The 72,089-nt window shown below is 39.8% G+C and overlaps 1 protein-coding gene across 5 annotated transcripts; it reads left to right on the top strand.

Annotated features, from left to right (window-relative positions):
- The first annotated feature begins 20,372 nt into the window (after positions 1–20,372).
- On the top strand, positions 20,373–48,802 carry CDC7 (cell division cycle 7). Of its 5 annotated transcripts, XM_027838218.1 has the most exons (13): positions 20,710–20,908; positions 21,223–21,298; positions 21,387–21,569; positions 28,803–28,886; positions 30,048–30,183; positions 33,732–33,825; positions 33,915–34,057; positions 35,003–35,249; positions 35,905–36,000; positions 36,806–36,984; positions 42,609–42,691; positions 45,241–45,390; positions 46,930–48,802. In XM_027838218.1, exons 3-13 carry the CDS (start codon positions 21,455–21,457, stop codon positions 47,298–47,300), a joined length of 1,698 nt encoding a protein of 565 aa, XP_027694019.1. In that variant the 5' UTR covers positions 20,710–20,908; positions 21,223–21,298; positions 21,387–21,454; the 3' UTR covers positions 47,301–48,802. The 5 variants fall into 5 exon arrangements, with proteins under 5 accessions (XP_027694021.1, XP_027694017.1, XP_027694020.1 ...); XM_027838220.1 differs by lacking the exons at positions 20,710–20,908; positions 21,223–21,298 and adding an exon at positions 20,373–20,454 and having other exon boundaries at positions 35,003–35,090; XM_027838216.1 differs by lacking the exons at positions 20,710–20,908; positions 21,223–21,298 and adding an exon at positions 20,373–20,454.
- Positions 48,803–72,089: the final 23,287 nt, after the last annotated feature.

Here is a 72,089-nt window from a genome sequence, read left to right as displayed (position 1 = left end):
TACTACTACTACTACTACTACTACTACTACTACTACTACTATTATTAAGGTCTGAAAAGTGCTTTGCAGATATATTATCTCATTTTATCATCATAACAACCTTGGGAGGGGTAGATATTAGTATTCCCATTCTACAGATGAGGAAACTGAGGCAAACAGAGGTTAAGAGCTATGTGATCAAGGTTATAAAACTAGTAAGTATTGGAAGCTGGATTTGAACCTAAGTCTTCCTAACTTCTGTTGCAATGCTCTTTTCACTGAGCCACCTAACTGCCTCTATTTCTACCTAATTGATTCTCTATCCATTCTCCACAATGTCTGTTTTAAACCTTCTTTTTTCTCTTCAAGCATTCCATACCACCTTCCCTCCTCCATCTTTTCAGCTGAAGATCTAGCCTCATACTTCATTGAGAAAGGTGAGATCATTCACCATGAGCTACTTTGACTCCCCTCTCCACAACTCAAAATTCTTTAACACTGTAACTACTTTTTCCTCCCTTAATCTCAGAAAAAGACATGACCTTTCTCTGCTGCAAGGTCAATCCCTCTACATGTACCCATCTTCTAACTTTTCTAAAATATTCCCCCTACTAGTATCCCCTGCCTCTCTAGTCTTCAGTCATTCCCTAGCTATCAGTTCCTTCCTTGCTGTCTACAAAAGGATGCACAACTCCTCCATCCTGAAAAAAACCTCAGGTATTATTCTACTTATTTTTCTCCTCCTTTTTTCAACCATCTTCTTGAAAAATACTTTTCTACTTGGTATCTCCCATTCCTCTCTGTTTGCTCTTTTCTAAACCCTCTATAGTCTGGCTTCAGGTCTCATCACTCAACTGAAACTGTTCTCTCCAAAGTTACCAGTGATCTCTCAAATTGCCAAGACTATGGTCACTGTTTAGCTCTCAATCTTTTCAACCTTTCTGCAGCCCATGACACTGTGGATCACTCTCTTTTGGTTTTTGTGCCACTGCTTGCTCTTGGTTTTCCTCTTTCCTTCTCAGTCTTCTCCTCACTCCTTCTCAGTCCCCTTTGTGTCTCATCATTCATATCATTTCCACTAACTGCATGAGATTTTCCTGATCTCTCCCTCCCCAACTTGTCAGCACTATCTCCCTCTTAAAATTATGTTTAATACTTTGTACATACTTTGTATTACTTATCATAGCTGTATACAAAGTGTGTTTCCCAGCAAACTGTGAGATCCTTGAGGTAAGGGACTTTTTCATTTTTATTTTTGTATATGCAGTACCTGATACACAGTAGGGGCTTAATAAGTGTTCCTTATATAACAGGAAATACTAAAAATTCTACCAATTCTTTTCCTGATACTGGGCCACATTCATAATATTTTCATTTTTCTGTGTCTTTCTTAGTTATTATCTTCACCTGCAGTCTCCTTTGAGCCTTAAAATACCCCTGCAAAGTTGTGCAATTCTGAACATTTTCTTTTAAAAGAAAAATTGATTTCTATTTTCTTCTGTGTTCTGCATTCATTATATTTGTGCCTCCTATGATGGTTTTTTTTTTCTGAAACCAAACCTTTCAAAATGTCTGACTAAAGTAATCATCTCCTCCTATCCTTTTATCTAATATCAAAGTTCTTTTAGCTTTTCTAACTTTTAGCTTTACCATCACATCATTTTCCATCTGAACTTGTTTACCCTTTAACTTCTCCATTCATTCTAATTCATTTTCTCTCCTTTGTCCTACTCTTTGGTGATACTTCTTGACTCCTTTGACAGAAACCTCTTCTGACTTTTCAAGATCACCTCAAAATGTAAACAATCATGCCTTTTCAGAGCTTCCCTGATCTCATTTTAGGAAACACTGATCCATACATTTTTCCAAATTGTTAGCTTGGAGAAAAATTTCCGTTCTGGCTCTAAACAATGTGAACATTGCCTACTTCTTGTCATTTTTAAGGTTGATGAGATCCAGTTTGTCCATAAGTATGGTCAAACTGGCACAGATGTTGAGGATAACGTAAGAACCAGATGGCTCCACATCGATGAAAAAAGCATTCTGGAAAAAAAAAATCTCTGACTTTAATTTCACCTTTCCGCATCCATCCCACAACTATCATCTAGAAGTGTTTGTGTACCCTAATTCTAATAGTGTAAACAATCATTTAATGGCTGAATGATAACAGTTAGGACTTGATATGGAGGGAAAATACCCATTAATCATAGCCCTACTCTGTAGACTCCAGTCACACATTCATTCTCACTGCCTATCTACCACCTTGGGCTTTTGTGGAAAGGAATAAAGGCTTTTCTGGGGAGGTATAGTCCAGAGGATCTATGATCTCATTGGTGCAGGTATTGACTGGTGATGCAGGATACAACCTGTCTGTACGAGTCCATCCTCTGTGATGGTCATTCATGTCCTCCCATAAATTCCCCATGGTCCATCTGTTCTGGGGACCTTCCTTAGTTCTCTTGATGCTATGTTCAGATACTAATGAAGCATGTAAGGTCTCAATCTTGTCCTGCTTTTTTCATCCATTCCTCCTCCTTTTCCTTCTTTTTTCTCCTTTTCTTTTCCTTTTTGCTTCATGGGCCAAAGAAAGTCAAGAAAAAAAAAAGATGAAAGGAGAGAAAAAGGGGGAAAAAATGGAAGAGAAATCAAGAAAGGCTCAAAAATAGCTTATACCAGTTCAGAAATGGGAGCCTAGATTTAATAATGCCATGAAAAATGATTCAAAATTCTATCTTGTTGGCTTTTCCCAAAAGTGAAAGTCTATTCTTAATGGCTATAAAATAGAAAGACAACAAATATATTAAGCAAAATCTGGAGGATCAGAAACACAGCCAGGAGAGCAATTAAGCATGGTCAACCTGGGCCTGTCCCCAAAAAGTGGGTAGAGCCCTTCTTATTTCATCATAGAAAATGTAGACATCTAAAGGCAGGTCCCAGAACGAAGTCAGAAAATACAGTGCTTCCCTATTCTACCTCCACAAATTAGTGCAGGAAGGAAGTAGCCATAGGGGAAAGAGGGAATCTTCCAGTATAAAGCCACAGAAAGGTTCCTTCTACATATTTGCAAGAGCTACCTGGTATCCTATGAGTTGAAGAATCAGATTCCAATTTTCTGTCACAAAAATAACAATTTAAGGAATGATCTAGAATGCTAAGAGTAGATTGAAACAACTCATTGATTTCATATAACCTTTTCTACCCTGGTAGCAGGGGTGATCAAGAGAACCCCTGATTTGATAGACCCAGGCACCTTTCACGTAACTGAATATGTGCTCTCACCCTTTGCTGAGGGACGTGAGTTTCGCTGAGATGACCCAGGGAGCTGCTTATTGGTTTCCAGGGACGAGGACTTTGGGGAAGATGGTTGACAACTGAACGTCAGGAGGATAGACTTGTGCCAGAATATAAGAGAAAATCAGGAGTTTTCCTGATCATCCCTATTATACTCTTATTTTAAATACAGTCACTATAGTTCATCTTTAAGGCAGGTAGACTGCGCCATATCTTTCCTTGAAGCATTTGAAGTCATAATTTTTGCATGTGCATGCACACACACACACACACACACACACACACACACACACAGAGCCCACACATAAATAGGCAATGGAAATCATTGTCATCTAAAAATATTTGTAGGATGTTTTATAGATTTTCACCTAAAATGCATTACAACATTACATTATAATTTGATTATTTTTTAACATTTCTAGGTAATACATTTACCTCTGCTCTAAATGTTGGAGGTTTTTTTCCCCCCGGGAAAAAAAGATAGATTCCAAAAATATACTATACCTGACCTTTGCCAACCATAAAACCGGATGTCAGAAGTTTGGATTAATGGAACTAACAGAGTATTTTGTCCCAAAGGACAAACACTGCATATTTAAGTCAAGAGTAACCCAAGGACATAACAAACAGAAACAAAATACTATAGTTTCAAATGTTTTCTAGAACAGTTGCAACAAACATTAGAATTATATATACAGCTTTTTCAAGAAAATGTAGAAATAATATTTTTAATTTGATTAAGTCTTAGCAGAATGTGGTGCTGATCTCAACATGAGCTAAAGTTTAAACTTTGGCATGAAAACATGCCGATCATTGGATCATAGATCAGGAAGGGACCATCCGCCTCTTTGATTTTACAGATGAGAAAATAAAAACCAAGAGAGGTTCAGTAACCTGAGGTCATATAAACAGCAAGCTTCAGAGGAAGGATTTGGACCAGCGTCCTCTTTTCTCCAGATCGCTGTAGTGTTCTCTTCACTGACTCTTCTTTTTCCTATTCTTAGTGCAATCACCCTAGGATAGGCCCCCATCATGGATTTGAGGGTGGGAGAGGAGGGCAAGGCAGTAAAGTGTTTCCTAATCCATTGCCACTTTATAATTTTACTCTTTGTTTAGCTCTAGGTTAATCTCATATTACATACTCTATAGGTAATACTTTACATCTCTATGCTCTATGTTCAAGACAAATTGAATCACTCTTTGTCCCTCAAACATTCCTTAGTAATTTCCCACCCCCACACTTCTGCCTATCCTTGTGCTTAGGTGTCCTGCTTCCCGTTCCTGAATTTCTATCCATCCTTTACAATTTTCTTCCTTTTTATGAAGCCTTCCTTGATCTCCACCAGTAATGACATTTCCCTTTGAACCTTGTATAGCACTTCATTGTATGATTCTCCAAAGCACTTATCATGTAAGAGTTCATATTAGAGTATTTGTCTCTTATCCTCAAGGCCCCTCACTGCATCCTGGGCCATCTCCAGTTGTTTTGATTTTTATCTGACCACTGGACCCAGATGGCTCTGGAGGAGAAAGTGAGGCTGGTAACTTTGCACAGCCCTCCCTCACTTAAATCCAATTCATTTGCATGTCATGGCATCACCTCCCTGATGTCACGGTCCTCTTGGACAACAAAGGACAAATAACAATAACAATAACAGGAGGGCGGGGGGTGGGGGGGACTATATATCTCTCTAACTTTCTAACTCCTCCAGTGCCTAGCAGAATGCTCTGCACATACATGAGTCTGATACATATTTGTTGGCTAAATGAATAAATTTACCTTGGAATTCACAGGGTGAAGAAATTAGAACTACTGTTTCCTTCATCACTTACAACATATTCTGTAATTTATACAAGTATGCTCTAGAAAGTTTCTCTCTGGAAGGAATAAGTTCATTCTATTCAGTATGAATTGTAAGAAAGTCATTCTTTCATTTGAATTTAATTGTTTGGCCCCTAAGGGCTGTCATTTCTCCAACTATATGGTAGTCATAATATGTACTTCCCCAACATGTTAATGTTAGAAGCTCTTTCGGTAAAAGAGGTTATATAAATGTAAATTTTGTTGTTGTTGTAATTAAGGTAGTGTGGTATATCTTTGGTATACCACAACGTAGTTATTTTTAAAATGATTTCCTTTAAATTACAGTAATTCATTTCAAATTACCTAGGTCCAAGTACAGCACTTCTTTTCCTAGAAAAATCTTATTTTACACGAGCTCAAATAATTATAACCAAATCTAAAATTTACGGTTATTTTACAAAGTGAGGTTCACAAACTCAGTGCTCAAGGGGATGTTTATTTCCTCTTAAGTACTTTGCGTGTGATTAGTGTGCGCTGCCACCATGCGAGCAGGGCTGTCTTGGCTAGCGCCTCATGATTCAAACAGCAAGGCTTCCCATAAGCATGGCCAGTTGAGAATGTGATGAACATGCTTTCCATTTAATTATTTTTTTAATTTAAAAAAAAAACCTCACCCTCATTTTTTTTTAACTTAAACTAAAAATTTCCTGTGCACAACTCCTACGGGTCATAGTCGGTGTAATCTTTTCAATGTGACTGGAGGAAGTCATGAAATTGTCTGCAGTGGGTACATTATAAATTCGTATTATCCAGCTTCAACTGGGCCTTTACTGTGACCACTAATTTATTCCCTCTCATATTCCCTAGAGAAGCTATTTGAAATTTCTTCTCTTCTCAATGTTCCCACACCTCCACCTCCAAATCTCTCACTATTAAAGACCTTGCTTTTTTTACTGAATAGAGACCATTTGACATGAGCTCCTACTTCTTTCCTCTTCATCTCAACACCTTTTGACATCACCCTTGACTCACTCTTCTTTGATCCAGTCTCTGAGAATTAGCTGACCTTTCTTCCTGCCAAAGCCAACCCCTTTTAATGTGTTTTTTATTCCATCTCTTCCCTTCTCCTACAGATTGCCTTCTCAGTCGTCCCTCCCCTACAATGGTGCCTTCTTATCTGCTAGCTCCTTCCTTACTGCCTTCAAACATATTTGAGTCTCCCCCATCCTTAAAAAAATAAAAAACCGAGGAGGTGGATAGAGGGCCGGCTGTAGAGTCAGGAGGACCTGAGTTCAAATCCAGTCTCAGAACAGACACTTGACACTTACTACCTGTGCGTGACCCTGGGCAAGTCACTTAACCCCATTGCCTAGTGCAAACAAACAAACAAAAAAAGACTTACAATATATATATATATATATATATATATATATATATATATATATATATAAAACCAAAAACCCTTCGCTTCATCTCTCCTGGTTGTATTCCTCACTTTTCAGACTTTTTTCCTACCATGCCACAGAAAATCCATCACCATGGAAGTTCTCTCCACAACTCTGGACTCCTCATACTCGAAGTACCTTCTGCCCCTATGGCCCCTTCCTTTGATTGGCTGGTTCCTCCCAGATCCTTCAGGCTAGCCATGCCTTTATTTCCCTTTGGGCTTATCTCTCCACTCTCTGGACTTTCTCTACCAAGCCCTCACACACATTTATTCCCTATCCTCACTCCCCAGATTTTTAGTTGCCTTTCAAGTGTTGTTATTGAAAATGTAAGCTCCCTGATGACAGGAGCTGTTTTTTCTTGCTTTGTTTGGTTTATTTTCCTGCCTGTATTTGTATTGTGCCTGGAGAGAAGTAAGTGCTTGTTAACTTGACTTTAGAATCTCCTCTCCTCAAGTTATCATCCTCTATCTCTCCTCCATTTCTCAGTCAAACTCCTAGAAAAAGCTGCCTATACTCACTGTTGTCACTTATCTCATTTACCCCTCAATCCTTTGCTCCCTCCAAAGTTAATCATTGATGCCTTAATGGCCAAATCTGCTGCATTTGATACTATTGACCCCTTGTTCCTTCTAAATTCACTCCACTCTCCAGGTTTTCATGGCACTCCTTTCTCCTGGTCCTCTTCATCCTCTCTAACCACTCCTCAGTCTCCTTTCTCTTTTGTTAACTAATCATTGGTATCACATCCCTGAACTCTGGTCATTTCCCAATACTCTGACCTAGGCTTTCCTTTCTTTCTTTTTTTTCCCCTACACTCCTCTTGCTCTTACTGACTTCATCAGTTCCCATGGGTTTATTATCATTTCCATACGGATGACTCACAGGTAAGTTTCAAGAGCCCCGGGAATAGCAATGCCCCCCAGACCATCACGGTATACACTGCCCAGAGATTAAATTTAATCTCTGTTATTAATATTTCCCCCATCACTTTCTTAAGTCTAGACAATCAACAAAACAATGGATCAAGCCCTGTTTTGTAGCATTTGTGGATTTCTGATGTAAATGCTCACACTGAAAATTTAACAATCCGCTCTCAGCAGCTGGTATGAGCTGACTCCTGCACATTCTGTGGTGGAGACTGAACCTGGAAACTGCTGTGGTCATGGCTCCAGCCCTTTGGCAGTCACAGATACCAAAGACCAGGACAAGACAGTCCTCCCCAACAAAGTCCTCAGCCCTGTCCAATAATTCACCATCAAAACACCAATACGGTTTTATTCCTAGAATGACTCTGAAGAAGATGTATTTGTCTCCCTCATTAGTATGTAAGTGCCTTACAAATAGGCTTTGTTTCTTTATTTGTATTCCCAGTGCCTAGCACATAGTAGTCAATTAATAAATGACCATTAATCAATTGATTGTAGTCAAGTACCTCATGACCCACTTACAAAGAGCTAGCATCAAATTTTCTTTCCCAGACCCTCCTTTCTCCCTATCTTTGGTAGAAACTTCAATACATAAGAATCTTTTTTCTTTTTCTTTTTATTTTTTCTTTTTGGCTGGGCCAATACTCTTTATTGCTTCCCTCCCATCTATTATTTCCTGGTAAGTATGCTCCACCCAACTACAAGCAGTTACCCAGAACTTCAAGCTCTAAATTTATGCAAAAGAATTTCAATCGGGAAGATTACCTCCAGATTGCTCTCTTTGGCTTACTTACTTACCCTACCCAGAGTTTTTTTCTGGGAACCTCAAAATATAGATCATGTCTAGATCTTCACAGACATGGGTAAAAGGGCCCCAGCTCCCAAGCAAGTACTCTAGACAACAATGCATATTTAATAGGGATCGGTCTTTATTGCATTCCATTAAAATTAAAAAAAAAAAACATGGGACTCAGCAGAGCCTATAACAACTCTCTCTGGTGAGTCTTGCTTTTTAATCCTAGGACACACCTCCAGTTCCTTAAGGTTTGGAATCCCTCCTAAGATAGTACCAGCTTATGAGTTTGGCTTCCCTATGGAATGAAAACAAGCTGACCTTGCTTAAAGGGCAACCTCTCATAGTTAGATGAGTTCCACTTTCCATCTCAGGGACATATAGAGGCTTTTAGTCTTATAGTATTACCTGAAAGGTTTGGACTCCTCTCAGAAGAGAAACAAATTTGGGATTGTAAGATTAACAATCCCTTTTCATTGGACCTATGATGCCTAAATAGCATGTTGGAGTATAAGAGGGCAAAGTGCAAATCTTCCATTTAAAATGCTCCATGATGATACAGGAGAATTTAACATTTAAATATATATATATATATATATGTATACACACATATATATATATACACACACACACACACACATATACACACATATATATATACACTATATATATACACGTATATATATATATATACACACATACACAACAAAGTAAAGTTCTTCAATGACTTTATTATACCTTTTATTTTTAAATCTTCTCATTTTACATGCTAGACCACATTTCTTCATGAATAAAATGGAAGATAAGATGACGTAGGTGGGAACAAAATACCTCTTCTCCCAACCTGGACTAAAGCCCAAGATCACATATTTTCTATTTTTTCTAGTTTGGTTTCAATAAACTACTTATTGACCCTTGGGCCTAGTCATAGGGGAAAAAATAGCATGTGTGAATGACAATAAGTATATGTAATTAGTGCTAGAGAAGAGGCAGGTATCACTTCTAAAGCTTATCATAGCACAGGGTAGCAAATAAAGTCGTGCGAATTTATGAAAGAGTGAAGCAAGGCACAATGCGAAAAATGTCTCATTAAGAAAAGGTAACAAGCGTCAGTCAGCTACTAAAAACTAAACCTGGTAATACTATTTTATATATCTTGGCTTTTTGTAATTGTTATTATTTTTCCATAAGTTGACATTCTGAATCTTAGGAAGGTATATTACTGATGTGCCCAATTCAGATTGAGTTCTACCACGTTCCTATTCCTTGTCAGGTTCATTAAGTATATCATTCAGCAAAATCTTCCAATCTCTTCCTGTAGGTCCTAAGACGTCTGATACAGACATGCCTGAGAGACGAGGAAAGGGCTCAAAAAATGTCACCAGATTCGTAGCGATGACTGTGAGCCAGTCTTTCGGTGTTCTCTGTGTTCTAAACCTTAGATGGCAGCATAGTCAGATGCACAGGGTTTCCCCAGGGACGCAACACACAGAAAGATGCAGAAAGGCATAGGAAGTCCTATAGGAATACCAGATTCCCAGAACCACCCTGCTCCTCAGTATAGAAGAGACCTTGCCAGCTCCCTCATTCCTTCTTTCCAACTCACAGTTCTGCAAATATAACAGCCCCAGCCTTGCCACAAAACTATAACAGCAGCCTAAAGAACAGTCTAGACTTGTTCCTGCTCACTTGTATGTGCTGCCTTCGGGCAACTTCCTTGGGGCTCTGCTATCTCCCTGCCCCGCAAATCAGTTAGCTTGGCTCTCTGCTTGCAGTAATACTGTCATTCTTTACCTTTTACTTAAAATTGAAAAGGGAATAATTGTAAAATCACGCTCACAGAATAACATGGAAGTGCAGCACACAGAATGACAGCCCTAGATACAGGGCGACTAGGTGGCGCCATAGTGCACAGGGCACCAGGCCTGGAATCAGGAAGACTCATCTTCCTGAGTTCAAATCTGGCCTCAGGCACTTACTAGCCTTGTGACCCTAGACAAGTCACTTCACTCTGTTTGCCTCAGCTCCTCATCTGTAAAATGAGCTGGAGAAGGAAATGGCAAACCACTCCAGTATATTTGCCAAGAAAACTCCAAAATGCTGCCATAAAGAGTTAGACATAACTGAAAAACAACAAAATTTTCTTCTTAGAGTTCCCAACTTAGGTTTTCCACTTTAAAAAAGAAAAGTTATTGTTCTGATTGTTAGACTGTTTTTTTTTTAACGTACACACCTTGTGCTCTCTAAATGAGAGTTTAAGGCAGCTTATGCTCAGCTTTGAATAGTCATGATTTTCCAACGTATTTTAATTGCAAGAGAAAGCTTGCATTTGACCAGAGGTCTTGTTATAAGGAATTACCTTGTAAAGTTAACCTGGTTTGACAAGTTCCAGATGTGTTTCTTCTGTCCAACATAAGATCATGGAAATAGGATTTCAACTGCTACTGCTGGAAAGTTTTTTTTAAGAGTCCATTTGTTTGTCATTAGGAAACAACATGATTTCATAAATTCCATATATTTATGGAATCACCAAAATAAAGAAGTTAATATTGTCTCCAAAAGATGCCTCCCATGAATATGTCAAATCATACAGGATTCCTTGAATAGAAAACATCAGGCTAACTCGGCTTAACAACTCTCTGATTGTAATCTATAGAAGGGGAGAGGTGTATGTTCACCAAAGGAGTTGGACAGTGTCATGGAGGATATCCAGTGTTTTTATTGTTTAGTCATTTTTCAGTCATATCTGACTCCCCCTTTTAGGGTTTTCTTGGCAAAGATACTGGAGTGGTCCACCATTTCCTTATTCAATGAATTAAAGCAGACCTAGATTAAGTGACTTACCAGGGATCACACGGCTAGTGAGTGTCTGAGACCAGATTTGAACTCAGGTCTTCCTGACTCCAGTCCCAGGGCTCTATCCAGAGCCATCTAGCTGCCTCCTGGCCTAGAATACGCTGCCTCAATTTCTTAGAATACTTCAGTTCCATCAAGGCTCAGCTCAAATGCTCCTTCTACATGAGGCCTCTCCTGATCTCTCCCCAGCTGCTGGTGCCTTCCTCCCCATCCCCTGCGCCAACCACCTTATGTCTGCTTCGTATAGACAGCCTTAAAGTCTTACCACAGATGTAAGCTTAAAAGTGCACTAGGACTTTAGGGACATTCTGTATTATATCTATACCTATAGGTGTACATGTCACCCCCAGCAAGACCGTAAGCTCCTTGAGGATAAGGACTGTTTTTACATTTGTCTTTTTAACCCCAATTCCTTGTATAGTGCCTGACATGTGAGGTACTTAACAGCCAATATTTATATACTGCTTTCCTATGTGCCAGGCAGTGCGCTAAGCACTTCACAAATATTAACTCATTTAATCCTCACAACAATCCAAGGAGGTAAGTGCTATTATTGTTCTCATTTTACAGATGAGGAAACTGAAGCAAACAAAGGTGAAGTGACTTGCCCAAGGTCTCGCATCTGAGGCTGGATTTGAACTCAGGTCTTTCTGCCACCTTTATTGATTGATTGATTTGTGTTGTCTTACATATGTATATTTTATTTCCTTCAACACAATGTGAGCTCTCTCAGGACAGAGACTATTAGATTTTGTCTTTGTAGCTCCTTGGTATTTAGTACAGAACTGGGTGCACAGCAGGTGCTTAATAAATATTTATGCTATTGGCCAATAACACAATTTATGTAGTGCTTTATATATACATATATATATACATATATTTATCAAGCATTTTTTCTATCTGTTATGATATATGCATATTACTTATACTGATGGACTGGCTAGTAAACAAAGCCCATGACTGAGTTAAACACCACTTCATCTCTCCAGCTCTCTGCTCCCGGATTTTTTGGGATGGAAACCACTAGGTCTGGTCTTCTTTTTCCCTTAGGTGACTTTCAAAAAATTTCCCTGAAGGCGAGGAAGGGTCACAGATAGTTTCTCCCCAAGTAAGTGCTTTGAAAGAGGGAGAGAGCCAGTCTCTCGGGGAAGGGACTTCAGGCAAGACTGACTGTAATAGGAAAAAATGTCTAACAGTCACATCTGTCCCAAGTGGAATGGGCTGCTTGGAAGGCTGAAGCTTCCCCCGCACCGAGAGTGTTCTCACAGAAGCTGGATGGTCAGTTTGTCAGAGGGGTTGAGGGCATTCCTTTTCAGTTTACAGGTTTACTAGATTACTTCTGGTAATCTAAACTAGATTACTAGATTCCTTCTGTCTTTGAAACCCTATGATATTGTGAATCTGTTGTGAGACCAAGTGAAGTAGCATGTGGAAAGTGCTTAGGAAACCTTAAAGGGCTATATAAATGCTGTTATTATTATTATTATTATTTTACCCGAGCTTCCCTCCAAACATTTTAACCAATAGAGCAACTTATCCATCAGTTATTTGATATCCTATATGTGTATATATAACATATATTATGTATATGATATAGATATGCAAACTAAATTAGGGATAATCTCAGAGGAAAGGCGCTAGAATTAAGAGAGATAAGAAAAGCCTTCCTATAGAAGGTGGAATTTTAGCTGAGACTTGAGGGAAGGAAGCCAGGAAAGCTGAGAAGTGGAGATGAGGAAGTAGAGAGTTCCAGGCATAGGGGACAGCCAGAGAAAATGCCCAGAGCTGAGAGATGGAGTATCTTGCTTAAGAAACAGCAAAGAGACCAGTGTCACTGAGTGGAAGGGTACTTGGTGGGGAATAAGATATAAGGAGACTGGAAAACTAGGAGGGAGTAAGTTAGGAAGGGCTTTGAATGCTAAACAGTGGATTTTATAGTTGATTCTGGAGGAAAAAGGGAACCACGGAAGTTTATTGAATAGGGGGTTGACATGGTTGGGCCAGTGCTGTAGGAAAATCACTTTGGTGACTGAGTAGAGGATGGACTGGAGTAGGGAGAAACTTGAGGCAGACAGACCCACCAGCAACTCCTGCAATAATCTAGGTGTGAGGTGATGGGGGCCTGCACCAGAATGGTGGCAGTGTCAGGGGAGAGAATGGGGTATATTTGAGAGATGATACAAAGGTAAAATTGACAGACATTAGTAACAGATTGGATATGAGTCAGTGAGACTGAGGTGTCAAGGGTGACACCTGGGTCCTCAGATGGTAGACTGGGAGGATGGTGTTGCCCTCTACAGTAAGAGACAAGGTAGGAGGAAGAGTGGGTTTAGAAGAAAACATAATGAGTTCAGTTTTAGACATATTGAGTTTAAGATGTCTATTGGACATCGAGGTCAAGATGTCTGAAAGGCAGCTGGAGATACAAGATTAGAGTTCAGTAGAAAGATTGGAGAAGGAAAAGTAGATTTGAGAATCAACAGAATAGAAGTGGTAATTAAATCCACTGGAGTTGATATGGCCAATAAGTGAACTGAAGCATAGAGGGAGAATTGTATGGAGGGACAGAACCCTACAGAACATCTGTAATTAGAGTGCATAATCAGAGGAATTTCAGAATTCTTCAATATGGAGGTGGTGCATTTGTGGGCTATGGGAAGATCATGGGTATGACCATCTTTGTGTGTGACTGAGGTGTGGTGGAGGTCATGAGAAATGAGTAGGTTGAGTGACTGGGAGGTTAGGATGCTTGAGGTGCATCATTATGTATGTTGAATTCCTTTAGTATGAGGGCAGGAATTGAAAAGGAAGGAAAATTGTGATCCAGGTATTGAACTCATTGAGGAAGAAAGGGGAATGATCTAGAGGTCTGTAGACTACCAATATTTTGATTAGACTGTTTGATCGATGTGGATTGTTTGGACCTCAAAGGAGGAGAGGTTGCTGAGTGATGGTGGTGGTAGAGGGAGAATCTGGAAGTGGCAATGAAAAGAAAGAAGTGTTCCAATTCCTCCACATTGACCAGTGAGTTTAAAAGAATGAGTGAATACAGTGAGTGCTGAAAAGGGAGGTAATGAGACCCAGAAAAGAGCTGGGTCTCAGTGGTAGCCAAAAGATGAAAAGAATCAGAAAAAAAAAGATTTTAGACAACAGCAAGTTTGTTACCTATGGAGCACGCATTCCAGAGGGTACACTGAAGGGATAGCTAGTACTTGGTTGATACTTTGGGGTAAGTGGGTTGAAGGATATGGGAATAAGGAATAGGGTAGTGGAAAATCAGGAATAGGGTTTTGATGATAACCTACAAGAGTTTGGAAATACTGGTAAGTGGAGGATATAATAAAGTGGGAGTTTGTTAATCATTAAATGAAAATTTTATAGAGATTTTTAAAGTTAATAGTATTATATTGGAGGATGGAAAGCAGTTTTAGAAAACGGCACAGTGAGAAATCAATTACATGGGCCTGAGAAGTAAATGGGTGTTAAGGAAATGGAAGCAGCAAGTTTAGACAACTTCTCACCAAGTGCCAGGCCACTCTAGCCAAAAATTATGCCCTGGAGGATTTAGCTCTTTCATTCCTGGAACTCCCACATGGGGCCCCAATGAATGATTGGGATTGATAGGTACCTCAGTTACCCAACGCACCTAGGTCAGGTCCAGCTATGCTTTGAGTCCCTATGCCATGCTCTTATATTTATCCCTTGTTACTTAATTTTTCATCCATTTTCTTTCTCTCTCCCTTGATCTTCACCCAAATGCTTTACACTTTCTACCCCCCAAGATCTCCTTTTCTGGATTTTCTGATATGAGTATACCTTTGTTTAAATTATTTTTCCGATTATATGTAAAAACAATTTTCAACATCCATTTTTTAAAATTTTATGTTTCTAAGTCTCTCCCTCCTTCCCTGAACCCTTGCTTAAGAAGGCAAGGAATTTGATATAGCATATCATAGCATATTTCCATATCAGCCATGTTGCAAAACAAACAAACAAACAAACAAACAAACAAAAAACTCAAAAAGAACAAACCTCCAGAAAATAAAGTAAAAAGAAGCATGCTTTGATCTGCATTCAGACTGCATCAGTTCTTTCTCTGGATGTAGTTAGCATTTTCCATCATGAGTCCTTTGGAATTGTCCTGGATCATTGTATCACTGAGAATAGCTAAATCATTCACAGTTGATCATTGTACAATATTGCAGTTACTGTGTACAATGTTCTCCTGGTTCTGCTCACTTCACTTTGCATCGGTTCATATGCATCTTTCCATGTTTTTCTGACCTCTACCTGCTCATCATTTCTTTTTTTTTTTTTTCAATGTCCTGCTCTGATTTTTTTTTTCAAAATAAAGTGATCCTTCCCCAAGGTATGCATAGTATATTTTATTTTCTCAATTTTAGTAATAGTTCTCCTAGAAGAAAAAAAAAATACACTTCCCTCCATTATTTACAGAGGTCTCAGGGGATTACAGTTATGGAAAATTGAGAATGTACTCAGAGTTGATTGATGTGTTAGTTAGTTTTTCTGAACTACTTTTTAAAAAATTTTTTGTTAATTTATTTTTAGTTTTCAACATTCACTTCCATAAGCTTTTGAGTTTTTAATTTTCTCCTCCTCACTACCCTCCTTCCTCCCAAAGAAGGCATGCAATCTCATATAAGCTCTACATATACATTCCTATTAAACATATTTTCACATTAGTCATCTTGTAAAGAAGAATTAGAACCAATGGGAGGAACCATGAGAAAGAAGAAATAAAACAAAGCAGAAGAAAAAAAAGAGCAAATAGTATGCCTCAATGTGCACTCAAACTCCATAGTTCTTTCTCTGGATATGGATAGCATTTTCCATCGTGTTGCTCATCATTTCTTATAGCACAATAGTATTCCATCATAATCATATACCATAGCTTGATGGGCATCCCCTCCATTTCCCATTCTTTGCTACCTCAAAAAGACCTGCTGTAGATATTTTTTGTACATATAGGTCCTTTTTCTTTTTAAAAAAATTTCTTTGAGATACAGCCCTAGAAGTGGTATTTCTGGGTCAAAGGGTATGCATAGTTTTATTGTCCTTTGAGCATAGTTCCAAATTGTTCTCCAGAGTGGTTGGATCAGTTCACAACTGCACCAACAGTGCATTAGTGTCTCAATTTTTCCACATCCCTTCCAACATTTGTTATTTTCCTGTTTTGTCAAGTTAGCCAGTCTGATAGGTGTAAGATGGTACCTCAGAGTTGTTTTAATTTATAATCAATAATGATTTAGAGCATTTTTTCATATGACTATAGATAGCTTTGATTTCTTCTTCTGAAAACTGCCTGTTTCTATCTTTTGACCATGTATCAAATTGGGGAATGACTCTTATTCTTATAGATTTGACTCAGTTCTTTATATGTTTTTGAGAAATGAGGCCTTTATCAGATAAACTTGATGTAAAATTTTTTCCCCAAGTTTTCTATTTTCCTTCTTATCTAATAAAAAATCAAGTCAAATCAAATCTAACAAAAAATCTAACCTAATCAAAACCAGCAATGGTTTTATTTGTACAAAACCTTAATTTAATGTAATCAAAATTATCTATTTTACATCATGTAATATTCTCTATTTCTTGTTCTATCACAAATTTTTCACTTATTCATATTTTCACTATTCATATGTTTGACATATATTAACATTCCATGCTCCCTTATTTTGCTTATGATATCACCCTTATGTCTAAATTATGTACCCATTTTGACCTTATCTTGATATATGATGTGAGGTGTTGATCTACACCTAGCTTCTGCCAAACTGCTTTCCAGTTTTCCTAGCAATTTTTGTCAAATAGTGAGTTCCTGTCCCAGAAGCTTGGATCTTTGGGTTTGTCAAACACTAGGTTAGATGTTTATCAAACAGTAGATTACTATGGTCATATACTACTGTATATTACATACCTAATCTATTCCACTAATCCAGTACTCTATTTCTTAGACAGGATCAGATTATTTTGATGATTACTGCTTAGTAATACAGTTTGAGATCTGGTGCTGCTAGGACACCTTCTTTCACATATTTTTATTCATTGATTCCCTTGATATTCTTGACCTTTTATTCTTCCAGATAAATTTTGTTTTTTCTAACTCTATAAAATAATTTTTTGGTAGTTTGATTGATATGACTGAATAAGTAAACTGATTTAACTAGAATAGTCATTTTTATTATATTGGCTTGGCCTACCCATGAGCAATTAGTATTTCTTCAATTTTTAGATCTGACTTTTGGGAAAATTATTTTGTAATTTTGTTCCTATAATTCTTGGATCCATGTTGGCAGATTCCCAAACTAGATTCCCAAGTATTTTATACTTTCTATAGTTATTTTAAATGGAATTTCTCTTTTTATCTTGCTTTGCTGGACTTTGTTGGTATACATAGAAATGCTGATGATTTATGTGGGTTTATTTTGTATCCTGCAACTTTGCTAAAATTGTTAACAATTTCAAGTAGTTTTTTGGTTGATTCTCTAGGATTTTCTAAGTATAACATTATATCATCTGCAAAGAGTGATAGTTTTGTTTCTTCTTTGCCTATTCTAATTCCTTTAATTTCTCTTTCTTCTCTTATTGCTATAGCTAACATTTCTAATACAATATTAAATAATAGTCGTGATAATGGGCATCTTTGCTTCACCCCTGGTTGTATTGGGAAGGCTTCTCTTTCCTCAGTTTATTTTCCAGGTCAGTTGCTTTTCCAATGAGATATTTCACATTTTCTTCTATTTCTTCATTCTTTTGACTTTGCTGTGTTGCTTCTTGATGTCTCATGGAGTCCTTAGCTTCTACTTGCCCAATTCTAATTTTGAAGGAATTATTTTGTACCTTTTTTACCATTTGGCCAATTCTATTGTTAAGGTGTTATTTTCTTCAGGTTTTTTTTTTTAAATGCCTTCTTTACCAAGCTGTTGATTCTCTTTTCATAATTTTCTTGCATCACCGTCCCTCCTCTCCAACCACCTCTTTCAAAACCTTTTCACCAACTACCTCACCAGGATCCATCTGCCCTTTCTGAGGAAACCCCTTCCAAGGGATTAATCCTTCCATTTACCAGGAACCAAGATTAAATCATTTATGCCATTGATCCTGGAGTCTGCCAGATAACCACTTTCTTTAAGGTCTTTTCTTTTCTTTTTTTTAGTTAGGCAGTGGGGTTAAGTGACTTGCCCAGGGTCACACAGCCAGGGTCACACAGCTAGTAAGTGTCAAGTGTCTGAGCCAGAATTTAAACTCAGGTCCTCCTGATTCCAGGGCTGGTGCTCTATCCACTATTCTACCTAGCTGCCCCACCACTTTCTTTTCTGTATTGTTTCCCTCTTTAGAGTGTCAACTCTTTGGAACAGGGGTGGTCTTTGCTTTTACATCGCCACCCCCAACACTCAACATATTCTCTCCTTTCTCACCAAAGGAAAGACACATAGAAATAGCATACTTTGGCACATAGTAAATGTCTAATAAAATAAATGCTTTTCCTCTACAATAGACAGTAGGCTCAGCAAAAGGGAAAAAAAAGAAAATTAGGAGGGAGTAGAGGACTGATATTGAGGAATACTGGTAATGTAAATAGGGACCACATTGTGAAAGATCTTCAACCCCAGTAAAAGGAGTTTGGACTTTGTTCTATTTGAAATGGAATGAAGTGGGGGTAGATTATAAAGGACCTTAAATGCTAAATGGGGACTTGATCATTAATGGGGAGTCACTGTGGGGTTTTGAGTAAAGAAATGACATGAAGTAAATAGTATTTGGAGAAGATAAATCTGGCAGTAATTTATACAGTGGATTTAAGGGAAGGGACTAGAGGCAGGAAGCCTAAATAAGACGTATTTGCTTAATTCAGGAGTAGATAACTATTCACATCTTTTATTTTTGAAAGCCTTGAATTAAAACCTGGTTTCTGAACATAGGCACGGTGAACTTAAAACACACACACACACACACACACCACACACTGATAAATGTTATTTCAATAAAATTGGTTTCCTTTGTAATCCTATGCATCATATTTTCTGCATTGGAAAACCATTATCCTGAGAAGGGTTCCATGGACTTTGTCAGACTGCCAAAAAGGTCCAGGACACAGAAAAAGTTTTTTGTTGTTGTTCAGTTGCGTCCGACTCTTCGTGACCCCATCTAGGGTTTTCTTGGCAGAGATACTGGGGTGGTTTGCCATTTCCTTCTCCAGCTCATTTGACAGCTGAGGAAACTGAAGCAAACAGGGTTAAAGTGACTTGCCCAAGGTCACACAGTTAAGAAAAGTCTGAGTCTGCATTTGAACTCAGGTCTTCCTGACTCCAGGCCTGGCCCTCTATCCAGTGCATCTCCTGGCTGCCCTCAGAAAAGGCTAAGTGCTGCATTAAATCCTCCAAGTTTGAGAAAGATTTCTCCTTTTTCACCAGGGGAAACACAAGGAAATAGGCAACTAATAGAAAGCCTAGTGTGGAACTATTTATTTTCCTCTAGGCCTGTGATTTTTAATGGTGTAGGGAAATTGAGTACGGAAACTGCATCCATAAATGTACACAAACAAATCCTCAATAACTTCTGGTTTTAGATAGTTGACTGGGACTTTGAGGATTCTGACTTGCCCCAGTCGGAGGGGGGGCTTGAACCCAGGTATTCCAGGGCCTGACATATTGGAATAGAGATAGGGAGAGAGCCTGGTCCTGGGATTTTACTAATATTTGTCCAGAAGAGGAACCCTCCTCAATCAACCTGCTCCCCAGTTTATAGTCTCAGAGGGATGCCCAGAGTGCTGAGAAGTCAATGGCTCCTAACTCTAATTGGTGATTAATAATAATAATAGTAGCTAGAAGTTATGTGCCATTCAAGGTTTGGAAAGCGCTCACGACATCCCTGAGAGACAGGTGCCATTATCATCCCCATTTTATGGATGAAGAAACTGAAGTTTAACTGAGGTTAAGTGACTTGCCCAGAGTCACCCAGCTAGATAAACTTCTTGTAGCCCTTCCAAATTGCCTGATAATGACCATTACTTTGTCTGATCATCCATTTATGAAAAAGGGATGAATCCTTTGCTAACACGAGTTCTTCTGTTCCAAGCTCCTGCTACTCTTTACCTTCATCCCTCCAGGGCTCCCTAGTACTTCTCAGCTATCAGGGAGAGGCCTTTCCCTAACCTCCCAATAGGGAGCGCTGAAGCGGGCCAATGCGCACGCGCGGCTGGAATCCGGTAGGGCCAGCGGCGAGGCGGGAAGGGGCCGCGCAGGCGCGCTTCGCCCCCCGGCTTGCTGAGGACAGTTTGGAATCGGTCGGTCGGGAATCCCGGACCCGGTGGGGGAAGTTGCACGGCCTCCGATCGTGAGTTTAGGGGGAGGCGGGAAGTGGCCCGTGGCTGGAGGCGCGGAGGGACCCCGGAGAGGGGAGGAATTAAGTCGGGGGCGCGCCGCGGAGTGTGGTCGCCTCCCCGCCCACCCCCTTTCCCTTCTGTCTGTCCGCCATCCTCGGTCCTCGGGCGGGAAAGCGACGCGCCTGCGTACTGGAGGGCGGCCCTCCCGGCGGCGGGCGGCGTGGGTGTATGCGCATGCGCGAGCGCGTGCGCGCTGGGGAGCCTGCACCGGCGGCTCATTCATTCCCATTGCCCTTCCTGTTCCTCTCGGACCCCACCCCGCGGGAGTGGAGCCGGACCGTAGACCCATGACCCCCGGGGCCTTCAGAAGTCGTAGAATTCAGGACCCTGCCACTTAGTACCCGTGTGACCTTGGGCAAGACGCGTCCTCACTTCAGGCCTCAGTTTCCTCATCTGTAAATTGAGGTAGGGGCCAGATGACCCCTGAGGCCCCTTCCAGTCCCTCTAGAGGAACGAGCCCCGCTTTTCTCCCGACCTGTCCCAACCGGGAGGATTGAAACCCCCCGTGTGACCTAGGGACAGTCTCTTCCTTTCTCCTGCCTCAGTTTCCTCATCTGTAAAATTGAGGGGCCCCAGATCCTGATCCAGTGACAGCTGACCCTCCTTTCCTGTGCACACTCGGGCACCAGTAGCCGCCGACAGCTGTTTTCACACACACACACACACACACTCTCTCTCTCTCTCTCTCTCTCTCTCTCTCTCTCACTCTTCGGACTTAGCCCCCTCCAGCTCCGATGCTGTCATTCTGTGAAAGCTAACCTTGGAAAGGACTCTTCCTTAATGGGACACCCGTTGGTAAGCCTCACACGCCTTCCCACGTCGGAGCTGGCTTGTTCCCGGAGTAGTCCAGAGAAGGATTTTAACTTCCTTTTGTCTCCTCCAGGTCACACCTGCCTGAAAGGCCTCTGTGGACATGGCCCTCTAGCTGGCCTTCGGATCCTGTCTGTTGTTATGGAGGCGTCTTTGGGAATTCAGCTGGATGAGCAACAGCCTCTGTCCCCGCTGCATGACCAGTTACAGACCGATGGCTCTTTTAAAAAATATGAGCAGAACTGCAGACTTACAGGTAAGCAGTTTCATGCCTCTGACTTGATGTTTAGTTTTCTCTTTAAGTTTGGAGTGGTGTGTTTATACAGTTGCATTAAAAAAATATGAGGAAAACTCTGTGGAGGCAGAATAACTCTTTGAGTTAGAAGAGACCAGAGAGGTTTTCTGTCCCAAACCTCTTGTTTTACATATGGAGAAGATAAGATCCTGGGAATTTAAGTAACCTGGTCCAGATCACAGGATCCTGGAACGGAGACTTGTTTACTACTTAGCAAAGTTCTAGAGTAGGGATTGGCAATCTACGGCCTGTGGGCCAAATCCAGCCCACTGATAATTTTTATGTGACCTAGAAGCTGAGAATGGAAAGCTCTCAGGCCATCTTAAAATAGGTGGGACTGAATTTGGCCCTCAGGCCATAGTTTGCTGACCAGTATCCTAGAACAGACTGTTTGGGTGCCTTAGAGTTTAGGCTTCCTGCTATACGGCTGCATTCTTTCTATCGTATTATGTACTGCTACATAAAATTCAGATTTATAAATGAAATGTAAGTAGGGCATCTTTATTTGCATAATAATTTGATTCTGATTTTAACAAAGATACCAAGATGTCTGTTAGCACTATTAAAAACCCTGTCTCATAATTTACATTATTAACTATTTCCTGTTGACAGTTAAATATAGAAGCTAGTCATATACTTCCCTCCATAACTATTATCTAGTTAACAAGTTATGTCATTTCTTTTATGTTGTTTCTTAGTAATGTTGTTTTTTATCATTTATGTTCGCAAACCTAGTTCTTGCGCTTGGATTTATCGCAATGACTTTTTGACAAGTCTAATTGCCTGTATCCCTCTGGCACACAGCAGCCAATTTAATGTTCCTAAAATACCACTTTCAGGTTAACTCTCCCCATTCAAAGATGGTTATCCCTTATTCTTACCTAGAAAACCCTCTAGTCTACTCACAGTTTATTGTGATCTAATATGTCCATCAAAGCTGAGTTTAAGACTATGAATCTTGCCTAATCATTGTAGCCCAGTGATCTTATCCTTCTTTTAATTTTTTTTATTAGGAACTTATTAAATACCCTAAAAAGCATTTTTATATGAATAGCAGAACACAGAAAGAATATATTTTCCCTTTACAGCTCTTTTTAAAATATATATATATATATATATAATTATAATAATTCTACACATTACTTTCAAAACTATCTGCTTGTCTACTTCTTTCTGAACTTCCTTGTGTTAGGTGGTAAAATGGATTGAGTGCTTGGCCTGGAGTCAGGAAGACCTGAGTTCAAATCCAGCCTCAGATACTACTAGTTGGGCAACCCAGACAAATCACTTAACCTTTATCTGCCTGTTTCTTCATCTGTAAAATGGGGATAATAATAGCACCTACCCTCCCATGGTTGTTGTGAGGATCAAATGAGATGATAATTATAAAGCATTTAACACAGTGTCTGATACATAAGAAGCACTATGTAAATGTTAGCTACTGTTATTGTTATTAATATTACGGAATATTAATCTCTCCACCAGGCCTTTCACGATCCTGACTGTAGTTTCTTAGTACTTCAATTGCTTCTTTCCAGATGTGTACAGTAATTTTTTCTTTGACATGGGAACTTTGGATTTTGATGTGAAACTCTGTGACATTCCTGGGGCTTTTCCTTTTGGTGTTCCTTTCAGGAGGTCATTGGTTCATTCTACTTTCACTTTGCCCTCTGGTTCTGATAGTTCTGAGCAGTTTTCAGATGATGTCTTGCGATATAGTGTCTAGGCTTTTTTTTTTTTTTTTAGTCATATTTTCGTTGATTCTTAAATTATCTTTCCTTGACCTGTTTTCCAGGTCAGTTGTTTTTGATATTAGATATCTGACATTTTCTTCTATTTTTGTGTTTGTTTTAATATTTTGTTTTATTTTGTTCTGTCTCCTGGAGTCAGTGATTTGTGTTTGGACTGTTCTAGTTAGTAGGAAATCTGTTACTTGGATAAGGTTTACCATTTTCTCTTCTAAGTATTTATTCTGTTTCAATATCTTTCCTCCAACACATAGTTCATTTTTAAAATCCCTTGCTTTGTTTCTTTTTTCTTTTTTTTTATTAATTTATTTTGATTTATCAACAACCACATCCGTAAGCTTTAGAGTTTTTAATTTTTCTCACCCTCCCTCCCCCCCTCCCCAAGACAGCTCACAATCTGATATAGGCTATACATATACATTCCTATTAAACATATTTTCACATTAGTGATGTTGTAAGGAAGAATTAGAACCAATAGGAGGAACCATCAGAAAGAGGAAACAAAACAAAAGAGAAGGAAAAAAAATACCAAATAGTATGCTTCGATCTGCATTCAAACTCCATAGTTCTTTCTTCTTTGTGGATAGCATTTTCCATCCTGAGACCTTTGGAGATGTCTTAGATCCTTGCATTGCTGAGAAGGGCTAGGTCTATCAACGTTAGTCATTGCACAATGTGGCTGTTACTGTGTGCAGTGTTCTCCTGGTTCTGCTCACTTCACTCAGCATCAATCCATACAAGTCTTTCCAGGTTTTTCTGAAGTCTGCCTGCTCATCATTTCTTATACCTTGCTTTATTTCTTCTAGTTGTTCTTGTAATCATAGTGGAAAATCTCTTTTTTCCTTTGAGTCACTGCTTGTAGTTGTTAGTGAAGTTATTTATTCATTCTTTTTGGAGATCTCTAGATTTATAACAATTACTTTTTTTGGTTGGTGTTTTCTTTGATTTCCCCACCTCTCCAGCTTGGCCAAGCTCTAGCCCCTGCTGAGCTTTTGGGTGGTATGGTTGGCCCTGCTTGGTCTCACCCTAGGCCCCTGCACTGATCTCCACTTCCTGGAATTCTGTCCCCCTGGATCATTGAGGTTTCTTTGGTTCTTTCTGGCCCTTTAAGGTATCTCAGACCACCTTAGAATACTGGGGACCTGGAGCTGCCCTCTAGAGTGACCTCTGGTCACTGCTGTTCCTCTAGCTTTCAAAGTCTCCACCCTAGGGGTTTCGTATCTCTTTGGGACTTCCTTGGAGTGCTCTTCTTTTCTTGCCCCCAGATACAGAGACGTTGTGTGTCTGGCCACACAACAGAATGCCCCAGCTCTCCAGGAGCTAACAGTCTAATGAAATCTGGGAGCAATCATGAGACTCTTTACTGGCCTGGTCACCCTCCTCTGGACTGTCCAAAATGTGGTAGTCAGCACTGAGCCCCGTCTTCTAGGTGAGCCTGTCCAGGGCCCAATGCAGCTATCTGGGATACCATGAAGCTTTTCTGCCATTAGATTTTTGCCTGCTGGATCCCCCCGGTGGTACTGGGAGCTTGTCACGTCCTTCTCAGACTAAGGGCTCCCACCTAGTATTAGCCAGTCAGTCATTAAGGATTGATCAGTGCTTGCTGAGTGCCATCTTTGTGCTAAGTGCTAGGAGTACAAGGAAAGGTAAACAAACCCAGCCCCTTCTCTCAAGTAGCTTATAATCTAATATGAAATTGATTTTTGGAGTCCAGTTGTAATGCTTGGTACTTTGCCCTAGAGTAGTTGTTAAAGTCAACTCCTACTTCTGACCCCTCCTGACAGTGTGACCTTGGGCAGGGGGCTTCAACTGTCAGTGCCCCCAGCCACTCTCGAAGACTCAGAGTTGCTGATTAGGTGCTGATCGGCAGTGGTAGAAGGGATTTCTTCATCAGCAAGTCCCTATGCCCAGGAAATTACAGGTCTTTGATCCAGTGACACTGGCCTCCTAGCTGTTCCTCAAGTGAGACTGTCCCTCATGGGTGGAGCAATGTTTCCTTCAAGTCCTACTTAAAATCCCATCTTCTATGGGAAGCATTGCCAACCCCTATTTATTCTAGTGTCTTCCCTCTTTTAATTATTTCCTACTTTTCCTGTATGGTTAGCTTGTTTATGAATATGTGTTTGCTTGTTGGCTCTCCCATTTGATTGGAAGCTCCTTGAGGGGAGAGGTTGTCTTTTGCCTCTGTATCCCTAGTGCTTAGCCCAGTACTTGGTACATAGCTGTTGCTTAAACAAATGTTTATTGATTGACTCACTGACATCTGCCAATTTTTTTAGTGCCCTTGAAGTAGTTTATCTGGGCCCTGTGATTTAAACTCAAGGACAGCTAGTGCTCTCAACTCCTCTTACTCATATTTATTCTGTCCTTTGGGGTCTCGAGATTGTTCTTCACAGAGAAAACAAGCAAAAAAAAAAAAAAAGAGTTGAGCAGTTATACCTTCTATATCTCAGCTTTTAACTTCAGTCCATGCCACATAGCAGCTTTACCCATTATTCTAGCGTCTTCTAATCCCTAACATAGCTTTAAAAAACAAACGAATACCTTTGTTCACCTTAGCATTCTTTGCTAAACTCAACTCTTTCTGTGCTTTAAGTACTATTGACAACATTGATAGGATGTTTCTAGGCTTTTATGTTCATCCTCTGTTATCTTGCTGCTGTCTTTGTTTTGTATCTTTTAAAAATTGAAGTTGGGGGGCAGTTAGGTGATGCAGTGAATACAGCACTGGCCCTGAAGTCAGGAGAACCTGAGTTCAAATCTGGCCTCAGACCAAACACTTGACACTTACTAGCTGTGTGACCCTGGGCAAGTCACTTAACTACAATTGCAAGGGGCCCCCCCATTTAAATTGGTCAGTGAAGTTTCCCATCCATATATACATATATACATATATATACATACATATACATATATGTGTGTGTGTGTATATATATATATTGGGGGGGGGGGACTAGGCAATGCGGTTAAGTGACTTGCCCAGGGTCACACAGCTAGTAAATGTTATGTGTCTGAGGCCGCATTTGAACTCAGGTCCTTCAGAATCCAGGGCCAGTGCTCTATCCACTGCACCACCTAGCTTCCCCCCAATCCATCTATATTGATATTTTTAGATGAATATACCTTTTCCCCAACATTGTCTTCAGAATTGCATTTCCAATCCCTTTCTGTCCCTCCTAGGCTGGCTTCCCCTGTGGAATTTTGGGCCTTGGCATCCTAATTATCCTTTCTCTGAACTCTTTGAAAACTGCTTTCCCAAAATCTAGAGTGCATGCCAGACTCTTCCTAGCTTTCCTCTCACCAATTCTAAGGTAAGCAAGGGCCTTGGTTTCCAGGGTTTCCATTATTTTTACTTTAGCCTGAAGTTCTTCCTTATTGGTCAGAATCAAATCTAGAACCAATCTGCTTTGTGGTTTCTCCACCTTTTGAAAGATGAAATAATCATTCAGGCAGGCCCAGAAAATACAGGCTTCTCTGTTTTTGACACAGTCAATCAGCTGGTCTTTATTACATACCTATTATGTGCTAGGCACTGTGTTAAGCACTGGAGAAAAATTAGCTAACATATAGGCTTTAACATGCTTTTGGCAAAGTACAGATATTATTTCATTTGGTCCTCGCAGCAATCCTGGGAGATAAGGTGCTATTATTTTCCCCATTTTACAGACTAAGGCTAAGTGTCTGAGGCAGGATTTCACCCCAGGTTTTCCTGACTCCAGGTGCATCACTTTATGCTGCCTAGACAAAGTTCCAGCAAATGTCTAGGTGATTGAAGTACATGCAGGTGTTGTCCTGGCTTTGTGCCAACCTTAGGGCATTTCTTAAACTTCCTTTCTGTTTATTCTCTCAGGCCAGGTGGTCTGGAGTAATTATTCAATGATAAGATCATATCCATTTCTGCTTCCATTTAATTTCTTTCCACTATGCCTTCCCCTTGGATTCCTAGGTTTTCTCCCATGAATATATCTTTTTAATGTACAACAGTACATGATTCCCCACCTTCTCACTGTCCTCTTCTTTTTGAATAAAAAAGGTAGCCTTACAGAATGATATAATCCATCAGGACTTAGGGATACTTCTATGGTGAATTTTCTGCCTTGCATTAGGAGCTCTAGTAACTTTGCCTGCTAAAAGGGTATTTTACTAGGGTGCTTTGTCTGAATCTCTCCTTCACCCATATCCCATTCTACCTTGTGTTCTCGTTATTTATTTAACCATCGTATTTTCCCTGTCAGATTAAAAGAGTTCCTCTGGTCCAAGAACTGTATTTTTTCCTTCTTCTGGGCACGGTGCCTTGAACATAATAAGTACTTGATATATTTTGTTGGATTGAATTCCTACGAGTTGTAATGCCGGCATGTCAGTGCTTGTGGAAGATTTTTTCCTTCAGTTATTTCCTATTTAGGACCCAAGTTTATTGTTTCTAGAACCACATAAAATGCTGCAGTACGCTTTTCAGTTCCCAATCTGAATGTTAGTAACACAGGGAATGCTCATATATTAGAGGTTGGCACATAGATCCCTTTGGCTTTGTGATCTGTAAAAGCCATGGTTTGTTTGTTAATATTACCTGCACTTCTGCTCCATTCTTCATGCTGAATCCTCTTGTCCCTGCATTCACCTTTGGCTACTCTACCAGCATATTAGGATTCTCTAAAATTGCGACCGGAGAATGGTTAGAGTGTTTCAAATGAGTGATACGTATCCTTGCTACTACCATTCTTTTGAACTCCAGAACCGCCATGACAACTTTAAAAGTTTTCTAGTTCTTGGGTCAAATATAACAGAAGGTCTCAAAATGTCTTTCTATGACATTCTTTCTTTACTTCTGCTAAAATTTTTCATTATATTGTAATTAGTGTAAAGGCCTTAAATTTCTTTAAAACCAACTTAGCAGTTTTTACAATGTACATTGCCTGGGAAATTTCTCAAGCTCCTCCTGAGCATTAGTGGTACTCATTGAAGGTGTCCATTGGGAATACCCTAAATGTGAATCTTTTCTGCATTTGAAAGAACTCATACATTTCAGGGAAAGAAGTTCAGTTTTCTAAGAATGTATTATGTCCTTGTCATGCCATCTAGTGATAAGAATACAAAATGTCCTTGGTCATTTGCTGACTTGAGTTCCTTTGTGCTAGATCCAAAGTAATGGTGTTGTGGTTATGTGTATATGATTAAAAAGTAGTTGAAATTAAAGTTGCGTAATTCTAAAACTGTAAATTTTGTATGAAAGTTCTACAGTCTGTGTAAGTTACATTTTGGTAAACATAAATTTATATAATTTCCAGTCAGTTTTGTAAACTGTTTTTTGTTGTGTGTATATCTAAGTGCTTGGGTTTTATGATTCATTTCACTGGCTTCTTTAACTTCAGGAAATATGTAGTAAATCTACTTTGGTTAATTGAGTGTGACTATAAATGCTTTCAAATGTTTATTTCTTCAACAGGGGTTGAAAAAGATATTGAGAAACTATATGAAGCAGTACCACAGCTCAGTAGTGTGTTTAAGATTGAGGACAAAATTGGAGAAGGTAGACCTGGGTCTAATTGAATTTTTAAAAAATGTTATTCCTATTTTTTTCTAATGTATATGTTTCTGATACCCACTATTTCTTGTTGAAGAAATTCCCTTTAATATTCCTTTTTAAATGTTAAGAAAATTAAGTTATATTATTAACTTTGACATAGTAACAAGTTTTTATTGTCACTTAGTTGAATTTTTGCTTAAAGGAATGGATATTGTCTGACTTTTAAGTTAAAATGAAGCACATTAAATATATGAAACTGAATTATATGTATTCTTTCAATGTACTCGTCCAGTACATTAATAAATACTCTCTGTTAATTCAAAATACAGAACTCTATTTAATATCCAAATATGTAAATGTCACAGAATTTTAAAAAAATTTCTTATTTATATGATACCCAAAATGATATAACAAAGGAAATCAAGTTTGTATAGTAGCAATAGGATAATGTTAGTAATTATTTTAAAAGATGCTGGGTGAATCAGGAAATCTACCTACAAGGAAAAGGGGATGGGCTGTGAATCAGTCTGGAAAGCAGATTTGAAAAGGGGTAAGAAAGTAAAAGGTGTGTTAATGAATGAAAAGGTGAAGAATAAAAACTTATTAACATGCTTATCCCATAAATGAATGGACTATATCAGGGGGCAAAGGTGGCAGGACTGTGGGATTAGAAAATGATAACATGATATCTGAAATTAGTTTCTAAATATTAGGGTAGAGAAGTCTGTTTAAAGGATTAGATTTTTAAAGGTTTCATTCTTAGTTTTGCCATCAGATGTGTGTGATTGTCTTTAGGGAAAAAAAATGAAAATATCCTAATTCATGAAACAAAATCAAATAATTAGAATGAAATGTTGGTGTTAACCCTGGAAATATTGATATGTATCTAGTCATACAGATTTGCAAAGGTTTATAGGAATGTATAGCACGTTCAAAAGCAATCTGAGGAAAGGAAGAATTTATGGAAATATGCCATATTTTACTTTACATTATACTTTATTGTAATCTGTTGATAGGCTCATTATTGATAAAAACAAACTTTAAAAACAGATCGCTTGTTATAACTTTGTGTACTTAAAATATTTTTTGCAATTTAGCATTTTAGTAGGGTTTTGTTATGCTTACAAAAATCAGATGCTAAAGATTTTTCAATACATTTCACAGGTACTTTCAGCTCTGTTTACTTGGCCACTGCACAGTTAAAAATGGGACCTGAAGAGAAAATTGCTCTGAAACACTTAATTCCCACAAGTCATCCTATAAGAATTGCTGCTGAACTCCAGTGTCTTACTGTGGCCGGGTGGGTAATTTAGAATATCCTTGGGTTACATTAACTGCAGTTTAGAAGTTTTTGAGTGGGCTACAACCAGGATGACCAGCAACCTGATCTCATCCATCCTTGGAGCTGGTGTCTTCGTGTCAAGTTTGCCTCCTTGCACAGTCATCATTGACTTTTGCAGTGATAGATCTTGATTCTGAGCCTTTCAAAGAGGGTTAAACATGGCTTTAATGGTCACTGACCTTTTTTTCCCTTGAAGCTAGAATTAATAAATCATACATTATTTTAAAATGATGAAATCATAACTCTAAATTCTTATTTACTTCTAGTGGATCGTTTTGCCTCCACCTTTGCCGTAGGAAATGGGCTGTCTGCCAGATCTTTCTCTTCACCTGACCTCATAGTTGCCTGTGCTTCAAGTCTCTCTCCTTCCTTTCCTAGCATACTTTAGTCTCTCCCCTCACCCTTTCAAACATGTATGGATCTTCTTATCATGAAACAGTATTTGTTTGATCCTGACATCCACTTTCTTAACATCGTTTCTTGAATTAGTGACTTAAATCCCCTGCGTCTGTTTCTTTATTACACTTCTCCTTCTGTGTGTGTCCTGGCTTTCAGCCTTGCCGCTGTACTGATCCTCTTCTCAAAAGTCACATCCAGAGCAGCTTTCTGGCCAAGTCTTTTTTTCAGCTGTCATTCTCCATGACGCTTCTACTTCTTTCAACATTGTTAATCACTGGATCCTTCTGGTAATTCTTCCCATGGCTTCAGTGTTGCAGTGTCTTAGTTTTCCCATTTCTCCTGCCAGTCTTCTTTTGATTGCTCTTCTTTTTCTTGCCCCTTAATGAAAGATATCCATAAAGGCACTCTGCCATAGAGGACCTGTTCTCATAATTTAATTATCAAAACTCTGTGCAAATCTGTGTCTTCAGCCCTGACCTCTCATCCAGTATCTCCCAACTGTCCAGTGGATATTTCCATGGGATAGCCTTCTAACACTTTAAACTCACCATATCTGACACTGAACTAAAAATCTTTTCATCTTCAAATTGGTATCCTTTCCTGACTTTTCTTTCATTCACAACACTATTCCCCAAGTCATCCAGGATAAAGCAGGAGAAGTCATCTTTGAGTCTCCTCTCTACTTTCAGTATTTGATTTATGAATGAGGTTGTGGCTCTTCCTCTTTCCGAAGCACAGCTTTCTTTTCATTTCCACTGTATCCCTAACCCTCTTTACTTTACACCCAAATTCCTTTGTAACTGGCCTTCCTGCCCCCAGTATTTTTGTTCTCCAGTTCATTGCACATATTACCACCAAATTAACTTTGCTAGAGCATACTTTCACTCGGGTATCCCCTGGCTGGAAAACATTCATTGACTTTCCATTGTCTGTAGGATGAAAGTCTACATTCAGATGTACCCATATTCTGACCTCAGCCCATGTTTCTAACCTCAAGTCCTACTGTTGTCCGGTAGTGAATATTTGGGCCAGTATCTTCACTGTCTTTTTCTCCCGCCCGTACAAATCTCTCTCCTTTAAAAGAAAAAAAAAAGATTCTCCCTCTCTATCTCTCCAGCTCATCCCTTCTCTTTGAAACCTTTCCTCCGAGGACCTCAGAGACTGGGTAGTTCAACCTCTCTCTGAATAGGATTTTCTTCCACGGCATTCTTGACAGATTGTCAGCCGCCCTCTGTTGGGAGACTGTTGTTGAGACAGCAGCCCAGGAAGCCTCATGCCATGTTAGCATGGTTTTCATTATTAGCAAGTTTTCCCTTCTGCTGAGCCTCAGTGTGCTTCTGTCGCCCCAGGTTCTGCCCTTTGAGACCAAGCAGAACATGTCTAGCTCCATGACATAGTTCTTTAAATACTTGAAGACAGTGATCAGCTGCTGGTGCAGAGGAGAAGCCTCTGAGATTACCTTCTTTTTGTTCCGTATATTTCTTGTAGGTGCCTAGTTATTTGCATATTGTCTCTCCCATTATATTGTGAGCTCCTTGAGGGCAGGGACTGTTTCTGCCTTTCTTTGTATCCCAGGTGTTCAGCACATTGTCTGACACATAGTAGGTACTTAATAAATGCTTCTTGACTTGATCTAGTCTCTTCTACTTTAATTATCTATTCCAGCTCTTTAACTGATCTTTACATAGCGTGGTTGCCAGTCCTCCTCGTAACATCCTAGTTGCCCTCTTCTGGGTGACATTCCAACTCGCCAGGACAGACAGGATGCATGATTCAGCAGTCTAGGTGTACCCTCCACCGCCGTGGATTATAGTTTCCCCATAATGCAGCAGCAGCCTTTAGAAGTTATCATGCCCCCCAAAACTCATCACCTGATAGACGACATAGCAGTAAGCCTCTGAGGTTATCTAGGTGTGTCCTCAGACAGTCGGCATACATCAGTCACTGGGTCCAACCTTGAAGCCTTTTCAGTTTGATAGGACTTCTCAGAGCTGATACACCAACAGGGTGACCTTCATCTGAAAATGAGGGCTCTGAATAGTGCTTTGGGACCTAAAATATGCCTTGAAGTACGCACGACACTCTAGATGTATTCTGACCATGTCCAGGCAATTTCTAGCCTCTTACTGCCTTAATTGAATTAGCAGTTGTGACTGCCTCTGTTTCTTTTCCATCATTTCCCTCCTTAATGTCCACATTCTGGCTTCATTTCTGTTACTCTCCCAGAACTGATGTGCTCAGAGTGGCCAAGTACTGCCTAGCTTGTCTACACTGATCCCTCAACCTTTAGTAGGTCTTCTCCACATAGCTTCTCTCCCTATTAGGTGGGAAGTTCTCTGAGACTGATCTTTCTTTCCCAGTCCCAAGTGTGTCTGTCACAGTGCTGTGTGCACGGTGAACAAGTGAGCCTTGAGAATCTAGGTTTTAAAATATTATACTTGAGTTGATAGTCTTTTAAATGCAAGTATTTGGATTTTGTAATTTATTTTCAATAGCTTTGTTAGCTTGTATCTTTCATACAGTTATTTCCAAAAGAAAAAAAAATTATTTTTATGGTATGGTTTACTATGAGAGGCTTTGGGGCATACGGAACTGTCCTTCAGTGAGGAAGACCTGGGTTCGAGTTCCAGCTGATAAGTGCTGCCTGTGGGACCCTAGCCAAGTTGTGTCACCTCCTGGTTCCTTGAGCAACTTTCTGAGCCTTGCATCGAAAAGAAGGCACTGCCCTGCCTCAGGAGGGAGCGTTTCCTCACACAGGGCTAGGCCCTATGATTTACTATAAGCTGCTAGTTGAGGATGGGAATTGGAAAGCTGAAGCGAGGAAGAAAGCATAGTGGGGTCAGTTGAAGTTATGAATAATTGACTTGTTAAGAGAGACATGGACACAGCACCTTGGTTTTAAGAGGGTAACGGTTCCATTAAATCCCAACCTTGGCCAGATCTTTATTGATAAAAGTTGAATGTCAGGTAACCTTGCATTGCCTAATACATTGTACTTATTATTTCAAGTTAGTCTTTAACCATAATTTATGCTTTAAAAAATTCTATTTCTAAACATCCAACAAGATTATACAGCATTCTGATTTTTCTTTGTATTTTTCCTCTAGGGGGCAAGATAATGTCATGGGAGTTAAGTATTGCTTTAGAAAAAATGATCATGTAGTTATTGCAATGCCATATCTGGAACATGAATCCTTTTTGGTGAGTCTTAGGGTTCCTTATGTTTAAACAATTTGATTTTTAAATGGAGAATAATCATTTAATTATATTTCTTAAAACCTGTGTTTCAGGAAATTTTGAATTCTCTTTCCTTTCAAGAGGTTCGAGAATATATGTTTAATCTTTTTAAAGCTTTGAGACGCATTCATCAGTTTGGGATTGTCCATCGAGACGTCAAGCCCAGCAACTTCTTATATAACAGGCGTCTTAAAAAGTGAGTGTGTAAAGTGACCAGATGATGCACAAATGTTTGTCAGGATGTCCCATGTGGTGGGCTCTGACCTTCTAGGTAAAGAAGCTCTGTAAAAGTAGTGGAGACATGTTGCCTTTGAAAATGCTTGTTGAAAACTTAACGAGAAAACAAAGTTGTTGCAGTGAAACAGTTTGTATCTATAAAGGGAATTATCTGTTATCCTCAAAGCAATAAAAAACAATTTAAGAAGAAACAACTCCAGTGTTCAAAACTGGATTTAATGGTAAATAATGCATTATTAGATTGGCAAGAGTTTCAACTTGGGGCTTATTTTTTGTTTATTTTATTGATGCTGACTTTGGCTGGGTGTGCGTATGTTACAATCTGCACATGTTTCTGTGTGTTGATAAATGTATGTGATTATCATAACACATTGTTTATGACAGCAAGGCTAGAACATTTCTCATTTGTGATTTTTGCATACATCTGACTTATTTTTTGCTGTTCTACTTTCTTTAATCAGAATCAGATTTAGCTTTTTGTGTAATTTTAGACTGAATATTTTTTAAGCTTGTTAACGTGGAAAGTTTCTGGTATGGCAGCAAGCTAGAAACCCTATGATTCTGCTGTTAGTATCAGGAAACAAAGGATCACACTGCCCCTTTTGTGCTTTCACTCCCAGGTTTGAAATTGAGAAAGACAGGTGGAAGAGCACGCTCCTGGAGCCCATCTTAGCAAAGGTTTCTGTCGTGTCTTATGATAGAATTCTTAACGCGATATTGCTAGGGAAGACTTTTTTCCCTCTTTTTTCAGGAAGGGAAATATGACCAGGTATTGATTACTTGATAGTGGCTTGATTCTTTATGGGTATGGTTTGTTGAACATTGATTAGTTCGTATTACTACTGACACTTCCATTGTTAAAGCCGTCGCAAAGCTGACCTGTTTGCCCAATTCTTTTTCGTAGGTATGCCTTAGTAGACTTTGGCTTGGCCCAAGGAACCCGTGACACAAAAGTAGAGCTACTCAAACTGGTCCAGTCGGAAGCCCAACAGGAAAGTTGCTCACAAAATAAAGCTCCCATAGTAATGGCAAACAAGGTTTCAGTGAGTGCCCCAGCACCAAAAGCGCTATCTCAATCATCCACTCAAACAGCTGTTAAAAGGCCCTACTCACACGCACAAATTCAGACTAAAGAAGGAAAAGATGGCAAGGTTCTACCCCTTTTTTTGTTTGTTTTTGATAATACTGTACTGTTTTTAAAGTGTATTTTTTTTTCATCCAACAGGGGGGGATATAACACTGAAACAATACTTGGTGATTATTTTACCTTTGGTATGTGTCTTCAACTGACAGCATTTTGATAAGATTTGTGGTGAATTATTTTTGTTATTTTATGATATTTGAGATTTAGCTCCCAGGTTTATAAACCACATTCTGGTCACGTGTATTAGGGTGCAAAGTCACATGTTTTCTGTATGAAACAGAAAATGCTTGATTTTTTTTCCTGCTTGCCGTAAAACAACATCGGGTAAGGATTCTCTTAAAGAGAAAACAGTCCTTGTAGCTAATGCAGAAAAGAACATTTCTCCAGTGTCTATCTCCATTTTAGCTGCACAGCAAAGTGTCACTGCCATGCAGAGGCTTTTACTCCTTCTTTGGGTCCACGTGGGGGCTGGGGTGTTGTCAGGGGTTAATGGCTTGTCCAGACTATTCTCTTCTTTCACAGAAGTATTTTGTTGCCTCAAAATGACTTGCTTGCAGCTGTTTTTGTTTGTCCCTTAACTCTTTCAAAACTATGGCAGAGGAAAGCTGGCAGAAAGTATTACAGATATAATCCTTATTGTCCTTTTTTTGTTGGTATTGTAGGAGGGATCTGTAGGCCTTTCTGTCCAGCGCTCTGTTTTGGGAGAAAGAAATTTCAATATACAAAGCTCCATTTCACATGAGAGCCCTGCCGCGAAAGTAAGTAATGCTGAACACTGAGTCACACACACAAACAGTTTAGGGACTTAGAACCTGCTGTCAGTAATTGGGGAAAAAGTTAGAATTTTGTTGTGCCCCAGAGATGGTTGCTTTGGTCATTTGGCCCGAGTTGCCAGCTCCCCAAATTTCTCTTGCATTTCACTCGTGAAGTGCTTCAGATGGTTTGGTGATTAACTGTTGCTTCAGTTAAAGTGAGGCTGCTTTCTTAATAGACCATGTTTGTATTGGGCACTAACTAGCTGCTCTTGATTGATTGATGGTACATTTTTTTCTGGTTACATTTTCAAGTGGTCTACTTGAAATTTGGTAATGGAACAGGGAAAATAGCATTTTAAAAATGTAAAAGGTTATAGTTGTAAATGTTAAATTTTTGAAAATCGGCCCAAGCTCCTAGCTCCTAGTTCTAGATGGTAACATCAGTGACATTGTAAGTTAGCCCACTCTCTTTGTGCAGTCTGTGGTTCTGAAATGGAGTTAGACACGTGAATATTCCCTTTCTTATACTCCTCTATTAGTGTTACAAAGGCCTCCAAGAAAATGCGAGTGGCACTTTGCTTGTTATGTGGTAGTTTAAAGTATGATTTAAATAACATGTCATCATCAAAAATGGGTTTTACGAAACTGAAATACTTGAAATCTTTTATGAGACTAGAGTGGGCATCGTAACCTGTAGTCATGACTTGGTATCCACGTTGTGACTTTAGAAGATATATTTTGGCACCAGTACTTTTGATAATATTTAGAAAAATCCCAAACTAGAAAACAATGTAACTTTTCTTTACAGCTCATAAAGCAACCTAAACCGATGGATATCACATCTAGAAAATTAGCAACGAAAAAGAAAGTGGTTTCTACAAAAACGATGACCAGTAACATAACGAGGAAAACTGCCAGCACTTGCCCCACTAATCTGACCTGTGACTGTTATGCAACAGATCAAGTCTGCAGTGTTTGCCTTTCAAGGTAATGTGGTTGGAGAGTGTCGTAAAATCTCTGCTTGGCCGTCCGGCAGGTTAGAAATTGTCTGCAGTGGCTCGGTGGGCAGCAGAGTGAGGAATGCAGAGGCGGCCGTGCTGAGGCCTCAGTGCTGCCCCAGCACTGCCCCAGGAGCAGAGTGATTCCTTGCAAGACAAACAAATGATGACCTTTTTCATATGGTGTTCATTTCACATGCGTATGCTATTAGGAAAACGGTTTTTGCTGTTATATGCAAATATTTGAAAGGAGAATATGGCTTTTTTGGAACCATAGAAGTTCACAGTTGATTTGCTGACATAATGATTTTCTGCCTTCCTCTTTCATTTCTGTCCCTTCCCTTCACACAGAATAACTAAAACCAGGTGATGCTGCTCTGAAAAGCTGAGCCCTTCTGTCAATCTGGGAGGAGGAAAAGGCAGTTATCTGAGAGGGTGGAGTTACTTGGAAATAAATTGTCATCTAAACTTTAACAACGCCAAAACTCATGGTAGAAAAGTGGGACAGGATAAGATTTCCATGGAGTAATTGCACAGTTAAAGTCCAAAACGATAAGTCTTTGAGGAAATGTGAGGTGGGTGAGAGCGCTTTAAGCCAGGAGGGCCAAGGAAAGTCGTGCAGAAGGTGACTGGAGCAGCCAGAGATGGCAAAGGATAGTGGGCCTCTCTCCTGAGCACATTCACAGGGGCAGCACGCTAGACAAGGCTGGGAAATAACCACCACATACTGATACGAGAAAGAGTGGTGTGAAATAAGATTGGGAATATGATACAGCATTTGCTGATGTTCAGGTAAACGAAGGCCAAGATAATCTCATTTCTGTGGTAGGTTGGTAGGGGACGAAGAATTATGTTAGATACAGGCTGAATTTGGTAAAAAAAATTTTTTTAAGGCAATTGGGGTTAAGTGACTTGCCCAGGGTCACACAGCTAGTAAGTGTCAACTGTTTGGTCTGAGGCTGGATTTGAACTCAGGTCCTCCTGATTTCAGGGCTGGTGCTCTATCCACTATGCCACCTAGCTGCCCCCCAGGCTGAATTTGGAGTCACAAGACTGGGGTTTGAATCCCAGCTCAATTGTATCTTGGGGCAAGTCACTTGCTCTTTAGGCCTCAGTTTCTTCATTGTAAAATGAGGGTGTGGGACTGAATGTTTCCTCAGGTTTCTTACAGCAGTAGAAAGAGATCCCTGCCTGCTGCATATTGACTTAGAAAACACAAATTAACATTATCCATGTGATATTGTGTTTTTACTTATTTTACTAAACATTTCCCAATTACATTTGAATCTGGTTGGAGCCAGTTTGACACCTCTGCTTTAGAGCTCCGCATTGGTGATAACTACTCTAAAGGATTCCATTCTATTGGAGAGGAGAAATGCGTCATGTCCATACATTTTTAAAAGTATGTAATTAGAAATTCAACAGGGAGTGTGCACTCCACCTGGAATGGGGGCAGATGAGGGACGACTTTGCAGAGGAGGGAACACCTGAGGTGTGTATTGAAGGAGGAGCAGGACTGCAGAGGAAAGCCTTCAGGTTGGAGGGGCAGGGATCTTCTTGAATGCTTTGGATCTAGGAGGTGAAACATAAGGGGTGGGGGGAACATCCAGTAGTCCATTTTGGCTACCTTGCAGATTATGTGAAGGGTCATAAGGTAAAATAAGTTTGGAAAAGAGACTGGAGCTAAATTGTGGAAGGCCTTAAGGACCAGACAAATCAGAGAGTTTAGCTGAAGAGGATCGTAGGAAAATGAGTTTCTAATGTTGACAGGGTATCTGGGGGAAATGACCAGCATGATTGGAGTTTGAGAGATAAATTTACACTAGATATATGGGCATGGGAGTCCAGCTGCATAGGGATGATAATGATACCCATGGATACTGATGAGATCACCAAGTGAGGAAGTGTTGACAGTTCAGGTTGTGAAATTCCCTTGGCTCTGTGCTCATGCTCATGCTGTAGTTGACTGATCTATCTCCAGTCCTGATTAGCACTGGTCATTTTCATAAGAACAGATCCATCCCAGAAGGGGTATACTGACGTTTGCAAATTAGCAGATCCCTATTGTTAGCCTAATACCTCACTACAGTTCTTTCCCAATACATACAAATGCAGCTTGACACTTAATTAAGTTCCTTAAATTTTAACGTAAGGTTCCCACCCAACAAAAATGGAATGAGTTGCCTTGAAAAATAACGAGTTCCCTTTTGGTCAACATGCATTTCTTCAGTGCTCATCATGTGCTAGGCACGGTATCTTTCCTAGACACTTTCTAGTGGACAACTGCTTGTTGAGGGCGATAGAGGCAGTTCCCTTTCTGAGGTTCATCCCAATTCTGTTGGCTCTAGAGTTAAGAGAATAGGGATCAGACAGAGCTTTGGGGAGCAGGAGATTAATGAAGAACCAGCTGAAAATGGGCCTGAAAAAAGGGGGCTGAAAAAGCACAGTCAGAAAGGTGAGAGGGGAACTAGGAGAGAGCACTACTACAGGCCAAAGGAAGGAGTTTCCAGGAAGGGGATGGTCATCAGTGTTACATCCTGCTGAGAGGCCATGGGGAGGATTCACAGCTTTGGAGAGGGCAGGTGCTCCTCAGGGTAGGGCAGGGGTGGGTTAGATGGGCTCAGAGTGCTCATGGAACAGCGAGGTGGAGATGGACAGCAGGGCATTCAGAATGTGGGACTACAGCCCAGCAGGTAGATGATAGCAGACTAGACTGACTGGGATGTTATCTTGTTTGTCTTTGACTCCCTCCTCCCTTTTCTCACTGGGAGCTTCCCTGTTCTTCCCTCTCTTTTACCTGCCATGACCCTCATGTAGGCCCTTATTCTTTCCTCTGTGGACTTTCGTAGTATTTTCCTAACTACTTGCTTCTCACAGTTAGTGTTAAGAAAGTATTTCCTAAACTTGAAAATGCCATGTAAATATAAGTTAGTATTAGCAGCAGTCATAGTAACTGGATTCCTGCTCTCCAGTCTTGACTCTTTCCATTTCCTCTCATATACTTGGTTATTTCAGTGGATCTCTGATCTAATTGATGTAGACAGTCCTCCCTCTAGTGAAGATCACAGCCCAAGTGTGCCCATCTTGTGTGACCTCTTAATCACATCCTCCTATAAATCTGCCATAAATGTGAACTTGTATACTGCTTTTCCCGTGCTAGTCCTCATTTGTGATTTGTTGTCATTTGCTTGTACTTATAATCTTTCTAAAATACCCTTTTAATTCTGTTACTCCAATGGTTTCATATTGCCTAACAAAAAAATTCATACCGTAACTCTGCATTATCTGATCCCAGCCTACCTTTCTGTGTTCTAACTAAATTGGTTTACTCACTACTACCCAAGCACACCTTCAGTTTTTTCAACCTCTGCGAGTATTAAGGTCGCAGTAATTGGCAGACCGTTTGGACACCTAGAATGTTCTGGCCCCATTTTCATTTCTGCCTCTCAATCCTATATATCCTTTTAAGACACAGCTCAGATGTCTCATCTTTCATTTAGATCAGCCTAATCAGAAGTGATTTCACATATTTTTGAACTCTGAAAGCATTTTGAATCTTTTTTATGACATACAATCATGGAAGGAACATTAGGCTCTAACAATTTCCTTATCTGTAAAATGATTTAATACTATCTAAGGTCTTTCTCATCTCTAAGATCCTATGGGTTCATACCTTGTATCTAGGAAATAACTAGAGAAGTGAACATGCCTTACTTGCCTACTAGACTATAAATTGCTTAGGGAACTTTTATCTGCACTACCCTAAACATAGCAGACTCCTACTACCATGGCTCTGTGCTCTCATCTGTGTGGGTATTTGCACCGACAATGCTAACTGCAGCCCTTTCATACTTCCTCATCCTATATGATTCTTGTCCATGTGCTCCAAAAGGAGCTCCATCCAATATGCTAGAGGCTTTTTGGTTTTTTTCTGACCTCCTGAGGGTAGTAGTAAGGGAAGCATGTGGCGACTAGTCATTAGCTATCCTAACTTTCCAGTGTTACTTCTCCCTTTTATAAACTCTACATTGCTAGCTCTCCTCTGAACTTGGAAAAAAAAGACATTTCATTTCTGACTTCCATATGTTAACAGAGGCCATCCCCCACACTGGGAATATCTTACCTCTCAGAATTCCTGGCTTCTTTTAATGTTCAACTCAGTTACCAACTCCTCCATGAAGTATTCCCTGTCTCTGCGCCACTTATTAGAGGTTTTCCCCACTTTCATTGCTTTTTGTTATTCTTATTTGTGTATGTTGTGTTTCCACAGTTAGAATGTAAGTTCTCTGAGAGCAGAGACTGTTTTATTGTTGGTTTTGGGTCCCTAGCATTTAGGAGAGTGTCTTTCAAGCATTTAATCAATATTTGTTAAGTTGAACTAAAACTAGATCTTTTCTTTCACTTATTTGAGGACTATGAAAACAATCCATTTCAATTTTTCTCAAAATATTTATTGAAAACCTATATTGCTGTTGTATTTCTATATATTCTTTTCACTGTTATTTTGTTTTCACCACAAATAGTAAAACTCTACCTTTCTTGAAATGGAAACCAGAGCAAGAATGGATAATTTAAATCTATAATTACAGAATCTCATTTGAATTTTACAAGAAACAAAATGGATTAATTTGAGCTTCATTTCTTTCTCATTTTTTTCTACCCATTTTCTAGCAGAATGATAATAAACAGGAAAGCAGGAAGCTAGCAGCAGGGGAAAGAGAAATAAAAGTCCTGAACAGTCTGCAAATTGGATGATAAGGAATTGATTGCTTTGATTTAGTTAAAAATCAGTACAAATTATACCACAAAAAATCAAATGTTTCATTTTATGATTTTCAGCAAATATTTGTTAATTGCCCACTATGTACTGGGCAGAAGGAAGACATACTATGGTAATTAAGCAATAACTTCTATCCCCATTTTGCTTATCATGTACACAAGAAAGAGAAAAAATATCCACAAACCATATGAAACCAGTTATATGTACAAAATGCTGTAATACAGATTAGAAATACAACAGAATTTTAGAACAAATCACCAAGGGATAGGTTGGTGAGTTAATTCTTTATGGACTACATAGGGCTTGGGTTAGAATTCCTTGAGTTTGTTTTCTTAAGTAGACTAACGTTTCCTTCCTCTAGCTTTCTTCTCTCTTTTTTTTTGTTTTTTTTTTTGTTTGTTTTTGCTAGACAATGGGGTTAAGTGACTTGCTCAGGGTCACACAGTTAATAAGTGTCAAGTGTCTGAGGCCGGCTTTTAACTCGGGTCTTCCTGGGTCCTGGGACAGTGCTATATCCACTGTACCACCCAGCTGCCCCTCCTTCCTCTAGCTTTCTTAACTGTATTGAATTAGGCCACTTGTTCACCTATTGTACACTAGCTATATTGACTTGGTTTGGGTCAAATCATCAAAAATTATAAATTGGTGGTGTTCACCTTAATTAATGAGCTCTTAAGCGTTTCATAACCAGAATTAGTTTTTCCTCACAGATTAAAGAGTACATGTGGTTCTGCCTGCTTTGATCCGAAAACAGATAGCACAGTAATAGATAACAAGTAGGAGTTAAGACTGCAAAAATCTTAATTTGGAAGTGTGTCTTTTTCTGTTACCAGACGGCAGCAAGTTGCTCCCCGAGCTGGTACTCCAGGATTCAGAGCACCGGAGGTCTTGACCAAGTGTCCCAATCAGACTACGGGTGCGTAACATTGTGAATCAAACACCTGTCCACCACATTTGTTACTGTCTACTTGGGTTCTTTTTTAATACTGGAATCATTTCATGGTCTAGGATTTGACCCCTTTTGCTTTTCAGTTAAGTTACATAAGTAGTTCTGTTGGCATGAATTATCTCTGAAGAAAAAATACTGTGTACTTAATATAACATTTTTCTTCATCATTGTATTAGAATTCACAAAATATATTGTTGACAGATTGATTGCAATGAGAGGGACAGTTGGCCCTCACATTACAAAGTTAATACATCTGTAGCCAGGATTCAAATCAAGTGAAATTTTGGTTCAGAGACTGTTCAGGTTTTCTTCTGATTGGTAGTTTTGAAAAATATGCAGGTCTGACTCTGGTTCATTTTGTTGTTTTGTTGCAAATCTTGGTGTAGTTTTAAAAATACACCATGTAATAGAAGGTTCAGAAGAAACAGTATGCTATTTGATTTGTTTCTGATTCCCTTCTAAGAACCCAAGATAGACATTTAGATGGTAACCCAGATAAGAAAGATTATTAAACTTTACCATAGGAAAAATGGCTATAAATAAATGAATGGCTTGCATTAATGTATTGCTTTAGGCTTTAGAAAACACTTCATGCATTGATTTTGCAAGTCAGGTTGTTCAAGTATAACCCCAATTTTTTTGATAAAGAAACATAAGGGATACCAAGGTCACCATCAGTGGCATTGGAGCTGAACCTCCAACCCGGGTCTTCTGCCTCAACCTTCTGCCGTCACTCAGGGGCTTCCTTATGCACTATGGGTCAGCTTGGGAGATGTCCAGTGAGATCCTGCTGCGAGATTCTTGCCATTGTAGATTTAGAGGTACAAGGGACCTTTGAGAGGGCCTGGAGTCCTGCCTTGTCTGAGACACACAGCGGTTGGTGACTTGTCCAGGGTCACACAGCTAGGAAGGGTCTGAAGCAGGATTTGAACCCACTAAATCATGATGCCTCCAAACGACTACTATAGATAACTAATAAAATAACTAATAGTTAAGGTTTGAAAAGCACTTTGTTGCACATTAGTTTCTTTGATCCTGCATTGCAGGAAACTTGTGTTGGGTCCATTCTGAAGACCACTGTGGTGGTGGTGGTGGTATTTTTTAAACATTTACGTGATGCTTACTATGTGCCAGGCACTGTGCTAATAAGCATTTTACAGATACCTCATTTGATCTTCCCACCCCTAGGAGGTAGGCACTGCTTTTATCCTATTTTGCAGGTGAAAAAACTGAGACAAACAGGGTTAAGTGACTTACCCAGAGTCATAGTAAGTGTCTGAGGCCGGGTTTGAACTCAACATTTTCCTGACTCTGGGCCTTGTTCTCTGTCTATTGCTGCACGTGGCTGCCCCAAAGACACAACATTTTGCAAACAACAAAGACAAAATGATCTGGCTGGATAAACACTGAAAAATTTTTTTTTTTTTTGCACGAGGCAAAGGGGTTAAGTGACTTGCCCAAAATCACACAGCCAGTGAATATCATGTGTCTGAGGCCAGGTTTGAACTCAGGTCCTCCTGACTCCAGGGCCGGTGCTGTGTCCACTGTGCCACCTAGCCGCCCCCAACACTGAAAATATTCTTGAAGGAATCACTAACCATGAACCATGAATCTTAAAGAGAGAGCCAAATACTTGGGCACATATGAAGCTATTCGGGTTCCTTTGGTCCATGGCCCAAGAACATCAGACTGAAGTACTCAGTCTAAATTAAAAAGCAGACCTGCATTTGATTGCACTGGCTGTGAAGGGCAGCACCATCCAAGGGAAGGGCGTGGGGCTCTGAAGTCCAAGGGTCCACATTCCAGTCCCACCTCTGTCACCTACTTCATGTGTGGCCCTTGGGGAAGTCAGGAAAGCCAATCTCTGGTTGACCTCGATGGTCTCTAAGAATCTTTTCAACTCTGGGTCTGTGGATTATGAGAGCAGAAGCTATTTCCAATTAACCACAGAGTCACTTGGGTAATGGTAATTTAATATATTAGAGGATACACTAGAAATTTGTAAGAAATCCATGGAACATAAACCAGAAGTATTAAAATGAAACATAATCACTCTTTTTACAGCATTTTTAGCCATATTGAAAATACCTACACTATTTTTTTTATAACAGAAACAAAGTTCCTCCTGCTATTAAAAAAGACACAAAACCTCACATTGTTAAAAACAGTGTCTCCTAGTGATAACTGTCTGCTTCTGAATCTTTTTTTGGAATACCACAGTCTGCTAAGCATCAAACTTGTGGGTTCCATTGGGAAAATGGAATATAGTTATGGCATTTCTCTGGGGAGTGAGTCTCTGCTCAGGTGGCCGTTTGTTTTATGTACAGATTTAGGTGTCCTCCTGGCTTTTAGCTATGCAACTTGATCTCTATAAGTCCCCCTAGATTGCCTTTAAATATTTACTGATCATTTTTAATGGAATATTGCATTTGAACTAAGTGTCTTTGTATTTTAAGTTTAGGATACAGATGACAAAATCATGGATGTGATTGTAACGGTTTCTTTTTGGTTTGCAGCAATTGACATGTGGTCTGCAGGTGTGATATTCCTCTCTTTGCTTAGTGGACGATATCCATTTTATAAAGCAAGTGATGATTTGACAGCTTTGGCTCAGATTATGACAATTCGTGGATCCAGGGAAACTATCCAGGCTGCTAAAACTTTTGGTAAGTAGATTTGTTATCTAATAATAAATTAGTACATGATTCTTAAAAATATAGCATATGCTTTGTTCTTGAAAATACTCTGATTTATCCAATTTTAGGTGATTTTAGGTAAAATCTTAATTTTCAGAAGTTGAAAATAAAATGAAGAGCTATTACCACCTCCAAAATTACATCATCTTTGAAAATGTACTACCACTGCTTTTCTAAGGCCAGTCATTTATGAAGTAAATGTAGAATGCATATATTTTTGTTCAACACACCTAAAATACGGAATCTTATGACTGCAGTTATGAGTAGGCTTTTAGTGCAACAGAAATAGTTTTGGAAATATCCTGTACTGCGTAAGATAACTTGTAAATAGTACTCTACACTTGAGCATGGCTTATTTGGATTTTGGTAGTCAGAATCCAGAAACTGAACTTCTCGGTTCTCTGGTGCAAACAGGACTTAGCAAGCGTTCAAGTAATGTTTATGATAAAGTCTGTGTTTTTGTTTTGTTTGGGTTGAGTAGATCGACTTTGTGGAAATAAAATAAGCCTCCTGATCATTCTCTTGGATCTTCTATTTGAAATTATATTGCAGTTCAACCAGCATAAGGCCACCAGTCACAGAATAACTAGGATAGGAGAGCCTGTCCAGAGTGGAGTGTGGGTGGCATTCTTTTACTACAGGCAGCAAAGGCCTGCTGATAGTTAAAATAGCAATATTGCCCTTCATATGTAAAAATGACAGTGCTGGCCTGTCAGCGTGACATGGTGAGATTATTTGTATCCATCAGATTTCATATTTACTTAGGGATAAGAGTGAAAGCCTCTTCCTTTCTTGTTTTTAAGAGATCATTTATGGCTAATGAGAGTATAACGAAATGATTCCTAAACCATGGTTCCTATACCACTGTAAGACAGTTCTCTGGTGTCAGGTAGGGAAAGTGTACACAGCCAGATTTAAAGCAAAGAGACTTTCAAAAGTCATCGATCTTAGTGAAGCCCTCTCATTAATATAGCCCAGGAGTACTGGGTCTTCTGTCAGAAGCCCTGGGTTCACAATCCACATCTGACACTACGTATATGACCTTGTACAGGTTGCTGTTTTCCTGGGCCTCAGTTTCTTCACTGTAAAATAAAGGCTTTGTACTAAATGTCCTCCAAGGTCCCTTCCAGCTCTAAATCTCTAATTCTGTGATCTTGTCTTCCAGTTCCTTATAATAATAATTAGACATTTATATAGTTCTTCTAAGTTTATGTACATTATCACATTTGATCCCCACAACAACCCTGTGAAGTATTTACTACAGGGATCATTCTCCATTTTATAGATGAAGAAGCAAAGATTTGCCCATGGTTACACAATTAGTAAGTCTTGGGCATCATTTAAGCCCCCCAAAAGAGAGAACTCAACCCTATTACCATGCACTTCTTTCAACTCCATTCAATATTTATTTCCTTTATAAACATCCTGAATAGTGCTATGCGTGCGGGTTTTCTTTAGGGGAAAGGGTCCTGGCATAGCCAAATAATTAGAGACAATTTTCTCTTTCAGGTAAATCAGTATTATGCAGCAAAGAAGTACCAGCACAGAATCTCAGAACCCTCTGTGAGAGGCTTCGGGGCACGCCCAGTTTGGCTGTTGAAAAGCAAGAGGACCATGCTCATGAATCAACTCTGTCATTGAGAACTGACCAGAAGCTGAAGCTCCCTCCCCACGTGGAGCATCCAGGGAACTCATTTCACAAAGACGGCGGGAATATCTCAGAAACTTCTATGAATAAGCACCAAGCCAGTTTGAAAGGCTGGGATCAAGTTCCTGATGAAGCTTATGACCTACTTGATAAACTCTTAGATCTCAACCCAGCTACGAGAATTACTGCCTCGGAAGCATTGATACATCCATTCTTCAAAGATCTGAGTTAGTGATTACAACACTTAGTTTGTCATTTATGTGGTTATTGTCTAATGGGAAATAAGTTTGTTGTAATTCCCTTAAGTTTTTGATTAGACACCAAACCCTGGTAGGTAATGGGGGAAAAAATTTGGTCTCATAACAAGTATATTGTTTTCCATGTTGTCTTTATGCCATTTATCAGAAAACTGCTAGGATTTAAATATCCCTGAAGAGATTGTGGATGGTTCCATGGACTGGTCACATGACTCGTCTGGTCAGATCCAGGTAGAGATAGAAATGATTCCTGCCTAATGCACAGGGCATGAAAATACAAGCATTTAGTTGGTTTACAAGGTAACCTTCCAGTTGAAAGACCAAGATGAAATTGGCCTGAAGCCTCATTATTCTTGGGCACCTTTCATGAAAATTAAAATCAATAATAAAAGAAAATTTGAATTTAAGATATTAATTTAAAATTGTCACAATTTTTCTTCTGTTTTGGAAACACCTGTTTTGTGGGAACATTTCATGGCAATTGCTATCTTTTTCTTGAGAATATTTTTACTCTGTGCCATGATTATGCATTCTTTTTGTGCTACCTTTATGTGGTACTTCTCGCCAGGATTTCAGGGTATGTTATTCAGTAATGGATAGAAGTAGATGTAGAGTCCAAAACTGATGATAATAGGTGAAGAAGTTAAGCGAGGTAACTCAAAATGGCAAGTTAGAGGACCATGGGACCATAATGAAAACCTTTGAGTTTTGTAATTTTTTCTTCTAATGATAGCCAAAGCCTTCAGGTCATCTCCTTCATCATTATCCTACTTTTGAAAACACTGGACCTGCACATGGAATGACTCCAGTAGCATTTGACTTGGGAAGAGAAGGTCATCAAGAGAAACGTTGAGGTGGGCCAGGTGGAAAGGACAGAAGGGGGAGAGGTGCCACACCAAGATTCATGCCCGTTATTTATTCACATTCCAGTGTGGACGATTCCATCCTGAGTTATTGGCTGGATGGCTAGGGATGCTACTGGAGGTTAGCAATCGGTACAGACTTTACCCACTTGGTAGCTACCTTGTATTTGTTTCATTATGACACCTCTAAAGAAAGACAGGGACCTTCCTTGTTTGAGCAAGGAAATGAATCTCTCTGGCTCATGACCTATGTGATGTGTCTTGTTCCCAAACAGATGACTAAACTCTAGGGGATTGTTTACAGAAACCACCACCTCATTGATCTTAATTTCTTCTCATGCAGTAATTCTTTTAAAAAAAAAAAAACTTTGAATGTGAAATTATATATTTGTATGTCTATTTAATAAAGAGTTACTTGTAGTATTTTTATAATGTTGCTTGACTGTTTATTGGAAGTAAAAGCATTTTTTTCCAATGAGTGCCTCTTTAGTAAGCAGCAGGTTGTAGTAATGAGGATTTTGTTCATTTCTTCACTCAAGTTTCTATGAGGCACTTTTCAGAAGTAGAAAGCTGCCCTTTTTCCAAGGGCGAGGAAGGTTCAGACTTGGAGCAGGGCATATTCCTAAAATAAAACCCGTAGACTCAATAAACAGTTGTTGAATGAATAAAAAAGATACACATTTGTTAAATTGAGCTTTTTGTTATTTTGAGTACTTCAAAAATATCTGAGATTGGTTTGATGGGGGTGGGGGGACAGAAAATAGAAAGTAAAATTGGCCGAAATAAAGTTTTGCTGTGTTCATGAAATGCAGATGAAATACAGGAGATTTTGTGAAGCACAAAACAGGAAAGATGTATTGGAACTCAGGGATATTTACAGCAGAAGAAGGTAAGAGATAATAAATAGTTAAGGAAAATGACAACACTAAGCCAGTGATCTCCAAATGTTTTTGATCACACTGTATCAGTTAAAAAAATGTTTGAGTCTGCATGGCAGCACGGCATTCAGATGGCCCAATCGAGAGAACGCTGGGTGTTTAAAGAAGGCCTGAATCCAAATCTAGCCACAGACACTTACTAGCTGTGTGGTCCTGGGCAAGCCACTTAACCAGTGTCTGCCTCAGTTTCCTCAACTATAAAATGGGGATCATAATAGCCACTTATCCTTCCAGGGTGGTTGTGAGGATCCAGTGTAAAGTGGTCAGCATAGTGTGTGGCACATAATTGGTGCTTAAAAAATGTTCCCTTCCTTTCTGCCCCCCCTAACACACACACACACACACACACACAAACACACACATTTTATAAAATATATATATACTACTATATTAATAACTTCTATATTATAAAACACAAATTTTAAGAGTGAGATAAAGGTGAAATATTTTGAAACTTTAATTGGAAGATTTTAAAATGGATTAGAAAATTCTTTTTCCAATTTGTTTTCAAATGTGTGGATGTAAGAATTTTGGATTTTTTTTTTTTTTAATAAACGCATCGTGAACATGGAGAGGAGAGTTACGTATGCAGGATTAGAGGGAAGGTAGTTTGTAGTATCAAAGGCAGCAGAGAAGGGCGAGACTTGAGAAAAAGCCATCAGATTTGGCATTTAGGAGGTTGGCAACCAGATGGCATAGTGGATAGAGTGCAGGAACCTGGAGTCAGGAAGACCCGAGTTCAAATCTTGCCTCAGACACAAATCAGCTGGATGACCCTGGGCAAGTCATTTAACCCTGATTGCCTCTAAAAAAAAGTGAAATTAATAATTAAACTTGTATTTAAAATACAAATTTTGTAAGAGCTCTTTTTAGTTAACCTCTTATCCTAAAACACAGCACAATCTTTTCAGCTTTTGTCCTTTGCTAAAATAGTACCTTCCCAAGAGTATCTTACTCACCTAGCCCTACACTTTAACATGAAGGGCCCGGGGTAAAGTTCAAATATTGGTCACCAGGACTTCATTCTTTTAAAATTTTATTCTTCCTCACTGTGTGACCCTAGGCAAGTCACTTAACCCTGGTTGCCTCAGTTTCCTCATTTGTAAAATGAGCTGGAGAAGGAAATGACAGACTACTTTAGTATCTGCCAAGAAAACCCCAAATGGGGTCACAGAGTCAGACGTGACCAAATAACAGCAAAAACTTTGAAGAGAGCAAGAGGATATGGAGGATAGTGAACTGTGACTGCTAGAAAGCTGGGACATTGGAAGAGGACCAGGTTTGGAGGGCAGAAGTCATATAATCAGATCAATACCTGCTCATCCTCCTTCCACCTCCCAAAATGAAAATTTGGGGGTCTTACTGACCATTACCTCAGAGCACTGTTACCTGAAGAGTGTCTGCAATAGCTAGGAGGCGATGGGAGTGGTGGGGGGAGGTGAGTGTTACCCCGTTAAGGCGCTTGGGTCACAGTTAGACTGACTGCACTCGTGACATGGCTAACATAACAGGGGGAGGAGTGAGGGATTGCGGCACTTTGAAGGGTGGTATGATAGAGATAAGCCCACTGTTGGGTATTGGAGGGAGTGTGGGATTTGACCCACTTCTTATTTTCTGGTGGATCATATACCCTTTGGGGTTTAAGCCATGTACCCCAGGGACCCATGGTTCCCTTTTGAAGACTGCTGCTTTAGATAAAATAAAACCTCCCAGCCACCTCAGGAGACTGAGCAAAATTCAAGGGATGGGGTTTGGGGGTGGGATTTCAAGTTTAAAATTCATCATCATTGCTCTTTCAATTTTCCATTGATTTCACTATTAGTACAGAATATTAATGAATAAGAAAAGATGAAAATTAAGGTAGAGGGAAAGACTTGTTTAAAATGTGATTTACATACTCTATTATTAGTTAATTCATTGAATCTTGAGTTTGAAGAGACAGAACTATAGAATTTGAATACCCTCTACGACATGCCCAAGTGATATCCAACTTCCACTTGAAGATCTCCAATGAGGGGAAATCCATTACCTCCAGATGCAGTCCATTCCACTTTTCAATAGCTCTCACCGAGAGAAAGTTTCCCTTTACATCAGGCTGAAATTTTCCCCTATCTTCCACTTAATGCTTTTCATTCTCCCCTCTGGGGACAAATGGACACGTCTAATATCTCTTGCACTCAGTTCAACAAATGCTTGAAGAGAGCCATCGCATCTATCCTCTCTGCCCACCATCACTTCTCTAGCCTCAACATCCCCAGTTCCTTGAACCTCTTAAGACTTCGATCAATAAAAATCAATATTTATGAAATGCCTACTGTGAGGCAGGCACTATGCTAAGCACCGAGGATACAAAAAGAGGGAGCTCTCCACCCTTCTTAAAATTTGGTGCTCTGAACAGAACCCAGCATTCCAGGTGCGGTCTGACCCAGGCAGAACATAGAACTGTCCCCTCCTTATTCCTGGGAGTATGCCTTGCCTCTCTTAATGCAGATTGAGAATATATTCATTTTCTGTTTTTTTGGGGGGCGGAGAGGGACATCTCATCATACTGCTGACCGTGCTGCACTTATGGTTTCCTAGAATCCCCAGATCTCAGACAAGCTCTGTCACTGTGCCTCCTCCATCTTGTACTTGGGAAGCTGAGCTTTGGAGCCTTAGTCTAAGACTTTACCTCTAACCTTCTTGAATCTCTTCTTGGTAGATTCAGTCCAGTGCTCTAGCTTGTCAAAATCTTTTTATACCTTGATTCACCTGATGTGTTAGCTATCCTTCCTAGGTATTCAGGCAGCTAGGTTGGGCAGTGGATAGAGCACTGGGCCTGGAATCAGGATAACTTGAGTTCAAAGATAGGCTCAGACACTGAGCTGTGTTACCTTGGGCAAGTCATTTAAAAAAAAAACCTTCTGGGGCAGCTAAGTGGCACAGTTGGTAGAGCACCAGCCCTGGAGTCAAGAGGACCTGAATTCAAATCTGGCCTTAGACATTTGACACTAGCTGTGTGAACTTGGTCAAGTCACTTAACCCCATTGCCTCACCAAAAAGCAAAAATCAAACCAAAAAACCCAAAAACCCTTCTTTCTACCTCAGTTTCCCGAATTATAAAATGAGGATAATAGCACCCATTTCCCAAGATTGTTGTGAGGATCAAACGAGAAATTTGTAAAGCTCTTAGCCAGTGTCTGGTACATAGTAGACTCTTAATAAATGTTTGTTTCCTTCCTCCTAGCTTTGTGTCCTCTGCAGATTCCATAAGTATGCATCTCTGTCTTTATCCAAGTCATTGATTAGAATGTTAAACAACATGGGACCAAACCCAGATCTTCAGGGCATTTTGCTAGGGAGCTACTAAATTCATTATTATTGTTCCATCGTGTCCAACTCTTCACGACCCCATTTGGAGTCTTCTTGGCGAAGATACTGGAGTAATTCGCCATTTCCTTCTCCAGCTCATTTTACAGATGAGGAAACTGAGGCAAACAGGGTAAAGTGACTTGCCCAGGCTCACACATGAGAAGTGTCTGAGGCAGGATTTGAACTCAGGAAGATGAGTCTTTCTGACTCCAGGCCCAGTGCGCTGTCCACTGCACCACCTAGCAGCCCTTTTCCAACACAAAATTCATATCGAGTCATCAATGATTCCTCTTTGACTTTGGCCAGTCAACCAGTTCTGAATCCAACTGTGTTATCATCTAGCCTATATCTCCATATTTTCCACAAAAATAGTGTAAGGTACTTTATAAAATTAACTGCTTTGCATATGTATTTCTTTACCTCATATTTATGTTGTATATATTTACATAAGTACTTCTCCACTCCCCCGTTAGAATGTAAGGCCTGTGTGAATTGGTGTTATTTCATCCTTTGTACACAGCACACAGTAGGTGCTTAATAAATACTCATTGATTAATTGAAATGCTTTACTAATATCTAGGTAAACTATATCAACAGCACTACCAGGTTAGAAGGGATGCAGACAGGCAGTGGACCTCATACTTCACTGGTACAAGGAACTCTCATCAGAAGAAACTCACTCTACCAATGCAGGTTGGCACCTTCTCTGCCATTTATGATCTTACTGAGGAGTCTAGAATGGAGGGGTTAAATAAGTTGTCCAAGGTCATACCGCCAGCATTTGTCAGAGACAGAATTTGAACCCAGGCCTTCCAGGTCAGCTCTCTATTCATCATACCACAATACTTTTAACCCTTTCCAAAACAGGGAATAAAGCTGGTTTATTATGACGTGTTCTTGATGAGGCTGTCCTGGTTCCTGGTAATCACCACTTTCTTCACTAGATACTAACCAAGCCTCTTCTTAATGACCTATTTTAGAATTTTCCCCAGGAATGAAAGTCAACCTCACCAGTTTTTAGTTCAGACTTAGTTTTCTTTGTTTTTGTTGAACTCTGTGGCATTTCCCCTTTTCTACTCTTGCCTTATCTTTTACTTAGAAAATGTATGATCCCAGCATTTTATAGATGAGGATACTGAAATCTAGGCAAGATTACATGAGGTCACATAGGTAGCAAGTACCAAAGCCAGGTTTCCCACCTAGCACATCTGACTTCAAAAACATTACTTTTTTCTCCACATCCCATTAGATTAGATTCTCCACCACCAGCCAAGTAGCTTGCTTCTGAATTGTTGGGTACTCTGTACATCAGAAATGAGACAAGCCTTCAATGCAGATCATGAAAAGAATTAGATATGAATCTTCCAAATGCGCCTTCATCCTATTCCTTATCCGTAATGTCTCTTCCATTCTCCATCCCAAACACCTGCTTAAAACGATATGCATTCTTTTATTCATCACACAACAATGTCTCTTTTTGTTTCTCCAATGGCAAATAACTCCTTAAAATATATTCACAATTCTGAAGCACAAAACCCATTTATAGGAAAAGGTAAACCATAAGATCACTTCTGACATCATTTATTATGCAACCTTCGATAATTTTTCATTGTCAAGTTTTTTTTTTCCTCTTTGTAATTTATCTTGGAGATTAAATTGCTTAGTTAGAGAGTTTCTGTGGAAATTTATTAAGCCTAGACATGCAGAATTGTTGATAGAAACATCTACAAATGATGTTTTAAAAGTAGTCATTTTAACGACACTTTTCCTTATAAGGTACTGATTACTGCCATGTTAGAGACCCAAACAGAAACGCAACTGGAAAATGGTAGTTCCAAAGATTCAAATTTATTTCAAAATCAGAGCAAAAGTCACCAGCGATAACATCTTAACAGTTTTTGGCATCAGTCATTTGGCGAGGAAAAAGTTTGTAGATGTCAGAATATTGATTGCATAATGTCTTGAGACCCACAAAACTCTGGGGTCTATGTCTTAGTAATTTCTGCTGTTTATGTAATTTTGGCCTGCATGTCATTGAAGTGTTATTTATCTTTTTTTTAAAAAAAAAAAAACTGTCTAAATTTGGCAGCCAGCACCGGCTGCCAGTGTCTACAGATGCATTGTTTTCTCCTCCTTTCCTTTTTTTGCTGCCTGTGGTCTTAAAAGAATACCATCTGACACCAGGCAAAAATGTCAACTGTAACTTCCCCCCTTCACCCCCAACCCCAGCATTCTTAATATGGCATGTTGCTGCTTTTTAATGATGATAGATGGCATATTAGAATTGTCATCCTTTTCTGGAAAGTGGACATTTTCACCTCTGTATTCATTGGAGAAATCATCTGAAATGGTTCATCTGTGTGTCAAATGATAGAAAGTTTTGAAACAAGGAAACATGCAGGTCATAGTTTCTGAAGTAAAAAGAGCTAAAACAAAAATTTTAAATGAGTTGAATAAAAGGCCGAAAAACAAAATTTAAAAAAAAAAAAAAAGCAAAAGGATGATTTCAATCAACTAGGTGTTCAGTGCTTATTAAATGCTTACTGTGTGCAAGGTTTTTTGCTGGGTTCTAGGGCCATAAAGACCAAAAGGAAACAATATTTTTAAGTAGCTTGTATTCTAATGGAGGGGATGGAATGTATACAGATAAGCAACTATGGAGGGATTGGGGGAGGGGACACCAATGATTAGAATAGGGCTTCTTGACTTTTTAGTGTGTCTTGGACTCCTTTGGCAGCCTGGTGAAGCCCATAACCCCCTTCCCAGAATGCTTTTAAATGCATGAAATAAAACACATAGGATTATGAAGGAAATCAATTATATTGAAATATAATTATCAAAAATTATTATTAAAAAAAAAAGTTTACAGTCTTGCAGGTTAACAACCCTTGGTGTAGGCAAAAGAACCAGGAAAGAGGATCGTGTCTTTTAGAAGGTGACATTTGAGCCGAGCCTTGAAAGAAGCTAGGGATTCTGAGAGGAGAGATAGGAAGGCATCCTAGGCATGAGACACAGCCTGGTTTAGCAATAGAACACCTGCCCTTTATGTAAGTATGAATGAGAGCATTGATATAATTGATATAATATTAATGCTATGATATAGCGTATCATATATTATAGTATATCATATAGTATATATTTACTACAATATATTATATATAATAGATGATATATTATTATTTAAATAGTTAATATATAATATTAATATACAAATAATGTATAATAAAGAGAGCTTAGTCTGACCAATATGGACTTGTAGCAATAGAAAAGTCACGACTGAAAAAGAAAGCTCGACCTCATCCCTGGACTTACCTATGAACCTATAATGTGCATTTCAAGTTAATACTTTGTCATTTAAAAAAAAAATCTGCATAAAAGAAAATTCAAGGATGAATAACCAAAATTACAACAAACTTTGAAGGTATACGCATTACTAAGAAAAATTAGTTTTTGCAAAGTATGGAAGATGATAGAAAAAATAGGAAGGTATAGGAATATTTCGTTGGTGTTTAATATGACTGAGAGCACAATGTGTCCTATGTGCTGTACTGGTCTGCTCTGTGATATTACCAGGCTTCCAAATAGGGCAAAAGGCAGTGGAAATCCTGAACCTGCTTATGCTGGGGAGCGATGAAGAAATACAGATTAGCCTAGAGGATGAGCTAAGTAACCTGAGAGCGAGTGCTGGACATCCTGAAATCAGAAGAAATAATTTATGCAGTGTTTGTTTGGGGGTTGGTGGGGAACCAGAGGATCGTAAATGTAGATCCAGAAGGGACCCAGAGGCATTAGGTAGAACCTCTTCATTTTACAAATGAAGAAACTGAGGTTAGGAAAGGTTAAGTGATTGGCTCTGGGATACACAGTTGAGTAAGCGGGTGTGTTTTATGAAGCAACCACAAATTAGCAAATAAAAAGGAAATCTGATAGATTTCTCCCTTTTTTCTAATCAGATTTTGCATGCTGCTGCTTATCTGTGTTCTCATGGTGGATTGCTTATTGTATGTGAGGGAGTTTCCTTCAACCCCTCTGTGTAAATCCAGGGCAAAGGCCTTTGGTAACCTCACTGAGGGTTGCGGTGCATGATGGAGAAATGACGCCAACTAGAACCGTACTTAAGAAATTTTATCAGGAACAGATGTGCACATCGGGGAGTCTCTCATTGCTGGGGTTTTTTCCCCCCTATGTACAAAGCTCCATCCTTAAAAAAAAAAAAATCAGCTAGATCTGATTGTTTCTATTCACTCATCTCAATACTTTCATGCACAATCAAAATGTTTTTTTTTTGCTATTTTGTCGACAGTTGTCTTCTATAGCACTCCATAAAAATAGTTTGATTAAAAACAGAACTGGCTTTGTTCACTCTGTGTGTGTGTGTGTGTGTGTGTGTGTGTGTGTGTGTGTGTGTATAAAAGTAATCTTTAGTAATAGTTTGAATCGGTATCATTCCTCTCAACATCTGTCTACATTCTGTGAAGAGAAAGTTTAGTTCTTTGTGAATATCTCATCTGTCATTTTATTTTGTTTTCAAACTTCAGGGCTAAATGTGCCCATCAAATTTGATTTTATTTTTTTGGTCTGGACCCATGATTTCACTGGTGTGGGGAACTCCTATCAAGAAAGGTCCCTATGGCAATACAGACTGGCACCTTCCTTGTAATTTATAATCTTACACAGTTAGAGGGAAGAGGGTCTTGGAAGCATTTAGAGGACTTGTCCAGGATCATACAGTCATCATAATAGTAAGAGTGCCATAAGGTTTGCAAAGCATTTTACAAAAATCTCATTTTATCCTCATACAACTCTGGGAGGTAAGTGTTATTACCCTATTTTACAGATGAAGAAACAGAGATAGACAGAGGTTAAGTAATTTATTCAGGATCATAAAGCTAGTTAATGTCTGAGGCTGGAATTGAACTCAGGTCCTCCTGACTTCAGGCCCAGGGCTCTGTCCACTGTACCACTTTGCAGTACCAAGGAGAAGGACTCGACCCCAGTTCTTCCTGCCTCCAAGGCCGGGCTGTCTATGCACTTCACTACACTACCTCTCAAATGTATATTCTCCACAAAAGGGATACCATTTTTTTTTTGCATTTTTTAAAAAAGGAATTTTGCACACCCAGAGCATCACTATTTTGTTTTCATACTTTGCTCTCTTGCAAAACCTAGCTTCCTTCACAAATGCCCACGTCCTGCACTAGGCCTTTCCTGGCCCCCACCTCCTCCTCCCCCACCCCAATTATTTTGCATTAGCACATCTATCTTCCTCATTTCCTTTGTAGTAGAATAGTAGTAAGTAGTAAGTAAGTAGTAAGTAAGAAGAGTAGCAAGTAGTTAAGTTTTTTTTTAAGGATAGGGACTTTTCATTTTGTCTTTCTATTCACAGCTCCTAGAATAGTGTCTGGTATACAGTAAGTGCTTAACAAACTGTAATTGAATTGCTTTTCATGGCCATTTCAAGTCCAAAGCACCAATAACCTGCCTTTCCTCCATCAAAAATGTTTCTCTTTTCTTTATTAAGTGCCAAGATGTTAAATGACTTGCCTCAGGCTACAGAATTGTATGATGCTATGATCTAGAACTAAAAGAGGCCTTAGGGATATATGGAAAGGAAGCATGAGGAGGACTGGAGAGGAAAACTATGATCTACAAGAAATTGAGGAGGAACAGTATTCCGTCATTTAGGGGGGACCAGGGAATCTTTTGTAGAGGATGTAGCAGCTGAGATAAGCTTTAAAAGAAGAGAAGGAATCCAATAGTTAGAATTTAGAAGGGAAGGTATTCTAGGCTTAAGGGATGGTGGTGTTTTGTCTGACTCTTTGTGACCCCATTTGGGGTTTTCTTGGCAATGACATTGGAGTGGTTTGCCATTTCCTTCTTCAGCTCATTTTATAGATTAGGAAACTGAGGCAAACAGGGTTACATGATCTGCCCAGGGTCACACAACTAGTAAGTGTCAGGCCAGATTTGAACTCAGGCCATCCTGACTCCAGGGCCTGCACTCTATCCGCTGAGCCACCTAGCTAACCTGAACTAGGATTATGGCATCTTAAATGAAAAGGAGACAGTTACTTAAGAAGAGATGTTGTAAAGAAAGCTTTGGATGAAGTAGGACAATTGGTTAGATATGGGGGATTGAGGGTAAGGGAAAGGAGAGAGTCAAAGATGTCTCCAAAAATTATAACTTGAGGGTCAGCTAGATGGCACAGTGGATAAAGCTCTGCCTTGGAGTCAGGAGGACCCGAGTTCAAATCCAGCCTCAGACATTTGACACTTACTAGCTGTGTGACCTTGGGCAAGTCACTTAACCCCAATTACCTCACCAAAAAAGGAAAAAAAAGAAAAAGAAAAAAAATTAGAACTTGGGTGATAAGGAAGCTGCTGATAAGGAAGATGCCATCAATTAAAATAGAGATTTTAGGGCGAGGGAGTGGTTTAAGAGAGAAGATAAGAAATTTACTTTGAATTTGTTGAGTTTGAGAGGTAGAGAGTAGCTAGCAGACATTTGGAGATGCAGCTTATGGCAGATATTGGGAATGGACACATAGATTTGTAAGTTATTTGCATTAAGGCAATGATTACATAAATTCACGAAAGTGTGTGAACTCACCCATAGAAAGAATATATATGGAGAAGAGCATAAGGCCTGAGACACAGGATTTGCAATACCTACTCTTAAGGGATAGGAACCAGAGATTCAGAACCAGAGAAAGATGAGTCAGAAAGGTAGGGGAAGAATCAAAATCAAATAATCTCACGGAAACCAGGGGAAGAAGGGGTGGCTAATTATGGAGTAAGGTCAAGAAGAATAAAAAACAAGAAAAAGGTATTGGATTTCATCACTAAGAGATCCTTCAATGGAAAGGCCGGAACAATCAGGGACAAACAGGACAGCTTTCAAAGTTACACGATGAATCCCTGGGTCCATTTGCACACTGCCGCATAGACGATGGAACTGTGACTCCTGACTGGCTGAGAGAATGCTGAGCACACACTAGCTACCTGCCACGAGGGACTTACTTTAGCAGATTCTAGACTTTCTTGGGAGAGCTACATGGAGGAGACAGGAAGAAAAATCCTGTCACTGGTACATACAAATGGGAGCTTTTTTCCAGTGCTTACAATTCAAGAGACTGCCCAGAGAGGACCTTCCCTGGGTGAGAATGTCTTATCTGCCTTGGTTTAAACTAGAATCTTATCTTGCCCCAGGCTATGGAGCTCCTTTACTCTTGGGTAGTTCCTGGAATATTCTAATCTATGAAACTTCTTTAATACCTCTTTGCTGTTTTGCTTAGATAAGTAGGTTTACTCACTGTTTGCTATTTGTGATGATCTTCTGTGAAATTAATGTTTGATGTGGAGGGTCTAAGCTGGCAAATATAAGCTAAGGGCTAACCTCCCCCTTAAGAGCAAGCAGGGAAGCCATTTTTCTTCTGAATCCAGACTCAAACCATTTGGACAAGGATATTTGATGGGTCACAGCTAGATACAATTCTGGCTGGGAGAGGGAGAGAGTGGGAAGGAAAGAGGGTGAGGAATGATATGGTGGGATGTCAAAGGAGATCAGATAGGGTAGAATCAAAGGCTGAAGGAGAATTGTATTTCCTCTTAAAGATTTCTAGGGAGAAAGATGCCACCTTTTTTCTTGGCAGTCAATTACCAAGTGGTAAAAGTGGGGTCTTGCCACTCTTTCTTCCTAAAATCCACTGTTTTCCTCCTATCCAAGTCAAGTTCTGACCTCACTGAATACAGAGAGCTTCCCCCCTTCTTTACCTTGAAGAACACATGGGTCATAATTCTAGGTACCAAACCATACATTTGAGAAAGATATATTATCTTTTTCGTTTATTTGTCCCTTTAGCGTTCTTCTGGGCCATATGGCCTGGAAACTAGGCTACCATTTTTTTCTTTCAATGTCAAAATGTGTCACCCCAGCGTGCACTTTGATGACAGCCCTGGATTTATAAATGTTCCAGAGATCTCTCCACGTGCAGAGATGATAGCAACTCAGGACTCTGTCCCCATCCCAGCCAGATACAATCTCGAGATAGTTTTCCTTCCCTTTCTTACACATGTGCAGAAGCTTCTCCAGGACTCAAAAAAAAAAATGCCTGGGCAGTCTGGGCAGCAGCACAGCCTGGGTTCCAATTTCCTTCTGGCATCCTTCTGCTTCCTTCCAGGCCAAGTTCATGCAGTACTCCCAAAGCTGTGTCAAGGTTGTGTTGGCTAAGCCCACCGTCCCTGAAGCCTTCCCATTGGCCCTTTCAGAGGGTGGCAGATGTTTAAATTGGCAGCTGGGCTACAGTGGGTGGAAATAAGAACGTGGTGTTCCTTTACACACCCGGTCACATACAGTTACGCATTAATCTCAACCCTTGCCAGTACACTATGTATAGAATGAACCCCTTGCCAATTGGCTTTGACAAGGCTTTCCGCTAGATGTAAACTTTAGGGGAATGGTTGCAGGGCAGGGGGGGTCGGTGTTACTTTGGAAGGTTTGTGTGTTTTTTTGGGAAAGGAGCTGGTTTCTAACACATTTAGCATCATTCAGTTCACTGCTTTTTTTTTTTTTTCTTCCAGGGTTTAGGTGTAATGTAAAGAATATTGGATTTAACATTAGAATAAAATGAATCCCAGCTCTGCTACTCAGCACCTGTGTGATCTTGGGTAGCCCCTACATGACACTGTACCTCAGTTTCCTCATCCATAAAAATGAGAATGCTAGGTTAAATGATCTCTAAGTTCTCCTTTCGCTCCAATGAAATAGTTCTATTGGAAACCACATTGAAACCTGACTCAATTCAAACATTGGGCCCGAGATTGACTTGCTGTGTGATATTGTATCACTTAACTACTCTGTGCCTCAGTAGTCTCAGTGTGAGAATGAGCAAAGTGGAATTTATGGAATAAAATAAACATTTCCACAACATAGTACAATAAAAAAAAGATGATTGCACACGAAATTGCCAATTATGTACAACTTGCTATTTCTTTCAAATATACAATTATCATGTAAGTTTCTTTTTGTTTCTTCCCTCCCCCCCTTTGCCTTAGAGATCGCTACCATTAAACACAAATAGGTATATATGTATGTGCATGTATGTATGTATGTACAATTGTTCTATACATACTTCTATTTACCAGTTCTTTCTCTTGATGCAAATTGTGTCTTTCCTCATTTGTCCTTTGTAGTCCATTTGGGTATTTATAATAGACAAAATAACTTATTCACTCAAAGTCATTCTTTAAACAATATTGTTGTTACTATATAACAATGTTCTCTTGGTTCTGTTCATTTCGCTCTTCATTATTTCATGCAAGTCTTTCCACGATTTTCTAAAATCACTAAGCTCATCATTTCTTATAGCACAGTAGTGTTCCATCACAATCATATCCTACAACTTGTTCAGCCATTCCCCAATGGGCATCCCTGCAATTTCCAGTTCTTTGCCACCACAAAGAGCACTGCTATAAACATTTTAGAACATAGAGGTTCTTTTCCTTTTTCCCTAATCTTTGGAAATAGACCAAGCAGTGATATAAAAAATTAAAAAAAACAAAAAAAGAGAAGGAGCGAAGTAGTTCGCAGAATTTTGTCTAAAGATTGGCACTGGGGAACAAGAATAATACCTTTTATAGTGTATTGTAGTGAGAACACAGTATATTGCAGTATTTGAAGTGACATGATTGGGCTCCACAGTATAACACACTTGAAGGCTTTAATTATATTTTTCTTTTCCACCTCAAAAGTATCTAAGTGACATCATATAGTACTTTGAGGTCCTTAGAAAAACCCTTCACACGTGATCCTTAGTCACCATTCAATTATAAGGCATTTCTGTATAAGCCCCTCTGGAACTCTGTCTCAATATACCCTCACACTGGTATCTGGGCTCCAGAGTGCAGCTGGCTACTTCTCCCCTTGAGAGTCTAGGGGTAACCCCAAGGGCTTCTGCAGATTCCAGGACTATCCCTTATAAGCCCCTGTCATCCTTGGCTTAATTAGCCAGTCAGACTTAATCAACTTTTAGAAATGGGTATTTACTAAGACAGTATAGTAAGAACACTTGGTAGAAAATAGTTCATAGAAGGGATTTTTGTTCAGGTCCAAGGTTGGACTGGACTTTTCAATTCTGACATTCTGAGATTGTGGGATTCCATCAGTTTTACCTTATTGCTCAAACAATAAAGGCTCCAAAGGGCGGGATCAACGTTTGAAAAGGAAGGCATGTGTATAGTGTTAAGTACTCTGTGCCCCCCGTTATTCAAGAAATAGAAAGTAACAGAGGAAGATCACTCCTAGGGAGTTTCTGGGTCTTTAGTCTAAAGGACAGGATCTGCCCAGGTTTTAGATTCACCCAATGAAGTCGTTTCCCAAGTAGTCTGTGCCTGGCCTGCTCATTGTGACCACTTATGAGAAAGAACCAGCCCCAGGAAAAAATCATAAAAGTCAATGACGTTTCTCTTTAATGTCTTCTTTCCCTCTCCTCTCCCTGCCAGGCACCTTCTCCTCATCCCGAGTCTTTCCCCTGGCTGTCCAGGGTCTGCACAAAGTAACACCAAGCAGGTCTTTGAGCTCCCGACCTTTCCCTGTATATCCTCTGTCCCATTCCTTCAGGGCCCTTCTGGAGGATAAACTCATCTGATAAACTAATTGGAGCCAAAGCGTTAATGAAAGAATGGCTTAATGCATTACCTATCTGCATTTTAAGGATCCTGTTTGTTTTCTTGATATGATTGTAGATAGAAGGTTGGATCTGGAGTCAGGAATAATCCAAGTTCAACTCCAGCCTCAGACATTTACTAGCTGTGTGACCTTGGGTAAGTCATTTAACCCCTGTCTGCCTCAGTCTCCTCATTTGTATAAAATGAGAATAATAATAGCACCTATCTCCCAGCGTTGTTGTTGATAATCAAATGAGATATTTGTAAAGCATTTTGCAAACCTTAAAGTGTTATATAAGCGCTAGCTATTATTTTCAATTAACTAATATTTTCTCTCTCTCCCACCTCCATTGAAAGAAAAAAAAAAATAAAGAAAAACAAACCCTTGTAACAAATATGCATAGTCAAGTAAAACTAATTTCCACACTGACCACATCCAGAAATGGATGTCTCATTCTGCATATTTCATCCATCCCCTCTGTCTGTCAGGAAGTGGGTAGCATTCTTTATCCCTGGTCCTCTGAAATCACAGTCGATCATCGAGTTGAAAAGAGTCAAGTCTTTCAGGTTGTTTTGCTACATTGTGGTTATGATGTAAATGGTTCTCCTTGTCTGAATTGATTCAGACAAGTCTTCCCAGGTTTTTCTGAAACTGTCTATTTCATCATTTCTTCTTACAACACAATAGTATTCTGTTATGCTTATATACCATAATTTGTTCCACTTTTCCCAATTTATGGTTAAGGGTACTTTCATTGCTTTTATTTTTTGAAATGGTAAGTTACATGGATATCTCAGCTCCTATATCGAAGCCATCAGTGGATATAGTTTATGGTAGGTACACCTCTCAAATTATACCACCTGAATGAATGACTACTCAGTCCCTGTCTTCATGGATTTTCAGCTGTGCCCTCTGGAACTCTTCTCTGTTATTAATAATAACAGCTAACATTTTTGTAGGGTTCTAAGGTTTATAAAAGAACTTTACATATTTTATCTCATTTGCTTCTTACCCAACTCTACGAAATGGTGCCATTATGACTTTCCTCTTTTACAGACTGGAAAACTGAGGCTAGATGATTTGCCCAGGGTCACACAGCTAGTGTCTGAGGCAGGTTTTGAACTCAGCTTCCCATCTCCAACTCTAAGAATATAACCATTGCACCACCCCACTGTCTGTTAGCAATCTGCCTTTCATCTTAGCTCGGTTCCTCTCACATTACTTCCAATGCTGGCATTCACTGAAATCTAGATTGTGCCTGAAGGTGCCCTTTCTAAGATTGACTGCCTCTTTTCACACTCTCTGCTCCTGAGGATACCCCATCTCTTGGTACTCTTTCCAAGGCTGGCTGCCTTGTCTCACAAACTCTCTGATTGGGGGAGCAGAAAGATAAAAAGAGGAGTTGAGATACTGCTTGCTCCTCCTCCTTCCAGATCCTCCCTCCACTGCCATCACTCAGCACCCAACTCTCTACCTTTAACATTCACTCCTTCTCAGGATCATTGTGGCTGCCATCTTTGGACTTCCAGGAAGAGAGGAAACTGTCATGGGATTGAGACTGGATAGTTCTCTATGAGAATGGCAGTTAAAAAGGAAAAACTCTGGAGAAAGAACACTGAAGAAGAAGGGGTTGCTGAGACTTTTCCCCAGAACACAAGGAAAGCAATAACCAAGGAGATAACATCAGTAGCCCCCCTGCTCAGACATGTGCCTTTGGGGACACTGGAAAGGCAAAAGCTAAAGGGACAAGCAAGGTACTGATGAGACTGTGGTTTTTCATCATGAGTTCTAGCTCAGGCATCTGGAGCATTTAGGGAAAAAAAATATGGAGGAACTATCAATCTTTATCCTCTTCCCCTGTCTTCCTTCAGTCAGTCAGTCAATAAGCATTTATTAAGCACCTATGTGCCAGTCACCAGGCTAAGTCCTGGGGATACAAAGAAAGGCAAAAACCAGTTCCTGCTGTCAAGGAGGGCCAGCTAGGTGGTGCCATAGTGCACAGAACACTGGGCCTAGAGTCAGGAAGACTCATCTTCCCAAGTTCAAATCCGGCCTCAGACACTTACTAGCTGTGTGACCCTGGGCAAGTCACTTAACCCCAATTGCCTACAAATAAAAAAATAAAAATAAAAAAAAAATAAGGTGGGACTTGAAGGAAGCCAGGGAAGTCAGGATATGGAGAGGAGGGAGAGAATTCCCGGTATGAGAGCCCCTTAGGAAGGTTGCTTTGGTGACTAGAAGATGGACTGGAGAGAGATGGGAGGCAGGCCGACCCCCCAGCAGCTATTAGAATAAGCTGGTGTGAAGTGGTGAGAGGCTTCACCATAGTGGGAGCCGTGTTTGAGAGATGACGGAGAGATGAGATCAGCAGGTCTTGGCAACGGCCTGGATGTCGAGAGTAGAGGTGGTAAAGAGTCAGCGATGACTCCTAGGTTGTGAGCCTGAGGATGAGATGCAGATAGCAAAGCAAGGCAATCCCAAAGAGCTCCAGCTTTAACTTACTATTTAGTTGTTTCAGTCATGTCCGACTCTCGGTGACCCCATTTGGGGTTTTCTTCCCAAAGTTACTGGAGTGGTTTGCCATTTCCTTCTCCAGCTCATTTTCTACAAATGAGGAAATTGAGGGCAAACAGGGTCAAGTGACTTGCCCAGGTCACACAGCTAGTAAGTGTCTGAGGCCAGATTTGAACTCAGGTGGATGAGTCTTCCCAACTCCAGGCCCAGTGCTCAATCTACTGTGCCACCTAGCTGTCTGCCAAGCTTTAATATGGCGAGATGATACATAAAGGAGGTTTCAGCTACGAGTCAGATGGCAAAGTCCAGAGGTTTTTTAGGGTATGGTAATAAGGTGAACATTAATTAATCTTCTCTAGTTCTATCATGAATGCTTTAGATTCCCAGTTGAGGAACCTTTGTCATCGGGGTAGACACTTCTTAGACATTCTCCCCTTGATCAGCTAACAGAATTTGCCCCTTGTTAGGATTTGTAGTTTCACCCTTGAGGGCTGGGCCAAGTTCTTTCTTGACAACTTGGTTCCTTCCAATATTGAAATTAGTGGAATTTAATAGTCCCCCGATGTAGACCAGTTTCATCCTTGTCTTAGCCAGGGTCCCCAGCAGACTTCTCCTGTTGTACCTCTCACCAAGTTCTTGTTTTTTGCTTCAGTTCTAGCCAAGTCTCCAAGCTTATTGGCAGAACATAAGACAACAGACAGAACCTTCATTCAATATTCATAGATGGCTCCGGTAACCATTTCAACCTTCTATCTGGCTGATCTTCAATGGTTCATTTCCTTATCCTCTTCTCCCGCAGTGGGAGTGGTGGTGGTGGGGATATAGCATCTCATTCACTTCAGATTTACAATGGAAAAATACGTGTTTAGTTAATGTAGTAATGTAGTCATAATAAATAATTCCTTTCCATAAATCACAGACTTGGAAAACGAATGTGACCTTAGAGGATATCTAGTCCTCTGCCCCTCCTTTTATAGCTGAGGAAACTAAAGGCCCAGAGAGAGTTTGCATGACTTGTTCAAGATCCTATGGGTAGTAAGAGATAAAGTGGGGCTTTGAACCCAAGTCTTTTGATTCCAAGTTCAATGTTCTATTCATTTTGCTATGATGTTTCCCACCATATAGAAAAATGCAAAAAAAAATCAGCCAAATTATTATTTTAATATTTTCTTATGGTCCAGTAGAAAATATATTTTCTACTGGAAATAAGTTCATCTTACTTATTGTCTGCCTCACCCATATGGTAAATCATGTATTACCTTGTTACATCTCATACCGTTATTTTGCTATTTCCCAAAGAGACTGTAAGCTCTTTGAGGTCAGGGATTCCTTCTTTCACTTCTTTATATCTCCATATACCATGATGCCTCTTTTGAATAATTTATTGGATAATTGATTAATTGGATAATTGAGAATCATGGTCAATGTATTCACTGATCCTGGAACAGCAGAGAAATGATGAGAGACTTGAAGAAGATTAGGAAATGACTTGCTTAAATTATTTCACTTTGACCTGCTTCCTCTCACATCTACTTCTAGCCCTCAGTCCTTTGTTGGGTTTATTCTATGTCAAGCTCTCCATCTCCCAGCTGAGTTACCATCTACCTTCTTTACCAGCCTCAGCTGAGTGCTCTTCCCTCTCCTCCCCTACCATGCCTGGTGAAGGTCTAAGGTACATCCAGGTTGCATACCCAGAGCTCATTTTGACTTATCCAGCCTACCAATGGATCAGAGAACTTTCCTGAACAATCACTGGCCTGTGAGAGGAACCCATGTGGATGGACTTCAAATTTATGTCTATAGTAACTTCTATAATCATTCTATTTCCTGTGGCTTTGTACCTCGACCGTTTTTGGCCAAGCCTTTTTAAGGCTGGATGCTGCTGCCAATATTACAATCTCTTGAGCCTTTTGATTCTTGTGTCTGCAGATGCCCTGTTCCCCACCCTCTTAACCTTGACTTCATTTCTGGATCAGTCTTCTGCACGTGATCTGTGTTCCACCCACATTTCCTTCAAGTGTGCTATTGGCACCTACCACACACAGAACAATCAGCCCTGGATATGACTCAACTTTGTTGAGACCCTTTTTCAGATACTTGTGTGTTATTATTTCAAATCTCTTTTCTCACCAGTTCCTTACATCATGAGTCAACTTTGTCGGAGTCTAGTCTGCTGTGGCATGTCAAGACCTTAGATATCCTCTTCTTGTCCTTTATCATTTTTAAAAAAGTGCTATTCAGAACCTTCAAACTCAGACCCAAATTACTAATTTCATTTGCTAAATTTTCCATGGACTTTTGGTTGCCTACTGATGTCATCTCCCCGACTGCCAGCTCCTTCTCCTTGGCCAGAAAAAGATCAAAGTTTGAACTTCTCTCCCTCTGGGTTCCCACCTTCTGAAATGCTAAGAATAGTCACACCTTTCAAGTGCCTGGTTCTAATTTTTAATGTAGTTTCACATCTATTCATTCTGATCCACCAATTTTTTTTTTTTTTCCTGAGCACTGACTAGGTGTAAAGCACTGTGGAGAGTCCTGGTGATACAAAGATAGGTAAGGTCTGACATGGAATTTATCTCTTTGAAGCCCCACAACAAGCTTGTAAAACAGGTAGATTACAGAGCACAGAGGGGTTAAAAGAGATCACTCAATGAGTCAGTGGCAGGAAGAGAATTAGAATCTAGGTCTCCACTCTCTGTCAAGTGTTCTTTCCATTGTAGGCAAGATGGAGACATAGGCTAGACCAAGTGTTTTCCAGCATGAAGACCCTTTTAAAAAGTTTCATAATAGTCATGTTGTTGGCATTGGTCAAGGAAACACTTGACAAGAAACTCCTAAGCATTCAGTAACACTGCTAAGTGAATTTGAATGTTACTCATCACAACAGTCTCCATGTACATGTGAAAAATAATATCAGTGTAGGGAGGTAGTTAGTCTCTGACCATTTGATTAATACCACTAGTTGATATAATCACACACAAAAAAAGAACATATCATGAAGTAATGAGGTATAAGTATATTAATGAGGTGTTGAATTGACTGTAAAGATAGGCCTCCATATCTTGTTTCATCTTACAAAGTATGAAAAATTTCCTCTAATAGAATTGGGAAGGGAGCTTGAGTTTGGCTGGATGAAAACTGGCTATGATCCTGGAGAACTTTAAATAGCTAAGCCTTCCAGCCTTGGAGTTGGGCTAAGAGTTCAAGTGAATCCAGGTCATATATAATCCCCGTACCAGAGAACGGCAGCGGGGGCTCCATGGTATCTAGCAATGGAGTACTTACCTCGTAGAAGATAGCTCATACAAAAGTTTGAGAACTAATACACATGAGAGAGCTTGAGGCACAGTTGAGGAAGTAGAGACGTGCCATCTCCAATGAGACACATTTGTAGGAAAGTAGTCATTCCAGGAAGGAAATGATTTCAAGGAGCATGATCCTTGGCAGCAGAGAAAAGAGTCAACTATGTATCAAAGGCAAGCACATCAGGAGGAGCTCCTTACCTTAGAGTAGTAGGAGTCTAGATTAAGAAACCATACTCCAGAATCTGAGAGTCGTATTGGGAGGCATGCTAAAAGGAGGGTTGCATTAATATGTGCAAGACGTATTATTTATTCAGTCAGCAGAAGGTTTGTTTACTCATTAGTTCTATCACATGAATTAATGAGATTTAATGTAAGGGTGTGGGGCAAACCCTTTTCCAGGTTTTGGTTGGTCGTATCTACGTGTAGTCATCGGGTCGCACATCTGGTGCTGGAAGGGACCTGAGAAGGTCATCTAGCCAAGCCCTTACATTTTACGGTTGAGGAAACTGAGGTCCAGAGAGGTTATGTGACTTGTTCAAGACCACACAAATAAAATAGAAACGGAGGACAGATGTGCACCTAGAATCTAGAACCAGGGCTTTTTTTCCCTGGTAGTATTATGCTTCTTCCTAAGGAAGGGGCCAAGAATGTGACTGAGCAGGTAGGAGAGACAACGACCTTCACCTCTGGGTCTGGTGTTTTTATCCACTACACTCATCGATTAGGGAGAAGGGAAGAAATATAGGGTTTAAAAATAGGAATATCACAATCTCAGAGATGCCTGGTAATTATTAGGCCAATAATCATCACCCAGCTTATAGCCTAAACTTTAGAGGATCAAAATGCAAGGTGTGTGGAATAATCACCATAAGTAAGCATGAGGTCCCTAACCAGAGACTAGAAATAAAGGCAACCAGCATTTACTAAGAGCTTACTTAGTAAGAGTCAAATTTTGGAGACTACAAAGAAAGGCAAAAACACAGTCCACACCCTCAAGGAACTTACATACTAATGGGGGAGACAATAGACCCAAGCCCAGGGCTAGCTGGAGTACAAAACAAAGACAAAATGCTTGAGGGTGTTAGAAACTACGGCACTTTTAAAGGCTTACCTGTGTAGCTTTCATTTTCCTGGAATTCAGAGAGGAAGAGATTCCTGATTCGATTACTGGGTGTTACCTCTCAGTGTGTGCAGCTGGGTGTAGGCCCCGCCCCTTCTCAAGCACCCTCTATTCCCTTCGGAGGATCACAGATGACCCTTTTTCTAATGCCCTGTTGGTTTCTCCACCTGGAAATGATTACCCACAATAGGTCGAATCCTCTTTGCTTTATCTCAGGAAAAAAAAAAATTTAAAAAAAAAAAAAAAAAATCCTAAGATCAACACACACTTTTTAAATAAAGCTGATGAGAGGCAATGTGGCATAATGGCCAGAGAGCCAGCCTTAGAACTAGAAAGACTTAAATTCAAGTCTTTCCTCTGAAGCAAAACTGGCCGTATGAGCCTGGGCAAGTCACCTAATAATAATATCTAGTATTTATATAATGCTTACTATGAGTCTTTAGTGCTCTACAAATATTAGCTCATTTGATCGTCACAACAACCCTGGGAGGTGCTATGATGATTCTCATTTTACAGGTGAGGAAACAGAGGCAGACAGAAGTTAAGTGATTTGCCCAAGGTCACACACCTAACCCCTCAGTGCCTGCTCTAAGACTATAAATTATGGAAAAGGTACAGACCTACCTTGTTAATGGAAGTTTCCTGACCTGGAAGTTCCCTATACAATGAAATTACGGATCCAGTACCTATTGCTATCTTTCTTAGGTACTTCAAGCATTTGCTTTCTATTGATGTCGGTGTGTCTTATCTCCCATCTCAATCATCCTTATATCTTTCTTGGTGAAAGCACTGAATCTTTCACAAAATAGTTCACTCAACAATAGTTGAATGAATCAATGCATTCACAACGAGCTTGCTGGTGCCCTTGTTCCTAAAGGTCTCTCGGGGAATTGCTGTAAGCAGGTGACTTTAATCCCCAGGAACTACTCATAGAAATGCTGCTTTTTTTTAGGACTTGTTCCATTTTCACTGCTCCCTCCCTTCCATTCCTTTCCTTCCCATGTTTTTGGAACACCCTTTCTGGGATACTTGCACTCATGGGTTGGGTCCCCAGAAGGCAGCTTCCCTCAAGGTTTAGAGGGTGACATTATGGGTGGCTGGTTACTCCTACCAGGAGCTCACAAGCTCCCATTTGAGAGCTTCCTATTAACCGCCAACCAGAAGTCTTCTTGTTGTTCATTCCTGTCCGACTCTTCGTAACCCTGTGGACCATACTGTCCTTGAAATTTTCTTGGCAAAGATACCAGAGTGGTTTTACTATTTCTTTCTCCAATGGATTAAGTCAAACAGAGGTTAAGTGACTTGCCCAGGGTCACACAGCTAGCGTTTGAGACCGTATTTGAACTTAGGTCTTCCTGACTCCAGGGCCAGTGTTCTATCCATTAAGCCACTCACCTGCCTTCATTAGCTTTCAGCAAAAGAATTGCTAAAGGAGGGTATAGTAAGAAAAGCTGGTACAAAACAGGAGCATGCCACAGCACAAACGTACAGAGCACAAATAAAAATAATAGGCTCGAATTTGAAGTAAATTGGTGGTGAGGAACACATGTAGCATACAAATGTGGCAGAGGGTAACTAGCACCAGTTCCTAGTACTGCAAGGCCTGGAAATACATTTGCTCTTTATAAAATCAAAGAATAAAATAAAAAAAATTAATTCATTAAATTAAAGATTCATAGATTTAGAGCTAAAAGGTACCTGAGAGGCCATCTAGTCCAACACCCTCACTTTACTGAGCTACAAAGAAGTTAAGTGACTTGCCCAGGATGATTAAAAAAATTACTAAGAGGCAGGATTTGAACTCAGATCTTTCTGACTCCAGATCCTATGTCTTGGCTCCTCTTGGGAGCAACATCTTTGTTGGACAGGCTGCTTGGCGGGGACCCTGGGGTCTATTTTTTCTTGATTCCTTTTTACCATAAGGGAAGGATCATGTGCCCTGAGACTATCTTTTCTCCCCTCAGGTGACATTCCAGAAATGGGAGACAGCTGCCAGAAGATGGAGTT

The sequence above is a fragment of the Vombatus ursinus genome, unplaced genomic scaffold (genome assembly GCF_900497805.2).
Source record: "Vombatus ursinus unplaced genomic scaffold, bare-nosed wombat genome assembly UNPS02014825.1, whole genome shotgun sequence".
Classification (NCBI taxonomy): domain Eukaryota; kingdom Metazoa; phylum Chordata; class Mammalia; order Diprotodontia; family Vombatidae; genus Vombatus; species Vombatus ursinus.
Note: the sequence above shows the minus strand (reverse complement) of the source record. Positions and strands in the feature narration are given on the sequence as shown.

Excerpts from the sequence above, each read along its gene's own strand:
- CDC7 (XM_027838216.1), top strand. The coding sequence starts at position 21,455 with ATGGAGGCGTCTTTGGGAATTCAGCTGGATGAGCAACAGCCTCTGTCC. Across the intron at positions 33,826-33,914 it reads TGGAACATGAATCCTTTTTG|GAAATTTTGAATTCTCTTTC; the intron begins GTGAGTCTTAGG and ends CCTGTGTTTCAG. Across the intron at positions 42,692-45,240 it reads GTGTCCCAATCAGACTACGG|CAATTGACATGTGGTCTGCA; the intron begins GTGCGTAACATT and ends TTTGGTTTGCAG.